The sequence below is a fragment of the Protomyctophum bolini genome (assembly GCF_963924005.1).
Source record: "Protomyctophum bolini genome assembly, chromosome: 10".
In the NCBI taxonomy this organism is placed as follows: domain Eukaryota; kingdom Metazoa; phylum Chordata; class Actinopteri; order Myctophiformes; family Myctophidae; genus Protomyctophum; species Protomyctophum bolini.
Window position 1 is genome coordinate 2,395,706 of NC_137871.1, and position 72,089 is coordinate 2,467,794.

General features: G+C 43.2%; 3 protein-coding genes across 3 annotated transcripts; 2 read left to right on the forward strand and 1 right to left on the reverse strand.

The window, feature by feature from the left end:
- Positions 1-6,047: 6,047 nt before the first annotated feature.
- On the reverse strand, positions 6,048-27,210 carry LOC308323107 (myosin heavy chain, fast skeletal muscle-like). Its single transcript, XM_080774723.1, has 42 exons — positions 27,129-27,210; positions 25,332-25,378; positions 24,701-24,919; positions 24,464-24,607; positions 24,139-24,295; positions 24,017-24,044; positions 23,814-23,925; positions 23,588-23,680; positions 23,440-23,503; positions 23,223-23,321; positions 21,454-21,557; positions 21,172-21,310; positions 20,783-20,901; positions 19,426-19,575; positions 19,162-19,332; positions 18,711-18,898; positions 18,411-18,526; positions 18,082-18,146; positions 17,729-17,816; positions 17,172-17,289; positions 16,962-17,085; positions 16,729-16,865; positions 16,195-16,450; positions 14,985-15,227; positions 14,579-14,755; positions 13,956-14,101; positions 13,778-13,868; positions 13,297-13,686; positions 12,370-12,496; positions 12,086-12,204; positions 11,798-11,994; positions 11,076-11,259; positions 10,779-10,944; positions 10,539-10,663; positions 10,117-10,425; positions 9,809-10,012; positions 9,599-9,724; positions 6,961-7,131; positions 6,776-6,880; positions 6,566-6,661; positions 6,275-6,403; positions 6,048-6,172 (listed from the first exon to the last, which is right to left on the reverse strand). Exons 3-42 carry the CDS (start codon positions 24,905-24,907, stop codon positions 6,152-6,154), a joined length of 5,805 nt encoding a protein of 1,934 aa, XP_080630849.1. The 5' UTR covers positions 24,908-24,919; positions 25,332-25,378; positions 27,129-27,210; the 3' UTR covers positions 6,048-6,151.
- Positions 27,211-60,136: 32,926 nt separating this feature from the next.
- LOC308322450 (uncharacterized protein) lies at positions 60,137-61,017 on the forward strand (the record flags this gene model as incomplete). The annotated part of the gene is made up of 2 exons (XM_080773726.1): positions 60,137-60,515; positions 60,670-61,017. The coding sequence occupies exons 1-2, from the start codon at positions 60,294-60,296 to the stop codon at positions 61,015-61,017; spliced, it is 570 nt and encodes a 189-aa protein (XP_080629852.1). The 5' UTR covers positions 60,137-60,293.
- A 3,080-nt stretch (positions 61,018-64,097) lies between these two features.
- On the forward strand, positions 64,098-65,072 carry LOC308322922 (olfactory receptor 52E4-like; the record flags this gene model as incomplete). Its single annotated transcript, XM_080774411.1, has 1 exon — positions 64,098-65,072. One exon carries the CDS (start codon positions 64,098-64,100, stop codon positions 65,070-65,072), a length of 975 nt encoding a protein of 324 aa, XP_080630537.1.
- Positions 65,073-72,089: the final 7,017 nt, after the last annotated feature.

Below are 72,089 nucleotides of genomic sequence, written 5' to 3' on the forward strand. Positions count from 1 at the left end.
TAAATTAGAACCCGGCAACTACCGCCCTATTTCTATTCTAAGCTCCATCTCGAAAGTGATGGAAAAAATAGTCTATGAACAGGTTGAAAAGTATCTTGCCACTAATAAATTGTTGTACGAGTTCCAATCTGGTTTCAGAACATCCCACTCCACTGACACATGCCTTCTCTATTTGAGCGACCACATCAAACACGAGGTGGATGCTGGAAAATACTGCGGCATGGTCATGCTGGACCTCCAAAAGGCTTTTGACACCGTGAACCACTCCATACTGGTTAACAAGCTTAAAGCTATTGGTTTTGATAGCACATCAGTGAGCTGGATGCAATCCTACCTGGAGGGGAGAGAACAGATGGTGGAAGTGAACGGAACACTGTCCCCCCCCCTCCCAGTGAGCTGTGGCGTCCCACAAGGAAGCATACTAGGGCCTTTACTGTTCCTAATATATGTAAACGACATGACTTCAGCTTGTGACTGCAACTTGTTCCTGTTCGCAGACGACTCAGCACTGCTGGTCTCGGACAGGAACAAACTGCAGGTTGAAAAGACCCTCAGCTCTGAACTCGGTAGAATCTGCACATGGCTCGCTGATAACAAACTATCCTTACACCTGGGAAAAACTGAATCCATTCTCTTCGGATCAAATAGTAATCTCAAAAAGGCTGATGGCTTCTTGGTTAGAGTTGGTGATGATATTATCTCACGGAAGGATCAAATTACCTACCTAGGTTCCATCCTGGAGGCCAATCTTTCCGGTGATAAGATGGCCACCAACGTAATCAAAAAAGTCAATCAAAGAACAAGATTCCTCTACAGGATCTCCTCACTGGTCGACAAAAACACCTTGAAGACCTTAACAGGAGCCCTCGTACAAGGTTTCTTTGACTATGCATCCACCTCCTGGTACCACAGCACCTCAAAGGCCCTTAAAACAAGGCTCCAGACCTCCCAAAACAAACTGGTCAGGCTCCTACTTGGCCTCACCCCCCGAACCCACCTCACCCCTGCCCACTTTGACAGGCTGGGATGGCTTAGGGTCGACGACAGAGTACAGCATCTTGCAATGGGTCTGGTCCACAAGATTAGATACACCACCAAGATACCCATGTACCTGTCTAAATACTTCCTTAATGTAAACGAAGTCCACACCCACAACACCAGAGGGAGTGCAACAAACCATGTACAACCCAGATTCGGCACAAACAAGGGACTAAATTCTTTTCGCTCCTATGCGACCAAAATGTGGAACGCCCTACCAACAGTCATTAAGACATGTGAATCCCTTGGCTCCTTCAAAACTGCTCTCAAAGGGCACCTACGGATGGCTGCAATTCGAAACTGGCCTCTGTAAAAGCTGAATTTTTATCTGGATTGTACTATGTTTTTGTATGGACGTGGTGTTGGGTGCCTGCACATATGCACACATGGCATCAACGCATGGTGTTGTGTGCAGGCGCCCTACACTCTGTCTTTGTACTATGGATTGTACTATGTTTTTGTATGGACGTGGTGTTGGGTGCCTGCACATATGCACACATGGCATCAACGCATGGTGTTGTGTGCAGGCGCCCTACACTCTGTCTTTCGTTTTCTTTTATCCCCCTGTTCCCCTCACTGTATATATATTTTTTTCCCTTTTCGCTTCCTATATGATGAATTCCTGCTCTGTTCTTTAACTACATAGAAGTGTCTATTTGTTTGTCTCTAAATGTTTTGATGAATTGAACAATGTGGACCCTGTTGTAAACAAGTGTAAGGCTTAATTGGGTCGTCCACTCACAGTTAACAGTCTTTGTATTGAGTTTGTGCTTGAAATGTACTGTAATTCTGCAAACTGTTAATAAAGATTTCAATCAATCAATCAAGCTCTTTGTCATAGCAGCCATTGTCCGTTTCCCCTCCTGTGTAAAAGTGCTGCCCCGTGTGAGGCTCGAACTCACGACCTTCAGATTATGAGACTGACGCGCTGCCTACTGCGCCAACGAGGCTACAAATCAAGTATTCATGCAAGCAAACATGGGTTATTACTATACTAAATCCAGTATTAAACTTTTTATGACATAGGCCAAATGCCACTGGTAAATGGCCAGGCAAGCTCTGATCTCAACCTTTCAGTCTGCACAAGGCGAATTAGCTCAAATGGTAGAGTGCTCGCTTAGCATGCGAGAAGTACCGGGATCAATGCCCGCATTCTCCAAGGAGCACACATTCTTTGACCCTAGAAAGGTCATGCATAAATGATAGTAACTACTGCTTATAAATTGAGAGTAGCCTATTATTGCATTATTATACTGTTACAGTTTCATTACATAAGTGTTTAATTATTACTACATTAGACCATTATTACAATGGTATTACATTGGAAGGCAATACGTGGATTTGAACCAGGAACTTATATGGATGTCAGGATGGCCGAGTGGTCAAAGGCGCCAGACTCAAGGTGACAAACCTTCCAGGTTAAGGGACTTCTGGTCTCCGAATGGAGGCGTGCGTTCAAATCCCACTTCTGACAATACTTTTACATATGGAACAAGTCCCCGGGGCAAATTTGCTATTATTTTAGACTAAATTAGAGACCTTTTGGCTTTACCGTCTCTGGCAAAAGCTTTAGAATATCTATGAAGCACACAGAAGAAAACCCTTTACCTGTACTTTTTGTGGAAAATGCTTGTAAATATCTAAGAAGCACACAGAAGAAAACCGTTTACCTGTAGTCTACTTTTTGTGTATCTTCAAGTTAATTGGCTTCCATTCAATACAATTTGTAGCTGCCAGTGTGAACACAGCACAACAACAGCAGCAGCTCTTTGTCATAGCAGCCATTGTCCGTTTCCCCTCCTGTGTAAAAGTGCTGCCCCGTGTGAGGCTCGAACTCACGACCTTCAGATTATGAGACTGACGCGCTGCCTACTGCGCCAACGAGGCTACAAATAATTTATTCATGCAAGCAAACATGGGTTATTATTATACTAAATCCAGTATTAAACTTTTTATGACATATGCCAAATGCCACTGGTAAATGGCCAGGCAAGCTCTGATCTCAACCTTTCAGTCTGCACAAGGGGAATTAGCTCAAATGGTAGAGCGCTCGCTTAGCATGCGAGAAGTAGCGGGATCGATGCCCGCATTCTCCAAGGAGCACACATTCTTTGACCCTATAAAGGTCATGCATAAATGATAGTAACTACTGCTTATAAATTGAGAGTAGCCTATTATTGCATTATTATACTGTTACAGTTTCATTACATAAGTGTTTAATTATTACTACATTAGACCATTACAATGGTGTTACATTGGAAAGCAATACGTGGATTTGAACCAGGAACTTATATGGATGTCAGGATGGCCGAGTGGTCTAAGGCGCCAGACTCAAGGTGACAAACCTTCCAGGTTAAGGGACTTCTGGTCTCCGAATGGAGGCGTGCGTTCAAATCCCACTTCTGACAATACTTTTACATATGGAACAAGTCCCCGGGGCAATTTTGCTATTATTTTAGACTAAATTAGAGACCTTTTGGCTTTACCGTCTCTGGCAAAATCTTTAGAATATCTATGAAGCACACAGAAGAAAACCCTTTACCTGTACTTTTTGTGGAAAATGCTTGTAGATATCTAAGAAGCACACAGAAGAAAACCGTTTACCTGTAGTCTACTTTTTGTGTATCTTCAAGTTAATTGGCTTCCATTCAATACAATGTGTAGCCTGTTGCTTTGTAGCTGCCAGTGTGAACACAGCACAACAACAGCAGCAGCTCTTTGTCATAGCAGCCATTGTCTGTTTCCCCTCCTGTGTAAAAGTGCTGCCCCGTGTGAGGCTCGAACTCACGATCTTCAGATTATGAGACTGACGCGCTGCCTACTGCGCCAACGAGGCTACAAATCAATATTCATGCAAGCAAACATGGGTTATTACTATACTAAATCCAGTATTAAACTTTTTATGACATATGCCAAATGCCACTGGTAAATGGCCAGGCAAGCTCTGATCTCAACCTTTCAGTCTGCACAAGGGGAATTAGCTCAAATGGTAGAGCGCTCGCTTAGCATGCGAGAAGTAGCGGGATCGATGCCCGCATTCTCCAAGGAGCACACATTCTTTGACCCTAGAAAGGTCATGCATAAATGATAGTAACTACTGCTTATAAATTGAGAGTAGCCTAATATTATACTGTTACAGTTTCATTACATAAGTGTTTATTTATTACTACATTAGACCATTACAACGGTATTACATTGGAAAGCAATACGTGGATTTGAACCAGGAACTTATATGGATGTCAGGATGGCCGAGTGGTCTAAGGCGCCAGACTCAAGGTGACAAACCTTCCAGGTTAAGGGACTTCTGGTCTCCGAATGGAGGCGTGGGTTCAAATCCCACTTCTGACAATACTTTTACATATGGAACAAGTCCCCGGGGCAATTTTGCTATTATTTTAGACTAAATTAGAGACCTTTTGGCTTTACCGTCTCTGGCAAAAGCTTTAGAATATCTATGAAGCACACAGAAGAAAACCCTTTACCTGTACTTTTTGTGGAAAATGCTTGTAAATATCTAAGAAGCACACAGAAGAAAACCGTTTACCTGTAGTCTACTTTTTGTGTATCTTCAAGTTAATTGGCTTCCATTCAATACAATTTGTAGCCGCCAGTGTGAACACAGCACAACAACAGCAGCAGCTCTTTGTCATAGCAGCCATTGTCCGTTTCCCCTCCTGTGTAAAAGTGCTGCCCCGTGTGAGGCTCGAACTCACGACCTTCAGATTATGAGACTGACGCGCTGCCTACTGCGCCAACGAGGCTACAAATCAGTTATTCATGCAAGCAAACATGGGTTATTACTATACTAAATCCAGTATTAAACTTTTTATGACATATGCCAAATGCCACTGGTAATGGCCAGGCAAGCTCTGATCTCAACCTTTCAGTCTGCACAAGGGGAATTAGCTCAAATGGTAGGGCGCTCGCTTAGCATGCGAGAAGTAGCGGGATCGATGCCCGCATTCTCCAAGGAGCACACATTCTTTGACCCTAGAAAGGTCATGCATAAATGATAGTAAACTGCTGCTTATAAATTGAGAGAAAATATATCATCTGAGCTACATTATTGTATTCTATACATTTAAAAAACTTGGAATGATTAACTTTATCGGCCTGAATATTTTACTGTACAAATGCCCTATTTTTCATAGTGATTCACAACAGATTGCACATTACACAAAGCATGTCCCTGATGGTCTACTGGCTAGGATTAGGAGCTTTCACCGCCACGGCCAGGGTTCGATTCCCGGTCAGGGAAATAGGTGTCTAGTGGAATCTAGAGTGTGCTAAGATCGTCCAACTGCGAGTAAGAGGCCTCTCTTCATTTGAATAAAAGATATCATCTAAACTACACTGTTGCATTCTATACATTTAAGAAACTTGGAATGATGCACTTTGTTTATCGGCCTGAATATTTTACTGGACAAATGCAATATTTTTCATAGTGATTGACAACAGATTGCACATTACACAAAGCATGTCCCTATGGTCTACTGGCTAGGATTAGGAGCTTTCACCGCCACGGCCAGGGTTCGATTCCCGGTCAGGGAAATAGGTGTCTAGTGGAATCTAGAGTGTGCTAGGATCGTCCAACTGCGAGTAAGAGGCCTCTCTTCATTTGAATAAAAGATATCATCTAAACTACACTGTTGCATTCTATACATTTAAGAAACTTGGAATGATGCACTTTGTTTATCGGCATGAATACTGTACAAATTCTCTGTTTTTCATAGTGATTGCCCATTACACAAAGTATGTCCTTGATGGTCTATAGTGGCTAGGATTCGGCGCTCTCACCGCCGTGGCCCGGGTTCGATTCCCGGTCAGGGAAAAGCAGTTTTAGTGGAACCTGGGGTGTGCTCAGATCGTCCAACTCTGAGTAATAGGCCAGTCTGCATTTCAATAAAAGATATCATCTGAGCTACAGTATTGTATTCTATACATTTGAGAAACTATGACAAACTCTGACAAACCTGACAATACAAAGTGAAGTAATGAATACAATGTACAATGAATACATGACATTTATTGAATATAATGGGTCATATTGTATGACCTTTTGAATACAATGGGTCATATTTTATTGTTTTCATGGTGAGTTGTATTGGAGAAGTTATTCAGCAGCCTCCTTTCCCTGTAAAATAGGAGCATGCTATTAGATATTCAACATGATTTATTTTGTTAAATCTTAGCCATCTTAGACAGCCAACATAATAAACCCTGCACATGTATTTACCTTAGAGTCACGACCTTTAGCTCTCAGCTTGTTGACCTGGGATTCAGCGATGTCAGCACGCTCCTCTGCCTCCTCTAGCTCATTCTGAACCTTTCTGCACTTAGACAGGTGAGTGTTGGCTGCTTCCTCCTACAATATGATAGAGATGGTTCAAAGCCTCGATATTTGAAAAGAGCACCTTACAAGACAATTTCAGAAAAAAGTGTGGTTGTGACTAATGTTCATGTTAGTGTTATTATTTCACAACACTCTGCCCATGGCGAACACAACTAAAGATGTATATTGTCTTACCGCTTCCTCAGCCTGCCTCTTGTAGCCCTTCACCTTCATCTGCAGTTTGTCTACCAGATCCTGAAGCCTGGCAACATTCTTCTTGTCCTCTTCAGTCTGAAATGAGAGTGAATTTATGACATTTATAGTTCTTTGTATTTTGTAGTTCATGCAATCTATTAATTTAGTTAGTGGCATGATGGATATTTAAGTGAACATGATATACAGTACCTGGTATGTCAGCTCCTTTACTCTCCTCTCGTACTTGCGGACACCTTTAATAGCTTCTGCTCCACCTCTCGATGCATTGTCGACCTCTCCCTCCAGTTCACGCACCTTCACAAAGGAATGCACTATGAAATTACTTATTCTTATTTCATTGACTATAAGCTGTGTTGAAGTAAACAACATCTTACCCTAGACTCCAGTTTCTGGAGCTGCTTCTTGCCTCCCTTCATAGCCAGGTTCTCAGCCTCATCCAGACGGTGCTGCAGGTCCTTGACTGTGACCTCCAGGTTCTTCTTCATCCTCTCCAGGTGAGAGCTGGTGTCCTGCTCCTTCTTCAGCTCCTCGGCCATCATAGCAGCCTGGAAAGAAGATAAAATGTACTTCATTGTCCCGCAAGGAAATCACTGCACACTTGACAAACATGGTATGTATATAGATTACATTTATATAAATGTAATCTATATCTATATAAATGTTGACTGCGAGAAAATATCTTGTAATATAACAGGTAATAATAGGGTAATAAACATATACTAATCGTGGTCATAAGACCAGAGGGAAACAAAAATCATAGGTGTGCAAAATCTGTGAAAAACATGGGAATATATTAAAAAAAAGTTAATTCTTTCAGTGCCATTGCTGTAGATGTACGTAGGTCAATTGAAGCCTATTTTTTGATACAACGCTTACCGCCATTGCCGTTGATTAATGGCAATTGCGCTTTTATAGTGCATTCGATCGATCGAGCTTATAATGCTACTTACGTTAGCCGGTTAGCTAGCTATGTTGTTAGCACAGCACTGGATCGCCCATTTTAGATTGTCGCCGCCATAATAATCCATTCTATCTGTTTCTTTCAATCGCCTGTATCTCCTATTCCTTGTCCCAGATGGCATTTTGGTCAAAACAACGTTTCTTTGACGGCACAGAGCCGACGATGTGGAGCTCTCCAGTGCTCCGGTTTGGATTCATATTGTAAACAAGGCCTGTCCAGGCTCCGTTCAGCTTCCTAGGTTAATACTACTTCTGGTAGACTGGAAATGTGGCTTTTCAAAATTAGATTTGGAAAAAATAAAAAAATAAAAAATGCTAGTGTGTTAATAATGGAGCTGGGAACTTCTCCTTTGGTCCACCCATTCCTGGGACATGTGAGAATGATCCAGTGAAAAGAATAGCAAAAAAGAAAAGCTAATCAAAACCCCATTGTGGGTTCACTCTCTCACTAAACATGGGTGAAATTCACCCGAACACTAATGCGAAAGAAAAGTAAAAAAAACAAACAGGGATGTACGTGCAGGGGCGGAGCTACCGGGGGGGTGAGGGGGTGGTCACACCCCGGCCCGGACCTCCGGGGGGCCCGGGCTGTCAGATGATCGATTGACGATTTTTTTACACAGTCACTCACGACTGATAAAACCAGCGGGCCCCCACGAATCCCGCAATTAACCAGATACAGAGCTAAATATAGCCTATAATAGCCTACACTTTAGCAAAATATCATGTCTGATGAGAATGTACTGCGCTGGACTGTACAAGCACCGTGGAGTCTGTCTCACACTCTCTCCAACAGACATCCCAGCCACGCTCCAAAAGTGCAAGTCTCTCTCTGACGCCCTGTGGAAGTCCCTTCCGCAGCCCTCTGGTGATATTCTCACTCCCGTGCGCGGGTTTTCAAATCCCAGCAAATAAACAAAACCACGAAACTACTCACCAACACAAAGCCTGCTAGACCTTGTTAAAAGTCTATTTTCGTATCTGGGAAGCGTCTCAGGTCCCCAGCTTCTCTAAAATACACTTTGTGCCATCTTAATAACGCAATGTACCCTGCATTTTACCGGGCAGTCATTTCTTCTACTATGGCATTTTCGGGTTTTGCCTGCGCCGATCTGGTTGGATTAATTTTATTTAATGATTAAAATAGTGCATTTTATAGAGAAGCTGAGACGCTTCCCAGCTACGATAATAGACTTTTACCAAGGTCTAGCGGTCCAGGGCTACAAAAGTGGCAGCACCTGTCACTCATTAGTAGGCTAATCACTCTGTGAGAATTTAGGAGTGCATATGTTTGGACTTCCTTTTCTCCACAACGGACTGTTTCGATTCTAAACCCCTTCTTGTTGCTTTTCCCTGTGTGCGATCACTCAGCAATAAGGTGAAACAGAACACAAAGATGAGTAGTAGCCTATTTATTTTTTTAACACGCAGCACCTCTCTCTCTCTCTACGTCTCTCTCTCTCTCTCTCGTGTGTGCATTGCTGCGCAATGTCACAGACACAGACGCGATCAACCAAATATAACACTTTCCCTCTATATGTGACTGTGATCAGCTCCTCACACACTATCTACGTCTCTCTCTCGTGTGTGCATTGCATTGACGCGATCAACCAAATATAACACTTTCCCGGCCTCTATCTGTGACTGTGATCAGCTCAGCAGCAACTGTTAACGTCATTATTTTTTCTTCCGTTCGGGGGGGGTGCTGTTGGGAGTCTGGTTCGGTGAGGCCCGGTCGTGCTGTCTCACCCCCCGGCCCGGCCCAATGTTGTTCCGCCACTGTGTACGTGGTCAGGGAAACAAACCTGCCGTCTATGATGTCACTGAGCATCATGAAGGTACAGTACTGAAAGAACTTCTGAACAGAAATAAAATGTATGTCGCCACCTCTGTGTTGCCAACACTTCTGTCGCCACCTCTGTGTCGCCAAAACTTCCGACACAAAGGAATGTGGGTGTGGAATTATCTCAATTGTAATACTTAAGCATGCCATAAGGATATCTAATTACGGTATCCTGGTATATTGGATAAGAGGCAGAGCTCCTAACTTACATCAGTGATGGCTTTCTTGGCCTTCTCCTCAGCATTCCTTGCTTCACTGACACTGTCATCCACTTCACCTTGGACCTGGACCAGGTCGGTTTCAAGTTTCTTCTTGGTGTTCACAAGGCTTGTGTTCTAAAATAAAGATTCAGTTTAGCAATGCAAGTATGAATGAGTTGTATGTTAAAAATATCTTGTTAAGTTTTTCCATTGACTTACCTGAGAGTGCAACAGTCCAGCGCGCTCACTGGCATCCACCAGTTCTTGCTCAGCCACTTTGCGGCCTCTCTCTGTCTGTTCCACAGCCACTCTCAGCTCCTCGATCTCAGCGACCATTAGGCCGTTCCTACGCTCCACCATAGCAGCTTGCTCCTTGCTATCTTCTTGGCCTCTGCAAGCATCATCAAGGTGCAGTTGGGCATCCTAAAATAAATCACATTTGAGGTGGTCACGATAAGAGAAACATCAGAATGTGATTTGTTCAAAGCAGTTCCATTGTTTGAAATCTGTCTAAATATGTTTTGCACCTTAAGCTGTCCCTGAACGTTCCTCAGCTGCTTCTGGGCCTCAGAAGCCTGGCGGTTGGCGTGACTCAGCTGAACCTCCATCTCGTTCAGGTCTCCCTCCATCTTCTTCTTGATTCTAAGGGCATCATTTCTGCTCCTGACCTCAGAGTCCAGAGTGCTCTGCATGGTGTCGGTCACCCTCTGGCTGTTCCTCTTGATCTGCTCCATCTCTTCATCCTTCTCTGCCAGCTTCCTGTCCACCTCACCCTTGATCTGGTTGAGCTCCAGCTGGACACGGAGAATCTTGGACTCCTCGTGCTCCAGAGTACCCTGAAATGCAATACAGAATCAAAAGGTTGTAGGACTTTTTTAATATAACATCCATCATTATACTGCTACACTGTTTGAATGTAAAACGTGTTGAAAGAAATACGTTTTAATACCTCCGCTTCCTCCAAGGCTGTCTGGATCTCTGACTTCTCTGTCTCTGTCTGCTTCTTGGACTTCTCCAGCTCATGGATGCTCTTTCCAGTCTCACCGATCTGTTCAGTCAGGTCTGAGATCTCCTCTGCAGTGGATTGAAAGTAATGAAATATTTTGTATTTGCATTTTAATAAAGTTGTAACCTGATCCACAGGTTGTTGTTTATGTTTTTTTTTACTGTTGCAGGTACGAAAACATACGTTGCAGGTTCTTGTTTTCACGCTTCATGGTCTCCAGTTGGTCCAGAGACTCCTCGTAGGAATTCTTCATCTTAAACAACTCAGTGCTGAGAGAACGAGCCTCTTTCTGAGCTCCCTCCAGTTCTGCCTGTCCCTCTTCAAATTTCTGCTTCCAATCTGCCAGGACCTGCATACAATTTGCAATGATTTGTCATTTACTTCCACTTTAAGGACCTGCACACCATTTGTAATGAAATGTGGCATTTAACCCACTTTAAGGACACAAGAAATATTTTGTAATAATGTATGTCAAAGCACCTTATCGAAGTTCCTCTGTTTCTTGTCAAGATTGGCAGCCAAACCATTGGCCCTCTCCACATCAATCATGAGGTCTTCCACTTCACCCTGGAGTCTCTGTTTGGTCTTCTCCAAAGAGGCGCACTTGGAATTCACAGCCTCGATTTGCTCCTCAGCTTCCTGAAGACGCTGGGCGAGCTTCTTCCTGTTGATAAATTTTCAATGGAATTCGATTATTGTGGCAATATTTTGTAGTGAGTGAAGCCAAGAGAAAAATGCGTGATGCATTTTGAGCTTGTACATCTGATAATTCCACTCTTTCTGAAATAGTTTTTCAAAAATGTTTTTCAACATTGAAATGATTATCACGAGTTTGACTATTTTGCCCATTTTTTTATTTTTATCTCAAGCGATTATGTCAGATAATTGCGATTGGGCGACAGGCCTAGTCGTACCAAGCCCCCAGAGCATCTGAGAAACGTTGAAGTCGCCCAACCCTTCTGGCCAAAGCTGCAACTGCAGGCAGGCGGTTTTGCTTGTGCATGTAGCTCGAGCAAAACAGCTCACAGAGTGTGCAGCTGCGGTTTAACACAGAGCGCTCGTTCACGAGTTAGCATTTGTAGAGCGTTAATTTCCGGGTGCTTTAAACGCCAGTGAGCAACTTCTATTGAAATGAATAGTGGGAGCGGGTCTGTCCGCTCTCTAGTTTATATAACTCTATGGTAAAAACACTGCTGACTTACTTGGCCTCCTCCAGCTCCTCAGTGCGTTGGACAGCATCAGTCTCATACTTGCTCCTCCACTGACACACCTCAGCGTTGGCCTTGGACATTCCACGCTGCAGCTCCGCCTTCGCCTCCTGCTCCTCCTCAAACTGCTCCCTCAGAAGGTCACAGTCATGGCGAGCTGATTGCACAGCATGAGCAAGGGCATTCTTTGCCTGTCAGAAGAAAATGAAAAAAAAAAACAATGTCAGCTGAATGAAATGACAAAGAATATGAAACTAAAATAGAAAATAATCTGTTCCTCACCTTAACCTCCTCTTCAACAAGTCTCTTCAACTCCTCAATCTGTTGGGTGAAGGCCTGCTTGCCTCTGGTGAGCTGAGAGACCAGAGCTTCTTTCTCCTCCAGTTGACGACCAAACTCACCTAATTAGACCATAATTAATTAATTCATTATTAATTTCAAACATTTCAAACATCATCGGTGGCTGGGATAACTGTCGATCAAAAGCATTATCTCTAATTATGATCAATTTGCTCAAGCATGACAAACCATGTAGTCAAATGATTTATGATTAAATTAACATTTACCGTTCTCTGTCAACAGTCTTGCTCTCTGAGCGCCGATATCATTGATCTGGCGAACGTTTTCATCACTCTTGGCCTTGATTTCACTAAGTTGGTCCTCAAGGGTGCGGCACATCTTCTCAAGATTTCCCTGGAAACGAACATTATACATGTTCAGTCATCTTTTTTTTCAGATAGGTTCATTGCTTTGATTTAAAGCAAAGCCAATCGATATAGCCTATTTCAGCCCTCCGGTTTATAATTGTATGGTTTCCTTACCCATCACTGAGTTACTTGGCCATCATTAGCTATGAGGAGAGAACAGCACTGCACTGTTTTTAAAGCCTTAAACACTTATTTGCCTAATTATCTTAACAAACAGGATGGATGCCGTAGGCGTTAAGACGAGTAAGTCCTCACTTACGCGGTGCCAGAGACGTAAGATGTTTGACCTGCGTTAAAAAGCCTGTGCACTCGCACATTCTTGATTACACCTTAGATTGACTTAGTTATGATAATAACACGGATCGCCATCTTACTGCGGCCCATATGGACCTCAGTAAGATGGCCGACTTTCACCTGGGTTCATGCCATGTTTACATCAACTAGCTGAACTTTGAACTTTTTCCAAATGTGGCTGGCACTGGTCAACGTCCCCATCTCCTGGCCAAATAGTAGTATGGCACCTAAACTGTAATAACATTTAGAGTTTGCATACTTGTTCACAAGATTACTAAAGCCCGACACACACCGGCTGCGTCCCCCGCGCGGCGCCGCGCAGCAACGCGCCGCAGACGGTCGCAGCCGGTGTGTGGTGGGCTTTAGACTGCCTTTCAAGGCCCCACACATGTGGAACTATCAGTTTTACATTTTTAGTAATTTATTTCACTTTAGTCACTTTAAACACGTTTGTATGTCTCAAGAATGATATACCATGGCATTCCATCATACCTTTGCCTTAGCAACAGCCTCCATGTTGCTGGACAGGTCATCGATCTCCATCTTGTATTCACTCTTCTCCTTCTCCAGTTTCTGCTTGACTCTCTGAAGGTTGTCGATCTGTTCACCCAGTTCCGCCACGCTGTCGGCCTGTTTCTTACGGAGAGCAGAAGCAGTGGCCTCATGCTGCAGGGTGGACTCTTCAAGGTCACGACGCAGCTTCTGGAACTCAGCCTCGCGCTTCTTGTTCATCTCGATCTGAGAAGCGGTGGCGCCTCCAGCCTCCTCCAGCCTCTCACTGATCTCTTCAAGTTCCCTGGAGAGATCGGCTCTCTGCTTCTCCACTTTGGCACGAGCGGCACGCTCTGCCTCGATCTCCTCCTCCAGTTCTTCAATACGAGCCTTTCAAATGAATGTTTAGATTAACATCTGAAAATAACCATTCACACTTAGGCCTACTTATTATTAATGATTTTACAGAAAATAAAAATACCTGGAGTTCTTTGATCTTCTTCTGCAGCTGGGCCCCCAAAGATTGTTCATCCTCAATCTTACTCAGAAGCTGGCTTACTTCAAAGTCCTTCCTGTTGAATACAGTCAATAGTCATATTTTAGCATCATTCTGCAGGTGGTTTCTCTCCATGACATTTCATATTGTTGGTTCACATTACTTCTTTATCTTCTCGTCAGATTGCTGCTTGTCATTTTCCAGGTCCATGATGGATTCCTGGGCAAGTTTCAGATCACCCTCAAGCTTTCTCTTGGCTCTCTCCAGGTCCATGCGGAGCTTCTTCTCTTGCTCCAGAGAACCCTCCAACTGCACAACAATATATTGTTGTTGTTAATCAGTAAAAAAAGAAACATATTATTAAAGTTGGAGTGCCGTGATATTTGTATCTTTTCCAGTTTTTCATGTGTTTATGAGGTGACACTACTTCATTAGACCTCTTGGCGTGGTTGTTATGTGCAAGGTTCAAGGTTGCAATGATGTCTTCCCTTTGTATTTAGTGACAGTCAAACGTGCCAATGAAAAAAACAGTGATATAGTGACATCACAAAATCATAACCTCCCCTGGGTGTGGCTTCAGTTCAGGTGGATCACCACCCATCACCACCCACCAGCTAAACCAGGCATACTTAATGAACGGCGTGTCCACATAAAAACAACATTTTAACAAATACTGTACACTTTTTTTGAAAACAAATGTCCATCTCATATAATAATAATAATACCTGATGATTACAGCACTCCATCTTTAAATTCAAAACATCTGATTCCCTTTGGTAAACTCACATCGTCAACTTGCTGCTCCAGCTTGGTCTTGGCCTTGGTCAGAGTGTTGACTTTGTCCTCCTCTGCCTGCAGGTCATCCAGGGTTTGCTGATGGGACTCTTGGAGGGCTTTTTTCTCCTTGGTCAGCTTAGCGACGCCCTCATCCTGAGACGCCATCTCCTCAGTCAGGTTCTTCACCTGATGGAAGCAAAACATAATGTGTTATCATAGAATGGTTCAAATTCAATCAGTACTTTTCAAAGTGGATTCCAGGGACTCTCACGGTTCCTTTAGGGGAGGGGGGTTCTGAATTGACCCTTTCAAGGGGAGGGGGGTTCTGAATTGACCCTTACAAGGGGAGGGGGATTCTGAATTGACCCTTACAAGTCTGTAACTAGAGTGTAAGGATGTTGAGTATAATCTATACCTTGTTTTCAGTGGCGTGTTTCTCCTTCTCCACTTTGGCCAAGGTGAGCTCCAGGTCATCAATGTCCTTCTTGAGCTCAGAGCATTCATCCTCCAGCTTTCTCTTCTTGGCAGTCAGTTCTGCATTGATCTCCTCCTCGTCCTCCAGTCTCTCGGTCGTCTCTTTGAGCTTCGCCTCCAACTGGATCTTACTTTTAATAAGACCTTCACATCTCTCCTCAGCATCATTCAGAGCCTCGTCTCCCTAGTTGTCAATGAAAATGAATTGGTCAGCATTTGTTCTGGGTGAGGTGAGGACAAGGAAGAAGCTGGAGGGGTGCAGTACTAAGTTCCGAACTTCCGACACGTGTTTTGATCCGACGGACATTAGACCTACCTCTATCCCTAACATAACCACAACCGCAATCACGGTAGTCCGACCGCTGTTCCCGCATGTCGGACTAATGCTCAAACTAATCAAACTCCTCCAAAAGGATATAAATTATAGTAGTGTATCAACCTCATCCAAAAGGATAATACTATAGAAGTGGGTGGGTGAATAGCAGTTGCTAAAATTCATTAAAATTCACCCTCCCCACAGAAGAATGTCTAATTGGGTCAGGCCCTTGTACTGAACAGCCGTTCAACCACCAGGCATTCTCTGCCATGGTCTGCAATGTATACCATGGCAGAGAATGCCTGGTGGTCGACTCTACTTATACATTATACTTTAGATAAAATATTTAAAGGGCAATATCACTTTGGTAGAGATTTGGGTTGTGTATTTACCTTGCCATCATGATGTTCTCCAAATGTGGACAAGAAATAAAAAAGAATTGCTCTAGTAATTAGAAATTGATAATTCAAGCCATTTTTATAGAAAGAAAACCCGGACTGGATCCGTGGATCCAGATCTTCAAATTGTAAATTCAAAACAAAAACAGTACTGGGTTTGGTGATGCTCTATATTGTCTGAATCAATATTGTTTGTGTTCATTTAAAAGAGTGACTTTGAGAGCTCTTTCAGCGTACAATGTAAGTCAACGAGGAGAATATTTTGAATGATCAATTTCTAATCAATGGAGCAATTATTTTTGATTTCTTGTCCACCTTTGGAGTTACATCATGGCAACGTAACTATACAACTCCAACCTCAAAAAAGGTCTTGCCCTTTAGGATGATAAACAATATGAAATATTAGCAACATTTCCTGTACAAGTGTAGCTACTTACTGATGCCGATGATGCTGCAAGGTTATTCTTCTCCTGCACCACAGCTACCAATTTCTCTTCCAGTGTCTTCTTCAAGGCCTGGGCAGTGGCCAGGTCAGTCTTCATCTTTTCATAGTTCTCCTTCATGTTCTGCAGCTCCTTCTCAGTCTCAGCACTCTGCAAGAGAGGCTTGATCTTGTAGTAGACCATCATCCATGGCCAGTGTTTCACATTGACGAATGAGCGCATGTTGAACTGGATGGTGTAAATGGCCTCTCTGTGGACAACAGTGGATCATGATTGAAATGCAGATTGAGGGTTTCCATGTTATTATATAATTGTTTCATTATAGTTGTACTATTGTTGTTGTTATTATTGCTGTTGGTATTATTGTTAACCACCGCAATGTAAATCCTATAGCCTGATTCTGCTAGAGGTTTCTTCTGCTGTTTATTAAGGAGATTTTTCCTTGCCACCATCATCAAAAGCTTGCTCTGCAATTTTTGCTATTTTATTATAGTGATTTATTTTATTGAATAGATGTTTTCAAAGTACCTCCTAGCCGTCATCTTGACATACTCCTTCCTCATGATGTAACCCCTTGCGATTGCCTGAGTCATGCCGACCAGAGCAGCCAGCTTTTCATCTCGCATCTCTTCAAGGACACCCAGCAGACCAGCTTTGAAGAACACCTGAATACAATGTCACAAATAATGTAACTAAACAACCATAAAATCTATTTTTAGTCCTCTGTCCATAATGTTAAACCAGATTGGGAGTGTGTTTACCTTGGTGTGTCCGAACCTGTACTCATCAACAGGTACGTCAATGGACCCAAGCAGCTTCTCAGATGCCTTCTTGTTGTCCATGAACGCGCCTTCGGGACATGCGCTGGCGTTCAGTACTTTGTATCTGTTTTGCAGAAGTTCATGGTCATTTTGCATGCCTCCCGTTAATACGTTTGGAACTAAAAGCTAAAAGCTAAAAGGAATCGATACCTCTGCTTGAAGTCAGCATAGGGGATTCTGCTTGGGAAGCCCTTTCTACAAATTCTGATGCCCTCCAGCACACCATTACACCTCAGCTGGTGGATGACCAGGAAGTTCTCCATCAGTCCTGTAAATATGTTGCTTCATTATTATTACAACAAAATAGTTACGCACTGGCCAAAGTTGCATTTAATGAGTCAAAACGAGTCAACCAAAATAGAAACATACAAAAGAATGTCATCTGCATAGGGAGATCTTATATTTTAAGTGTATTCTGTGTTGTACCCATATATGTCAGCATTTGCTATAATTGTCTGGGCAAAGGGCCCTAGAGCTAAAGCAAATTGTGAGGACAGTGTCTGGTTAGTCAGTCTCCTAGCTGCAGTGGGGTTGCTGTACAATAGCCTAATCCATGTAATGAACCTATCTCCAATGTCAAATCTTTCCATCACTGAGAACAAGTACGAATATTCCACCTGGTCGAAAGCCTTTTCCGCATACAAGGTCTTCCTTAGGGCCTCTAGGAGAGAATTGATAAAGGCGTCAAATGTTTCTTTTCTGTTTACCTGGACACTTGGACTCGTTGGGAATCAGGCAACGCACAAAGTGAGGATGTGTGCTCCTCAAGTTGGTCATCAGCAACCCCAAGTTTGCCTAATAAGACATAAAGGTTTATAATTAGTCAAAAGTAATAGAAAGTTGTAGTTTTTCTTCCACTATAGTTATTTGAACTCTTTAGATACTACTTACTTTGCAGATTTAGATTGTTTTTAAAAACATACATTAACGACATAAACCCTATTTTAAACTTTAATTCCAACATTTAAAGACAATTGTTTTACATGGATATAATGTTGATAATAATAACGCTTCATTCTTACAGGGATATATGTTGATAATAATGAAAAGATATTATTACCCTGAAAGCACTAGACACAGTCTGCATGGAACCACCCTTCTTCTTGCCTCCCTTCTTGGTATTATCTGTTTATATTAGAATCATGGGTTATCATTAGTTATATATAATGAAAATGCTTCCCTTCTTGTCAGTTTCTGAATGTTTATAGTATTGATATACTGTAACAATACCTTCAGGCTTAGGTGGGGTATAGAACACATTATATTATATTATTGTCGTATATTAATTTGCTGTTGTCCCGCCCCCGTTGTGTTCCTATTGGCTGGGGTACAGCCATAACTCCAGTTCCCAATATGCTAAATGCTCCAAACCAATTGTAATAAACATACCTTCAGGCTCAGGTGGGGGATATAACACACAGAGCAGCTTCACTGCAGACTTCTGGTACAGCTGCACCACGGAGTCGTTGAGAGGATCCTTGTTCTTCTCTAGCCATCCTGTGATGCTGTTGATTGATTGATGGATTGATTGAATACTTTATTAACAGTTTTTTTAACAAAAGCCTATCGCTTGTTTCCATTGGGGTCCTCCATACTCAATTAATCGAAAACTGTAGTCCACAGTTCCGGTTATATTATATATAATGTATAATTACAGTGCATATATGCATACTATAGGGTTCTGTTCACCTGTAGTCCACAGTTCCAGCATAGTGGACCAGGGAGAAGTGAGCCTCACCCTTGCCTTTACCAGGCTTGGGTTTCTCAAAGGCCTTGTTCTTCCCCAGATGCAGGTCAATCAACTTCTCTGCAAAACTTTTGTCTGTAGCTTTTGGGAACATGCACTGCTCTTCAAGGCTGGAGAAGATGCCCAAGGGCTTTGGGAAGGAGATAAAAGAGACAAATCAACAAAAGCTTAGTGCCAATGACAAAAAATGTGCATTGTCCATTAAAGCACAAAATAATTGTATACCTTCAATGAACGCAATGCTGACACCTAAGTCCATAGCAATACATAATAATATAATACACTATACTATTAATAATTCTATACCTTCTCAATCAGCTCAATGCAACAGTGTATGTATTTCATTCTCAATCAGGTCAATTGCAGGCAGCCAAGTCCATATACAGTACCTACCTTCTCAATGAGCTCAATGCAGATAGCCAAGTCCATGCCGAAGTCAACGAGATCCCAGGGAATTCCCTCTTTCATGTATTCTTCTTGTTCCAGAACAAACATGGTGTGGTTGAAAAACTGTTGCAGTTTCTCATTGGTGAAGTTGATGCACAGCTGCTCCAGGGTGTTGAACTGTGAGAGGAAATATCATTAGCCCAATCTCTTGTAAATGTGTAACTGTGACAAAAATATTTAGTCTCCAACTTAAAACAAGTCCATGCTTACATCAAAGATTTCAAAACCAGCGATGTCCAGCACACCAATGTAGTAGTTTCTCTGCTGCTTGGTGTCCAGCATCTCGTTGATCCTAATGACCATCCACAAGAACAGCTTCTCATAGATGGACTTGGCCAAGGCACTGCATGAGTTCATTGTCTGAAGGAAATAGGAACATTATAGTGAATTACACAATTTAAGCAATTTTAGCCTTTGCATTAGCCTGCAAGGTTTTCAATACACAGGGTTGGATACACAATAGAGGGTATGCACATGCATAAAGTGAATGGCAAATCGAGTGGCAAAGTGAGTGACAGTCAGTTAGATGCAATCAAATACAACTTCTCTATTTGGATGTATGGGCTGTCAAGGCCAGAAAGTAGTTTTTTTGCCACTCAGTAGACATTCCTTCATAACTTCCGGGTTTGCATACACTCTATACACAAGGTGTAGTCATATATATATATATATATATATATATATATATATATATATATATATATATATATATTTTTTTTTACATGTTTTTTTTAGAAATATTTGTTTTTTGCTTGTTTGCCTTTATTGATAGATACAAGTGAAGATGGACAGGAAAGAGGGAGAGAGAGACCGGGAAAAACATGGACCAAACGTCGTCATGAACGGGACTCAGACACACAACGCACTACGGGCAGAGCCTAGATATGTGGCATGCGCCTGTCCTGGCCCACTAGGCCAGCAGGCGCCAAACATGTCAGTAGAGGTACTTGGAACTGCACATGTTTCTGCAGTGTGCTTTTGTTTTTGTAGCAAAAATGCAGGGCATTTGGCCTTGGTCAAAGTTTTAAGCAAATCAGTGCAGTTAATTGTAAAAATGCCAATCGGCCTGTTATAGTGCCGCCATGAGGCTGATTTGAAATGTTTCAAGTGGCATTACTTCCTCGGGTGTATGGGAATATGCGTGCAAAATTTCACAGAAATTGCACACTGCGTTCATGCATTTTGTTCAGTTTAATGGATATAGAGATACTGTGTACCGGTTTGCATGATGTTTGGACAAAATCTGTAGGACTAGGAATGATATCAAAACATGTGTTTTGCCAAAATCGACCTCCTAGTGGCGCGCCGATTACGCCAATCTGAAAGATTTGGGGCAGAGGTTCTGCTCTGGGATCCACCGATCCAGGGAGTGTGCATGCATAGTTTCGCGGCCAAACAGTGCCTGAGATTGCACAGACATGGTGCAAAACATAATCTCTGCCTCGCCTTCAGCCTGGCTGAGACAATAATGTTGGAGGATCATTTTAATACTGATTTAAAACAGTCTGGACACAACTTATAAGGTGTGTATGAAATCAGAACATGGAAATAATGTAACTTTACTCACCTGTGGCACAGTTTGTCCTTTAGTGACATATTCATTTCCCACTTTAACTCTGGGGTAGCAGTATGCCTTAAGCATATCCGCTGAGTTCAGACCCAACAGGTAGCAGATCTTGTCAGACACTGAAATGATCATACAATTTGCAATTTACGATTCAGGCATTTAGCAGACGCTTAATCCAGAGTGCGATTTAAGCAAGTTAAACACAATTGGTAATAAATTGAATGCATACAGCTAGTAATCTAGGACCATTTAGGTAAACCAAATAAGCTTCAGTATAAACAGTATACTATAAATTAATAATGACAATATATTGAAAATATATTTAGCTTAGTTCTTTTGAAATAATTAAATACAAGACTATCACATTTTTTGTTGAAGATGCAACTTACCCTCCGTGCCGTCTGGCTCCGCCTGTTCCTCACGCTGCTTCTGTTTGAAGTTCAACACCCCGTGATGCATCACTGCACCGGTGAACTTGTAGATGGATGCTTTCTCATCAGCGTTGAAGCCCAGGATGCCAATAGCCTCCTGAAGATTGAGATTAAGCATTATATTAGCAATCCAGTTTAAATAGGATTATTTTGGGAGATCATGGCCTGAAAACCACTGCTGTAGAGCAACTGACTGCAATGCACAGTGAGTATTAGAAATGTAAAATAATGTCCATTTACATCTGTAGCCTCCAACTCGACTTTGTCATCAATGCTGGCCACAGTGATCTGACCCATGCTGATCAACGGGAAGTCGTATGGGTTGTTGGTGATGAGACAACTTTCTGAGAAGGGATAAAAAAAAGTGTGAACATGTGTTTCTATTCATTAGTGTGGTTCAACCAGACTTGTAATATATATATATAATATAAACTTTATTACAGGCTCGTGGCCCACAAGGTAAAAATACAGTACATTTACCCAGCCACACAGGTTACTACTCTAGGCGAGGCACTCATGCCAGTGTCCTATGATGGTAGAAGTGTACCTTACAGAACTACGGCCTGGGTCTGTCATCTGTCCAATGAGTCTATTCAGTGAGCAATCCAGCCTGCTCATGAATTTGAATGTCAAGTTCCTCAACAGAGCCATGAATGTAGTCCCATGAACAGAAAAGCCTACTGGCTCTAGTGCTCCTGGGTTTTTTTAACAGGATACGAAGACAGTCATTATAGGCTACTTGCAGTTTGCGTAAGCTCTCCTTCTTGTACTTCACCCACAGTGGAGCTGTTTAGAGAGGGGTGCAATAAGCTCTAAAGAGGTTTACCTTAACATCCGTAGTACAATGGTGAAATTTACGGACCAGCATGTTGGTAAATGTACTCCTCTGTCTAAACATGTCCTCGTCATCCTCTAAGGTATCTGTTATGATATGCCCAAGATATTTTGTAATTTTGGACACACCCGTAATTTGACCAGACAGATGAAAGGCAGGAAACATAAGTTCCAGATCTTCTTTAGAACATACAGTATGAGTGTCATGCTCTTCTTGGCATTATACTGAATATCAAAGTCAATACCGTAAATTGTATAAATATAATAGTAACACTTTATTTTTTTACTTCTTTCTAGAGTAACCCTAAACTTTGGTTCACTACTTATCCCACAGTTTTGATGGCACACACTTGACCGGCTTCATCGGGAATCGTATTTTGCTAAGAGAAATGTTTAATGTTTAATTGATTGAATTAATGTATTTGTGCATTACATTTCCACATTGACATGAATCGGAAAATGCGAAAAGTCACGTTGATGTATTTTTTCCTAGGAGACAGTAAAGGCTATAGTTACAAAACTAGGAGGGCAGGTTCCTAATAATTATTACAATTAATTAACTTGTAATTATATCGGTCGGCTATATGGTGGCGCTATAACAGCCCACTTTATGTTTTGGCTTATAACTCTTGAACCGTAGGTCGTAAAATAAAAATTTCCCTGGATTCCTTGGGTCATGACCTATGGTCATGACGCATCTCCACGTCAGGATAGATTTTCCGCCATTTCGAATTTTCTCCAAAACACACTTTTTTAGTCCTACAGATTATGTCCAAATATCATAAAACATTTGTACACATGATCTGAGGACCTATCCGATTAAAACAGCACAGACAGAATTTTGATAGTGTGTATCGTGCAGCCGTAATCGTCGTCCAAAGTGGGAGGGGCCTATTTTACAAAAAAACAAACCCAAATTTGAATCACATGTCACTGGTGGTTTAATCAACCCAGAGCAAAAAGCAATTCAATTTTAATCCACAGGGGGTGCCGCAAATGCAATTTTTTTAAACTTCCGCATGATCACAGGGGTGACGTGACATTGTAATTGGCTAGAATAATTAGTGGGAGGGGCCTATGTAACCGATTGCGGCAACCACACTTTGACATTTTTCAAAATTGCGACTTTTCTAGTTAATTTATGTTCTCACTGCATCATCAGTATAATTCCTTACCAATAATCCCAGGTATGTGGTCGGTCATCATCTGGAAGAAGATATGGTAACCTCTCTCTAGAGGAAGCTGGTAGGTCACTCTAGACTTCTCCAGCAGATCTATATGGGTTGTACAACATAATTATTAATAATAATAATAATAATCTATATGGTTTGTACATATATGTACATGTAATCCTCAAATATATAATTTCTTATCTCTGAACTTTATACTTACATGTCTCAATATCAGCACTGGCCAATTTACCCGCATTGTTGAAATGGATTCTGATGAATTTACCCTGTTTGATATAGCACAATTAGTTGCATCCGTCGTGTGGAATTATTGCAGGTTTACTCATAAAATGTCATTATTTTACACTTACAAAGCGAGAGGAGTTGTCATTCCTCACAGTCTTGGCATTACCATAGGACTCCAGCAAGGGATTGGCTGCAATAATCTGATCCTCCAGTGACCCCTAGAATGTTTTAGACATCGCCCAATTTAAAATTTGGTCTGAATTCTTTTAAATTGAATTGCTATATTTCATATAAATGCTTTATGTTCCAAAACATTTTTGTTAAAGTTAAAAACGTATACATATACAGTACCTGAATTTTACCACTATTCGCGGCCGATTTCTCTCCCATAGCAGTTGCTGCTGTTGCAAAGTACTGGATGACACGCTTGGTGTTCACAGTCTTCCCAGCACCGGATTCTCCACTGGTTATAAATGCATACATTCAGATAAATGCACTTAGTGAATTTGTGTACAATGTTCTTTTTTAATGCCTAGTATATGATGGAAACTTACGTGATCAGGACAGACTGGTTCTCTTTATCTATAAAATGTAAAGCAATTTTTTTTGTCATGGATACACAGCACAAAACCATTGTAGTTATGTATTTGTTTACATTGTCCTGACTAGTACGTACCCATCAGCATGAACTGAAAGGCGTTGTCAGAGACAGAGAAGATGTGGGGTGGAGCCTCAATACGCTTCTTGCCTCTGTAGGCATTTACAACCTCCTGGTCGTACACTGGGAGCCACTTGTAGGGGTTCACAGTTGCACAGAACAAGCCAGAGTAGGTCTGAAGGGGAGAAGAGAGAGAACATTAACATTGAACATAACTTCAGAACCATGAGTTTGTTTGCATTTTTTTTCCTACAGTTTTTCATTTGATGATGTAATTTGTGCTCTGTGTTTGTGTTTTTCTTTCTTTGACAGGTGAAATAGTGTACTGCTCTCAAAAGCTTACATAGATCATCCATGCTGCATAACGCTCTTTGAGGTTATACAGGACAGAGGCTTCACTGAGGTAGGTCATCATGGCCATGTCCTCAATCTTGTCATACTTGGGAGGGTTCATAGGGGTCACGTCCGCCTCAGGGACAGTTCTTTTCTAAAAAATAAAATAATAAAATAAAAGCACAACATCAGAATGTAATGTGATTACAGTTGTACTGTGCCACTATTTGATTTTATATACACCTACTTCTTTCTTGTCCAGCGTTTCCACGGTGACTTGTGTACCCTCCTTGCTTAAAATCTTACACTTGAGGTACAGCTCGGCCTTATCAGCCACATATGCTGCAGCTTTGGCATCAAAGGGCGCAGTTTGAGCTTCCATTCTCTCCCTCTCTGGCTTACGGAGATAAATGGCGGCAGCGCCGTACTGCTTCATCTCTTCGTCCGTACTCATGGTGGCGGCTTTCTGTAGACATTGAGGAGAGGAGAAGCAAGCACTCAGTCGGGTAGTTCACAATATAAGAATATCGGGTAGTCCATAGAAAGGAATTCCAGCATTAACTTTTTATCCATTTAGGATTTTTTTGTTTATTAAAGGTTTACCCCCAGCAGCAGCAACAAATGGACGTTTCAGCACATTGGCCCTTCTCTGCTTATTTTATATTTATTTTACGCTGAGGAAGGCCTAAGGGCCTACATTTGTTGCTGCTACTGGGTGTGAACCTTTAATATAAAAATAATAAATGGAATAAAAGTGTGTGCTGGTATGCCTTTCTACAGACAGACAATAGATGGTGTTGACGCCTTTGCTGACTTGACATCTGAGCAGATCATTGTAGGACTATGCTAGGTTTAATAGAAAAATTATGAACACTCACTTTTCCCCTCTACCAGTAGCAGTGAAACCTTGGGTGCAGTACAAGTCCTAAGTGGGGGGGAAAAAAACGTCATTTTGAGGACATTAAAATGAGTTGAATGATTTAGTATTATATGAATCCTATATTGTTCATTCTTGCCGCACAGCACTTCATGAGAGACACTCATTAGTTCCACATCTGAAAAGAGTGATCCATTCCATCCAATATCACCGCATGCAATGAAATGAAATGATGCTTGCCCATTCACTTCTTTTCATTTGTTTGTTTGTTTGTTTTTTGCTCGTTTCTTTGTTTTGCACTCCGTCCGTGTGTGCACTTGTGTCTGTCCGTCCGTCCGTCTGTGTACAGCTAATCTCCAGCACTGTTAACCTCCAAATTTTGCACACACACTCCCTGGATGCCATGATGAACCTCTGCCCCAAATTGTCCAGAACGGGCTGTTCACATTGGCCTGTTATAGCGCCACCAACATGTGGATTTTTGCAAAACACATTTTTGGAACAAAATGCAAGGAGTAAGAAGAAATGTCACCCTTTTTACATTGGCCTATTATAGCGCCACCAGGAGGCTACAACCTGACCTGCCCTGTGGAGACCTGTGCCCCGAGGGGCACTTTTTCTAGTTTCTTCTTTTTTCGTACTGAAGCCATGCTAAAATAAAATAAGTTTCCCCTTTCTAATACACTTTCATTCCATTGTATGAATTAAGGTTACATTCAGGTGGTTACACTAGCCAAACTGTACTCAAGTAAAATAATAATAATAAAAAAATAAAAATGACATGCAATGTAAATTATTATTTAACTAATCATAACATAATTTAAACGTCTAAATAGAAATTAATGAACAAAAGCAAATTCCAATCTGGCCTAAACCATAATTATAAATAAAATACTATACAGTCAATCATTTAAATCCTTGGATGGTAATTGGATGATTTGAGGCATTTTGTTCCAAAAAAATGTGTTTTGCAAAACTCCACCAGTTGGTGGCGCTATAAGTTACAGGCCAATGTGAAAAGAGTAGGATATATTCCTCAGCCTAGTAGGAAAGTCCATGAAAGATTTCACATAAATTGCATGCTGTGTTGATTTGAGGCATTTTGTTCCAAAAATGTGTTTTGCAAAACTCCACCTGTTGGTGGTGCTATAAGTTACAGGCCAATGTGAAAAGCATGGGTTATATTCCTCAGCCTAGTAGGAAAGTCCATGAAAGATTTCACATAAAGTGCATGCGTTCATGATTTAAGGCTTTTTGTATAAAACGGCCAATCCTGTAAACTTTGAAAGCCAATGTTAGCCAATTAGGATGGAATATGAAATATCGGACAGATGCGGCTTGAACACTATAGAGATAGTGTGTAACGATTTGCGGGATTTTTGGACAGAATCTGGAGGAGTAATATAAAAACATGTGTTTCAAACGGGCCGTTCTGGAAAGTTTGGGGCAGAGGATTGGCATCCAGGGGGTGTGTGTGCAAAATGTGGCATCGTGTTAACGGTGCCGGAGATTAGCTGTACACAGAAGGACGCACGGACACACACACGGACGGACGGAGTGCAAAACATACTCTCTCCCTATGCCTTCGTCCTGGTGGAGACAATTATGCTGTCCACTATGCTGTCCACTAAGTGGATCATGTTTGCAGCTATGTGGTATGTATGCAGTCACACAAATGAAATGCCTGGTTTATATGACTAGGATTAGCTAACATCTCTAAAACATTTATATGACTATGCATAGCTTACATATCTAACACATTAGTAGGACTATGAAAGACAGATGAAGTCTCACTCACCAGATGAAACGTAGAAGACCTCTGCAGTGCATCAACCGGTTCAGCAGGCTTATATGAGTTGTTAATTGCATGCTATGCAGAAAGTAAAAGTAGGAATGGCCTTTAATGGTTCTTCCTTCTTGTTGACATTGCAATAGCATCCTTATAGTCCAACCATTCCCATGACACTGGATAGTGCATCTTGGAGGTGCATCAAGTTTATGAGTCAACTTTATGGCCATGCCAGTGGCTATGATATAAATATAGCATGATAGGCAGGGTGTGGGGTGCCTGTTTTGGTATAGTCATGACAGCATGACTTGTCAGATACATTATTTTAATATTCAATGAGGAAAGTGTTGAAAATTGCAAATACTCCACTTAAGTTAAAGTACCTCTAGCTGTACACAGCTAATTGTCCATTAATTGAGTAAATGTAATTAGTTACTTTACACCACTGGTATTTCCATTGTATGCTTCACACTTCCACTACATTTAATTTCAGGAGGACTCTTAAGCTTTTGTTACGTTTTGGGGGGTTTGATGTAATTTTATTTATTTTTTTGTCACAGTTCAGATTTAGGTTAGATGTCCTGATGTCAGATGTCTTAATGGCACTGGCTTCAATGTAGGAGCAGCACTGGCACTCAACCTCCAGCCCATTAACGTGTCTCACCTAACTCATTTCTATTCCGTGTGCTCATCACATTTCAGCATTACATTTCACCATAAATACATTCGTTAACAGACACCTTCCATGTTTAATTGCAAACACAGCTTCTCTCACACAGCTGATACAGTCCAAGTTTGTTGTCACTCACAGCTTGCCTAAATAAAATCAAGCAGGTACAAAGTATCCTAAACCCAAATATAGTGTGTTTAATGAATAGACCAGTGGTTCTCAAACTGTGGGTTGGGAGCCCAAAGGGGGTCCCCAAATGATTACTGAGGTCTCCAGATGATTTGCTTACTGTGCAACATTGTTTTTCTCACTCAACAGTAGTTAAATATTCAAATATTACCTAAGAAAGAGGGACATTTCTTGTTGATCGGCTATTTTCCCAATATATCTGTGAAACAGAGTGCTGAGCAGCAGTTGTGTACAATAAGTACATTTCATTTGTTATTATACTTAAATGGCCACTTGACCCCTTTTGCAACCAGATCTTAATGATGTTTAACACAAACACTTTCCTGTGTTTACTGTTTTTAGATATTTTAGTCATGACGCCATGCCATGTTCACGACCAAAATTGTGGTGTCACTTCCTTTCTGGACTTCAAGTCACACCTCCAAACAGCCCCCTATTTTTATGTTCATGTTTATTATTTTTAGTATTTCTAATTTGTGAGCTTGTAAATCTGCTATTTTCCAAGGATTTTAATACATTTTATACCTTTTGAAATAGTGTGAAATTGACCTTCTGAATAAATAGTAGCCTACTTTAACTTTTGGTATACTTTTCTACTTTTAGAAGTACATTTTGATTGAATATCGAAATTGTAATAAACAAAACTATTTCTACAATAGAGTATTGATTATTCATTCCATCACTGATAGGCATTATAGTAGATACTGTAGATTACATCTAGATCTGAGTCACTGAGCAACTCTACATGAAACATTATGAAGTATCATGCAGTGGTGTAAAGAGTAAGAGTACATTTAGAGTACATTAAGTACTGTAAAACATTTGAGGGATTATAGTATTAGTATTATGCATTTTCAACACTTTCACTTCTGCTTCACTACATCTTTTACTCCACAACTTTAGTTTGAATATTTGGATTATTATTACATTACATTGTAGATCTGCACCAGAACCAAGGTTGTGTGTTTCAGGGAATCTAACAGAGTTTCTAGTGGCTTTGACGTTTCAATGGGTTGTCATACAGTGGAAAGAAAATGTGTGTGATGTCATTATTTTCAAATATTATCATACTAGTTTTTGAAATAGTTAATTTTAAACAACCAATAAAGTCTATCGGAAATTAACGTTATTTTCATATTAAAGCTCATTTTCTCTTTCACTTGTTACTTTTAGCATGTTTGCTTTAACCTTACCTTAAACTACATTTAAACTTTGAAAGGTTGAGATATAACCGCAGCAGACTTTGATTACTGTGTTTTACTTTATGCTCACTTTTATACTTTTGAAGCTATATCCAACTTCAAAGGAGGAGGTGGACTGTGGATCTCAGAGTCTTTTCAGCTTTTCCAATACAAACTAATGGTCTTTGCTAGAGAGGACATGGGAGGAATGAGCTTGTGTTTGTGAAGTCACTGCGGCCACATTTCTTACACTACAGATCTGTGTGATGTTCTACGACTACTATACATTTTAAGTTAAGACAACCCATGTCACTCGATCTGCACTGTAGCAATTAGTACACTTGGGGCTGTTTCATGCTTGGCCTGTGAAAGTGGTGCAAAGTAACTAAGTATACATCTACTCAAGTACTATAAAATAAAGTGCAGTGCTCCCAATGCACAGTAGGGCCTGACTCACACCTTTCGCAACAGATTGATGTATGCTTGTTGTATGAGATGTATAGCTGATGCAAGCTCTCAATGCATTTCCAATGGGAGTCACATGGTTTGACACTATATTTGTGTTGTATGAGGGGGTGGGGGGGCAGTCGAAAGCCGAAAGCCGTACAGCACAAATGTGTCAAACCATGAGACTTCCATTGGAAATGCATTGGGGAAAGATGTATCACACCCTGTGCAATACATCTAGCATGCATCAATGTTGTATGCTAGATCGAAAGGTGTGAGTCGGGCCTAAGAGTTACTTTTACTTTACTTTCCATGTTTGTTATACTTCATACAGCATTTGACAGCTTTAGTTACTTGTTACTTTGCAGATTGTATAATACAAAACTTAACACTTCGAAAAAAGCTGAGCTACAATGTGATGTGTTGTGTTTGTAGATCTGCTGTTTCTGAAAAACATTGACACTATTTGGAAAATCTGAGTAGGCCTACTCATTTTACTTTAACCCATTCTGAACGGGAACCCATTTTGGTGTTAGCATCATGTTATGCTTTAGCTATTAAAAAATAGCAGATCTACAAGCTCATAGCAGTGAGTAACGACTGACATTTTTATAATCTGATCTCGGGTCAGAATGGGTTAATCAGACCAGTGTGTGTCCAGTGGAAACCTCATATGAATCTGATCTCAGGTCAGAATGGGTTAATGGCAATAACACCCACACCCCCCACACACAGAGTAGCCATAACATCTATTAATAAAGCACATCAAGTGTAAATGATACATCATTCACCCCATACTTGGTATGGAGTGAATGAGGTGAACTTGCTACGTGGTATCCAAGTGATAAATTTAATCATTGCTGACAGCATAACTGGGAGGGTGTCAGAGTGCTTGGTTTCTTCACTTGGTGTCACTATATCTTGTCAAATAAATTATTTGGAATAGGTTAATATTCAGTGGTGGATCATTTTGCAGCTGTAGGCATGTCTGGCTGGGATAAAATGTTGGCCCTGGTCCCCCTAGCTAATGTGATCCTAATGTCATGCTTTAGCTATTGGAAAATAGCAGATCTACAAGCTCATAGTGGCGCGCTACGACCTTGTAGGTCTGCTATTTTTGAAAAATCGAAGAACGACTGACATTTTTAGAATCTGATCTCTGGTCAGAATGGGTTAATCAGACCAGTGTGTGTCCAGTGGAAACCTTGTATGAATCTGATCTCAGGTCAGAATGGGTTAATAATTTTAATGTATGCACACTCAGCCTCTCTGATACAGTCCAAGATTGTCACAGTTTGCCTATCGAATCAAGCAGATACTAAAATTGCCAAAACACAAATCTAGAGGCTTAACGTTGTCTGGCAGAAACCAGCTAACTCCATTTTTTAACTCCGTAACTCCAGGAAACATGTGCACGCATCCAATAGAGTACCATTTTAAAAAATCCTCTCTTTTTTTCTCAGAAACAATGAGTGCTGTCCGTGGTTTTGACCATCCGAGGTTCGGATCGGATTTGTGATTTTTCATCATATCGCGTATCGTTTCTTTCAATGGAGGTCTGCGAGTGGGGAAACTGGATGTCAAAACGTAGTATCGTATTGTGCCGAATACAAGGCGGCTCTGATTATAAGACGACCCCCATTTTTACAAGACTCATTTGTGGAAAAAGAACATTGAATGTTAAATAGTCTAGTCCCCGATTATAATACAACCCTGTTTTGTATTCAGAACAATATAGGGTAATATGGCCCAATTTCTCTTGGCAAGGCTTACGCTCCATGGCCACACAGTGGCAGCTAACCCGGTCGATGCCAAACATTGCACACACACACTCCCTGCATGCCAACGACAAACCTCTGCCCCACATTTTCCAGAACGGCCTGTTTTAGCACCACCGTGAGGCCGATTTTCAAATCTTTACCTTTAACTGCACCGATCTGGATGAAACATTGCATGCACACTCCCTAGAGGCCAAGGAAAAACCTTTGACCTGCATTATTTCACATCTGCCCTTTATAGCGCCACCAGGCCGGCTTTTGTTTTGTTTTAGATTCGTTTTGCACAAAAATGCCCATAGCCGTCATCACAAATGTGATGAGGTCAGCACATTTGGGCACATTTGGGCAAGTGGCTATGACCGAATTTAGCCCAAGAGAGTATTTCCGTGCAAAACTCATGCTTGGAATGGATTCAGCATCATGAAAACCCCCTAGTTTGACATGTCACATGCTACTTAAAGTATAAGGAAATTTGGAATTCTTTGCCTTATATTGGTTGACAATGGCACCACAACTTTCAGCAGCTGTCACAAAGTTTCCCAAGGGAGTTGGGTTGTAACCATAGACTGTAAAAAATATGGACAAAGCGTTCCGCGGGTCTAACATGAATGTAAAATGAAGCCTCTCTCTATGTGTCAGTGCGCAGCCATCTTTCTATATCCGGGCCCAGGCCCAGCTGGCCCATTGGCTGGCCCAGACAACGAGGCGGGACTTCCCCCCTTCTTTTTCGTTGGTTTTTATTTTGACTCGAGTGGGTGGGGGATCCCGTTCATAGACTGTAACGGTAGCCACGCCCCTCAGAACATGCGCGACTTTATGGTCATTTTTTTTATACATGGGACCATAATTTTCCAAAAAGAATATTATGAAATTAGACTTTAAACTAGTGACTGGAAGCAAAAAGTATTCATGACCATGTTTATTAAGGTAATAATAAAAAAGGTCTAGGTGAAGTTGGGCCAAAATACATGGACTTCTATGGGGCTATGGGTTTTTCTGGGTCCAGTGATAGCGCCACAACAGGCCATTATATGAACTTTCATTTCACAAAATATCTGTCTGACTGCCCCCCTGGTTGTAACACATTTTTCTGTGATAGTAGACACCTTCATGAACACATCTGTGAAGAAAGCTAGTGGTAAGCATTTATTTTGCAGATGTGCCACAACTTAAGCTAACTTTACCTAACTAATAGGCTACTTGCGAGGACAACTTTATGACGGCATTGAAAATGCCAAAAATGTATCTAATCGTAAACACCTCAACCTAACCTCTAAATGCCTAATCCTAACCCAATAGCCTCAAGCTGAATTGTACCTGTAGCTCTATCAAGGAAAGTGAGGGGTGAACTACCATGGGAGCTGCTCTGTGGATGATCAGGTAGGCTGGTACTGATGGCTCACACCAGAGAAGACCTAGCATAGCAGACTGGAAGACATGCTTGGATGTGAAAGCGATGAAGGTGAATGCGGAGAAGTCAAAGTTCATGGTTTGTGGTGCTGGCCTGGGAGTGATACCGCAGCCAGGAGCATGCGGCCATGTGGTCTGGAGAACAAGCTAACTTTCTCCAGTGCGAGGGCTGTGAGAAGAGATGCAGTGGAGTAAAAGGCAAGTGGCAAGTGACACATTCCAGTGCAAGAGGTGCAGCGGAGAAGTCCCACAATCAGATGCAGCCGAGCAAGAGGGGCTTGGTAGTAGACAGGGAGACGTATGCGATGGTGGACAGTTTCTGCTTAACGCTGATGGGGGGTGGACCTATAGTGGTGACACAAGGGTGAGAAGTGAACAGAGCGGAGATGAGGATGATCAGACGGATGTGCAAGTGTGTCACTGCACATCCGTAATTAAGGAAGGAAGAGAACGATTTGGTGAAAAAAGTAATGTCGATTAACTTGGACGGGACAAGACCCAGTGGCTGGCTAAAGAATATGGCTGACGAGACGACAGTGTTGGCTGACATGAAATTATGAAAGCACTCGGCATCAACCATGAGGTGGCCATGGACCTTTCCCGGTGGAAGAAAGTAATATTGAGAATCCCATCGGTGCCTGGAATGCAGATTGCAGACTTTAAACCTATGATTAATCTTGATGAGCTCTAACACATTTTCTAGTGAGGACTGGGTCCTTGAATGGTCCTCAAGATGTATATTTCTCAAATGTGTCTGTATGTGGTGCCGTTTGGCCATCTCTCAAAAAAGGGAGAAAAAGTAATTATCTATATTTATCTAACCTTTCTGGAAACATCTAAATTCCATGCAGTACAGCAACTTTTTTTCCAGATTGGGCCCGCCCCTCACAAGTAGGCTACCGTAAAGACAGATGTTAGGTTCTTAGCTTGTTTATGATCCTCCTTATTGACTATTTATATGTATTTGATGTATTACCGTGTTGTTCTTGCTTCCCCTAAATCGCTCTGGATTAAGTCTGCTAAATGCCTAAATTGTACATTTTAAGAACACACACACGAGCACACACGCATACAGGCAGCCTCATAGAGTGGAGGCTCTGATTTGATGTTGTTGACGATAAAGTCACAGTGTGAGTCTGCTGATTCTCTGGACTCCTGTAGAGACACTACACAATACATTAAACACAACGTGTGTGTGTGTGTGTGTGTGTGTGTGTGTGTGTGTGTGTGTGTGTGTGCGTGCATGCACAATTTCCCAGAATGACTGATTAGGCCTACTCCCCCCGTGCTTAAGGTCCCCCCCGACACACACACACATACACACACACACACACACACACACACACACACACCAAGATGGTAGCGATAAAAAGGAAGATTTTCCTCTTCATATTTGAACGCTTTTAATGTGTCCATTATGTGTTTGCTCAATGTGAGCCAAATTAAACATCTACCCCTATTACGAGGAGGAAAGTTTATTTATTTAACAAGTACAGGCAATTCAAAGTGCTTATCACAAAACATTAAGAGCATTAAGAAAATAAACACATTGTGAATGGCCATTAAAGTGCAATTAAAACATAAGCTAAAATAAAATAGAACCGAGAATAGATAACAACAAAGCCATAGAGTATAAGACAGAATTATAAATATAATATAATAATAATATAAATAAAATAGAACAGAGAATAGATAACAACAAAGCCATAGAGTATAAGACAGAATAATGAATAATGAAAACCAGATGATGGATGTATACTATACTCTGGGTATGAAAGCCTGATTGTTCAAAATTGGTTATTTGTGGGGATAGAAAACACATATGGGAGCCCCAAAAACACAAAACAACAAAATGTTATGTTCACCTTAAAGATATACAGTAGCTCTATGTGATATGTGATTCCTGTGTGCTTGTGTGGGCCTCTGTTTGCGGCTGCCTTTCACTGAACCTTCACATTTTTATTATTTTGTCATCCAGAGCCATAGTTACGACATTGAGGGGCAGAAAACAGCCTGGTCACATGGTTCATGTACTTGCGCGAGCCCAATGCATTCCGTAAACGTCCGGTTGTCCCCATTCAATATCTCCGGTTGTTCCCATTTATTCAATAGAGGTCCTTGTACAGTAGAAGAGCCCGGCCCCATGAAGTGAACGGAGTAGTGCTAATTCTGTCTTATACTCTATGGCTTTGTTGTTATCTATTCTCGGTTCTATTTTATTTATATTATTATTATATTATATTTATAATTCTGTCTTATTCTCTATGGCTTTGTTGTTATCTATTCTCGGTTCTATTTTATTTTAGCTTGTGTTTTAATTGCACTTTAATGGCCTTTCACAATGTGTTTATTTTCTTAATGCTCTTAATGTTTTGTGATAAGCACTTTGAATTGCCTGTACTTGTTAAATAAATAAACTTTCCTCCTCGTAATAGGGGGAGATGTTTAATTTGGCTCACATTGAGCAAACACATAATGGACACATTAAAAGCGTTCGAATATGAAGAGGAAAATCTTCCTTTTTATCGCTACCATCTTGGTGTGTGTGTGTGTGTGTGTGTGTGTGTGTGTGTGTGTGTTTGTGTGTGAGTGTGTGTGTGTGTGTGTGTGTGTGTGTCGGGGGGGACCTTAAGCACGGGGGGAGTAGGCCTAATCAGTAATTCTGGGAAATTGTGCAAGCACGCACGGTCGCACGCACACACACACACACACACACACACACACACCCACACACACACACACACACACACACACACACACACACACACACGACAGTCTGATGACAATACAATCTATAGATTATCATCAGATCATTGATTGATTCATTGAAATATTTATTAAGTTTGTAGAATTACAGTACATTTCAAGCACAAACTCAATACAAAGACTGTTAACTGTGAGTGGACGACCCAATTAAGCGTTACACTTGTTTACAACAGGGTCCACATTGTTCAATTCATCAAAACATTTAGAGACATACAAATAGACACTTCTATGTAGTTAAAGAACAGAACAGGAATTCATCATATAGGAAGCATAAGGGGAGAAGATACATATACAGTGAGGGGAAAGGGGGGGGGGGAAATTCAGATTTTACAGAGGCCAGTTTCGAATTGCAGCCATCCGTAGGTGCCCTTTGAGAGCGGTTTTGAAGGAGTCAAGGGATTCACATGTCTTAATGACTGTTGGTAGGGCGTTCCACATTTTGGTGGCATAGGAGCGAAAATAATTTAGTCCCTTGTTTGTGCCGAATCTGGGTTGTACATGGTTTGTTGCACTCCCTCTGGTGTTGTGGGTGTGGACTTCTTTTACATTAAGGAAGTATTTAGACAGGTACATGGGTATCTTAGTGGTGTATCGAGTCTTGTGGACCAGACCCATTGCAAGATGCTGTACTCTGTCGTCGACCCTAAGCCATCCCAGCCTGTCAAAGTGGGCAGGGGTGAGGTGGGTTCGGGGGGTGAGCCCAAGTAGGAGCCTGACCAATGGCACCAACGCATGATATGTATTTGCTGGACAGAAATGTAAAAACATGCAGCATAATAAAGTCAAACACTTAGTCATAGGAATAGCATTTTTTTATTGGACATAAATGTTAAACAGCAGCAGAATAAAATCAAACACTTATCCAAAAGGCATTGATCGTGGTGCGTGAGCGTTTGCCCACGGTTGTGGCCTTGTGCGCGAGGCTCATAGTTGGGCACGGCGGTCCGTGCGTGAGCGTTTGCCCACGGTGGCCTCGTGCGCGAGGCTCATAGTTGGGCACGGTCGAAACAATGGGATTTCGGGAGTATGGGTTTAATATGGGCGGTCGAAACAATGGGATTTCGGGATTATGGGTTTAATAGGGTCGGGAAAACGGGATGTCGGACCTATGGGAGTTCTTAATTATTTGCTTTTTTCGGAATTATGGGAGGTCGGAATATTGGGAGGTCGGAATATTGGGTGGACACCGTTTTAAGGGCCTTTGAGGTGCTGTGGTACCAAGAGGTGCATGCATAGTCAAAGAAACCTTGTACGAGGGCTCCTGTTAGGGTCTTCAAGGTGTTTTTGTTGACCAGTGAGGAGATCCTGTAAAGGAATCTTGTTCTTTGATTGATTTTTTTGATTACGTTGGTGGCCATTTTATCACCGGAAGGATTGGCCTCCAGGATGGAACCTAGGTAGGTAATTTCATCTGGTTTCTGCCAGACAACGTTAAGCCTCTAGATTTGTGTTTTGGCAATTTTAGTATCTGCTTGATTCGATAGGCAAACTGTGACAATCTTGGACTGTATCAGTGAGGCTGAGTGTGCATACATTAAAATTATTAAATAGTCTTGTAATTAATCATTTGACAGGGACATACCGCTGAAATTATTATGGGATCACATTAGGGGGACCAGGGCCAACATTTTATCCCAGCCAGACATGCCTACAGCTGCAAAATGATCCACCACTGAATATTAACCTATTCCAAATAATTTATTTGACAAGATATAGTGACACCAAGTGAAGAAACCAAGCACTCTGACACCCTCCCAGTTATGCTGTCAGCTATGATTAAATGTATCACTAGCCACTTGGATACCACGTAGCAAGTTCACCTCATTCACTCCATACCAAGTATGGGGTGAATGTTGTATCATTTACACTTGATCTGCTTTATTAATAGATGTTATGGCTACTTGGATACTTTTACTCTGTGTGGGGGGTGAGGGTGTTATTGCCATTAAAGTAAAATTAGTAGGCCTACTCACATTTTCCAAATAGTGTCAGTGTTTTTCAGAAACAGCAGATCTACAAACACAACACATCACATTGTAGCTCAGCTTTTTTCGAATAGCCAAAGTGTTAAGTTTTGTATTATACAATCTGCAAAGTAACAAGTAACTAAAGCTGTCAAATGCTGTATGAAGTATAACAAACATGGAAAGTAAAGTAAAAGTAACTCTTTCCCCAATGCATTTACAATGGAAGTCTCATGGTTTGACACATTTGTGCTGTACGGCTTTCGGCTTTCGACTGCCCCCCACCCCCTCATCCAACATGGATGGGGCTGTAGGGTCTCCTGTGTGTCCACTTGTCCAACACTCTGCTCTCCAAGGCTCTCTAGATAAACAAACAGTACGTCCACACAGTCTCTGAGGTGCTCATTAAGGTACAGTAACAACACCGGTCCCTGCTGCACATGCACTATAGTCTGACACAACAGTGTGGCACAATATTATTGACCCTGTGTCCCCATGTAATGAGTTGGCCGAGTGGTTGCAACACTTCCTCACACTATGTGTATGTGCTTGTTGTTTGTTTTTCATCCAGCACAGAGATGTTTGTACAGTATATTTTTTACATCTGCATTTTCTGTTGGGTGCACTTTATGCACACTTTATACAACCTTTTCGGGCAGTGACTCCCAAAAATAATCATATTTGAACTGGGGACCCGCCTATCCTGATAAGCACTTGGAATTATAATGGCATTACATTTAGTTTGACTCAATTCCGCAGAGAATTTCAATCAGAACTGCAGAATCACTCCCAATCTTCTGCCGTAGTCTGAAAACCCCCCTCTTCAGACTCCATTTTAGCCCATAGCACTTGTCATAAAAAATAGCCTATCCTTGATGACCTTACATGCGTATGCAAAGGCTCAACTTATGTATCTTGATAGGTTTTTATGTAGACATATAGCACTCTATAGACAGTGCACGCATACTTGACGGCAGACTGCTGGGCAAGCGCTGGCACTTTGGCATGAGGGGTCTGATTAACATGGAATTAATTCTGTACTGGCCATATAAGGGAAACTGACAGAAAAATATCTCATAAATAGATCTCATAAGTGTGTGTGTGTGTGTGTGTGTGTGTGTGTGTGTGTGTGTGTGTGTGTGTGTGTGTGTGTGTGTGTGTGCGCGCGTGCACACGAGAGACAGGCAGGCAGGAAAGCTGGGGCCGGGGTGCGTGTGAGAGGTTGCTATACGCCAGTAAAATCAGTATGAGAATCAGTAATCTCAGAAAAGCAATGAAGCAACCCCACTGAAAGTAATGAAGAACTGCTCCTCAACTCAATGTTTTCTCCTGCTGCACGTGTGAATGGGGACAACCGGAAGTTCACGGAATGCATTGGAGTCTATGGGCTCGCGCAAGTACATGAACCATGTGACCAGGCTGTTTTCTGCCCCTCAATGTCGTAACTATGGCTCTGGATAACAAAAATGTGAAGGTTCAGTGAAAGGCAGCCGCAAACAGAGGCCCACACAAGCACACAAGAATCACATATCACATAGAGCTACAGTATATCTTTAAGGTGAACATAACATTTTGTTGTTTTGTGTTTTTGGGGCTCCCATATGTGTTTTCTATCCCCACAAATAACCAATTTTGAACAATCAGGCTTTCATACCCAGAGTATAGTATACATCCATCATCTGGTTTTCATTATTTTCAGAAGAACCTTGTCTTAGTCTAGAGAAGAATTAGTCATACACACGTGCAGCAGGAGAAAACATTGAGTTGAGGAGCAGTTCTTCATTACTTTCAGTGGGGTTGCTTCATTGCTTTTCTGAGATTACTGATTCTCTACTGGCGTATAGCAACCTCTCACACGCACGCACGCACCCCGGCCTTCCTGCCTGCCTGTCTCTCGTGTGCACACATGCACGCACGCACGCACGCACGCACGCACGCACGCACACACGCACACACACACACACACACACACACATTATTTATGAGTCTTTTTCTGTCAGTTTCCCTTATATGGCCAGTACAGAATTAATTCCATGTTGATCAGACCCCTCATGCCAAAGTGCCAGCGCTTGCCCAGCAGTCTGCCGTCAAGTATGCGTGCACTGTCTATAGAGTGCTATATGTCTACATAAAAACCTATCAAGATACATAAGTTGAGCCTTTGCATATACGCATGTAAGGTCATCAAGGATAGGGTATTTGCTACGACAAGTGCTATGGGCTAAAATGGAGTCTGAAGAGGGGGTTTTTCAGACTACGGCAGAAGATTGGGAGTGATTCTGCAGTTCTGATTGAAATTTTCTGCGGAATTGAGTCAAACTAAATGTAATGCCATTATAATTCCAAGTGCTTATCAGGATAGGCGGGTCCCCAGTTCAAATATGATTATTTTTGGGAGTCACTGCCTGAAAAGGTTGTATAAAGTGTGTATAAAGTGCAACTGGTTTTGAAGCACCCAACAGAAAATGCAGATGTAAAAGATATACTGTACAAACATCTCTGTGCTGAATGAAAAACAAACAACAAGCACATACACATAGTGTGAGGAAGTGTTGCAACCACTCGGCCAACTCATTACATGGGGACACAGGGTCAATAATATTGTGCCACACTGTTGTGTCAGACTATAGTGCATGTGCAGCAGGGACCGGTGTTGTTACTGTACCTTAATGAGCACCTCAGAGACTGTGTGGACGTACTGTTTGTTTATCTAGAGAGCCTTGGAGAGCAGAGTGCTGGACAAGTGGACACACAGGAGACCCTACAGCCCCATCCAGAGGCCAATTAAAGCAGTTTAGCCAGAGGTCACTCACTGGGGTCACTGGTGGCACTGGGAACTTCTGAGTATCTGTTTGTTGCTGTGATTTCCCTCTACATGTCATGATCATTGTATACTGTACACCACTAGGGTCACGAGTGAATACCCCTTGTAATACAAGGTTCATTTTTTGTTTCCTACATTGGTATTATTTCAAAAGATTTTCACTCAGTCTTCACACGTTTAACCAAGTTATTAATGTCCATTATCCATTAATGAGGGGGAAGAAAATAGGCCTATAGTGAAAATAGAAGATCTACAAGTTCACAACATGTTGCATCGTGATGTGTTGTTGTGAGCTTGTAGATCGTCTATTTTCACTAATTTGAGTCCCAGGGAGACCTCAAAATGTTCTTTTGGGTCTGATGGGAAGCACTGCTGTACACCTCTTGCGTTTGACACTCTTCTCTTTTTTGAGTGGTGCAACCACTCCTACAACCAGCAATGTCCATGTACCTGTGTACCTGTGTGTGTCTATGACCCCGAGTATGTTACTTATTTTTTTTTTAAAACAACAACTTTATTTTGTTTATTAGCTCCCTTTGTTTTGGCTTTATTTTTACATTCAGGGATGGTTTCAGTTGTTCCTTTTCAACATGACAGATACAAGAAACGGTCGGTACAATCCGACGACCTCAGAACGGTTGCCACCATTAACACCTCAGTAACACTACACCAAAACCAAACCTTATTTCTAACCTTAAATAGGGTGACCATATTATGTCCTCTGTTTCCCGGACATTTCCTCTTTTGAGGGGGCTGTCCGGGGGGTGGGGGTTTCTAAAATCCTTCCAACATCCGAGGTTTTGAGTTTGGGTAGTGTGTGCTGTAATATATGTGTATCACTCGCCTGCATTGTATTTACAATGCACGTTCATGCATGGTTCATTTGGAAAAATGCACTCTGAGAGGCGGAGTTCCACCCTGAACCCCCGGAACGCGTTCATTCATTAATGGAGTTAAAGATAACTGAAATTCAGGAGCAGGACCACACCCCCAATGCAGCCGCCTTCATCTCCTATCTCCTATCAGCCATCTCCAATCAAGCCACCTCCACCTATATAACCAGCCCATCTAACCACTGGCTCTCCCCTGTTCTCATTTCTTGTCCACACGACATACGAGAGAACACAAACGTTAGCCATTCTAAACGGTTAAATTCGAATACCAACTATGAACCAGGACGACGTCCTCGACCTCGCCGCATCCGACGAGGACATTTTCGGTGGGCCAAGCTCCGACGGTGACAGCGACCATTCCGACCAATATTCATCTTTCGACGAAGACGCCCAGTACAGAGATATTTTCGAGATCCCAGAGTCTCCCAGCAGCGTCGACACTTCCAACCTCAGCCCAACTACCATCAATCCGGCGCCCGCCGTTCACGCCTCCCCAACCTCCCCTCTCCTCCCTCAGCAGCAAAGAGACAATAACTCCAGCTCCTCCGATTCAGTTTCAAATTTTCCCGGCCCACAGAACAGAGGCCGACCCACTCACCGTCTCCGCCGCTATCCACCTCCTCCCTCACGATCATCTCACAGGCCCGGTAACGTAGCACCCGCTCAACCCACTCGTTATGCAGCCGCTCCCGTGCACTCCACTCGCACCCCCCGTAGTCACCTCGCTCCCACTAGTAATTGGACCGTCATTTCACTGCAGAAAGCTCTCAAATCTAGAAGCATTAAATATCACCGCTCTGACAACAAAGCGTCACTTTTCCTCGCCCTCACGTCCACCAGCCCACCACAACAACAACGCTCACGCTCCTCCCACCGTCCACTTCCTGGTAACGTCACGGCCACACACCCCGCGGCACCAGCACGTCATGACGTCACCACCCCCCCCACCTCCTTGCGCAACTCCCAGCAGCATTATTTCCAAGCCCCAGATAGGTCCACAAATGACCAAACGTTTATATCAGACTCAGTATTCGACTACTTCGCCACGCAGGCACCCCCCGCTACCCTCCAAGCTCACAGACATCACCCAGCCCCAGCCCACCAAACCCACGGTTACCACTCAGCCCCAGCAGCGCCCCCTACTCACCACAGAAGCCACAGACTGTGGTCAGGCCTGGCAGGGACCGCCGGCACCGGGATGCCGGCGCCCCCTACTGACCGCAGCGGCCATAGTCAGCGTGCAGCCTCAACGATCGCCGGCACCGGGATGCCGGCGCCCCCTACTGACCGCAGAGGCCGCAGCCAGCGTTCAGCCTCGGCAACGATCGCCGGCACCGGGATGCCGGCGCCCCCTACTGCCCGCAGAGGCCACAGCCAGTATCGCCGGCACCGGGATGCCGGCGCCCCCGATTGGCCACAGAAGCCACAGACAACAGCTAGCCCCAGTAGGGACAGCCGGCACCGAGATGCCGGCGCCCCCTACTGGCCACAGAAGGCGTCACCAGCCAGCCTCAGCAGGGACAGCCGGCACCGAGATGCCGGCGCCCCCTACTGGCCACAGAAGACGACACCAGCCAGAACCAGCAGGGACAGCTGGCTTCGAGATGCCGGCGCCCCCTACTGGCCGAGGAGGCCAAAAACGACCATCAAGGCCACCAGCGCCCCCCGTTGCCCACCAAAGCCGCAAGCGGCAGCCAGCTCCAGCGCGGTACTCCGAAGCCGAGTCCCCAGCGCCCCCTGCTGCCCGCAGAAGCCGCAGGCACCACTCAGCCGCAACGGGGGCCGCTCCACTCGGGGGCTACAGCCGCCGGTACTCCGAACCCGCCGTCACCTTCCACCACCAACAGCAGCCCCAAGCAGGGGCCCCCAGCACCACATTCAGCCAGCAGCACCACTTCGGCAGCTCCATAGCGCCCGGCACCGCGATGCCAGCGCCCCCCGCTAACTATTCATTCACACCAGCCCAGCTCGCCCCGGCAGGAAGTGCCAACTTCAACTTCCAGCCACACGCTCAGGCAGAGATCTCCGGCACCGGGATGCCAACTGCCCCAGCGCCCTTCCCCCTCCACCAGCAGTTCCCCACTCAGTTCCCAGACCCAGGTCCCGCCATCCAACCCGGAGGGAACTTCACCCTAGCCTCAGCCATGCCACCCTCTCGCCATCCCCAGTCGTTCTCTTCCCGCCCATCTCCAGTGCCACCCAGCCTCCGTGGCTCCGACGTTCGATCTCATCACCCTAACCAGTTTCATTACCCACTCCTGTACAGTAGCTCACATCAGAACTCCCTCCATCAGAGCCTACCTCAGCGGCATCGCCTTCTTCTCCAAGCTCCTAACCGGCAGCCCTAGCCAAATCACCAGCCATCCCCAAGTCTTGTCCCTACTCAAAGGGCTCCAACGCCAGGAACCCACTCAAGCCCCCCGTCGTCTCCCCCTCACCGCAGACCTCCTATCCACATGCATCGGAACGCTCCGTTCCGGGTACAGCTCTCCCGGATCCTTCCGATCCCCTCTTCTCCTCCGAGTCCGGCTGCGTCGCATCCAGACAGTGGTTCCTCCAACATCTCCGCAACGTACTCGCCCTGTCCGGCCTCTCCCCCACACACTACTCGGGCCACTCCTTCAGGATCGGAGCAGCCACCTCCGCCTCTCGCAACGGCATCCCTGACCACCTCATCCAAATCATGGGCCGCTGGTCCTTCCAGGCGTACCTCCGCTATATCAGATCAGACCTGCAAGATCTGAAGGCCGCCCAATCCCTTCTCCTTAATGAGGCTTTGGGGGTCTGACGTGCCTCGGGAGCACGCCGGGTCCCCGAGGCTTCCCCACCTCTGCTTATCGATGCCGCCGCTGGCCCGTCGTGGGCCATCTGTCTAACCATATCCATGCTTCCTTCCTAACATTCAATAAATGGTTAAATGTTTCCATTGGTGGTGTGGTCCTTGATAGTGAAATGGAGTTAGAGATAACTGAAATTCAGGAGCAGGACCACACCCCCAATGCAGCCGCCTTCATCTCCTATCTCCTATCAGCCATCTCCAATCAAGCCACCTCCACCTATATAACCAGCCCATCTAACCACTGGCTCTCCCCTGTTCTCATTTCTTGTCATCCCTCCCCCCCACCCCATTCTCTTCCTACTCCCCCTACAGGTTCCTAAAGGGGGTCTGACGTGCCTCGGGAGCACGCCGGGTCCCCGAGGCTTCCCCACCTCTGCTTATCGATGCCGCCGCTGGCCCGTCGTGGGCCATCTGTCTAACCATATCCATGCTTCCTTCCTAACATTCAATAAATGGTTAAATGTTTCCATTGGTGGTGTGGTCCTTGATAGTGAATAAACCAAAACTAATTGGGTGCAGCATAGACATCAGTACATCTAACCAATGAAACAATACAAATACAAACATAAACAGTACACATAGCAGATACCAGAAGTACAGTAAAGTGCACGTTGAACATTCAAGTGCAAAGCGTTACAGTGTTAAAGTGCTATGCAAATTTGCAATAAGTGCATGTTGGGGGCACAGGGGGGCCGGCAAGCAAAGGCCAGATGGGAGGAGTTTGTACTTTTAGTGGGTGAGAAGCATCAGAGCGAATACACAGAGCTTTGTTGAGCACCTGTCTCTTAAAGATATGTTCGAGGCTGTTCATATGTGAGCCAATTACCTTAGAGGCCACTTTTACAGTTTTCCCAAGGGAGTTCCAACAAATAATCGAAAATGAAATGACAGACTCGATGTAGGCACTGAACAGTTTCATCAGAGTCTTGTCGACATTGAACTTTGAACGTTTCCTTAAACAGTAGCCTATAGACCTTTTTTTATACATCACAGTGTTCAGGTCAAATTTCAACTGAAAATCAATTATTGTGCCTAGATATTTATAGCTGGTTACGATTGTTTGTCCATTGACAACACCCTTATGGGGGGATTGTGGGGAACGTCTAAAATCTATGCATAGTTATTTTGTTCCAGGAGGGGAGGGGGGGAATGGCAAGCGTGTAGAGGCAAGGAACCACAGCAGCCATGACAGCAATGGAGTCCTGTGGAGAAACGGTGTTTAGCAGAGCACAAGCACCAGACTGCGCACAAGTCACAGCCATAAGCTAGCATAGCTCCTGACAACTGTCGCCTGTACACCCACTGTCAAGGGAGTGAGAGCAGCGCATGTTTGATGTATGGCTACCCTTATGTAGCCGGTCAGATCTGACCCTCAAGGTCCACCATAGGGATGGCTGCACTATCCACTTCCTGGTTTTCAATCAGTGTTACTATTTAAAGGCCTTGTAGTCTACCAAACAATAGTCTGCTTGGTGGTTACATGGCTGTGGGTTCTGAGACCTGAGTCGTGCACTTATGCTGGTTTAATGCTGTTGCCAGGGTGAGTAAGGTGTTTCATGCCTATTGGTTTAATGATGTTTATACTATCTGATAATTGTAAATAACTCTGCTGTTATAATTCAGGTTGATCATGTGCCAAACCATTGCTGTGGCGAGAGGGAGTGTTGAAAGTACAGAAAGTACAAGTAAATCTCAGAGAATTAAGAAAGAAACCCTACAGAGATCCAGACCTGACGGGGGACTCGCCCTTCCCAACTTTAAGTACTATTACTGGGCTGCTAATATATCCAAGTTGGTCAGTTGGGTTCACAATCCTGATTTGGACTGGTGCCAAAACGAAGCCAGTTCATGCTTGGGCACATCTTTATTGGCTCTTATCACATCCAACCTACCCATTTCCCAGAACCGCTATACCTCCAACCCTATTGTTAGGAACACCTTGAAAATATGGTCCCAATTCAGATCCTCTTTCAACCTCAGAGAACTTTCTCCCTATAGCCCGATACGTAATAACCACCTGTTCACCCCCGCACTGTCAGACCCAACTTACTCTCTATGGTCTAGATCAGGACTCGTTAGACTGGAGGATCTCTACGTCAACGACATTTTTGCTAACTTCAGGCAACTATCATCTAAATTCAATCTACCTAACTCTCATTTGTTTAGATATTTCCAGATCCGCCACTTCGCCCAGACACATAATCCTTCTTTTCCTAACATCTCTCCCAAATCTGGAACTGAATCCATCTTAGATGCCCCGTTGCAAAAAAAAGGCCTTCTGTCTTATATTTATAACATTATCTCTAATTTAAGGACCACTTCTCTTAATACAACCAAATCAGGCTGGGAAGGGGAACTAGGTGAAACCATAACAGATGAGACGTGGAGTAACGCCCTCACTCAGGTAAATAGTAGTACCTCATGTGCCAGGCTAAACCTAATCCAACTTAAAGTTCTGCACCGCTCTCACTACTGCAAAGCTAAACTAGCTAGAATGTATACCAGTGTTGACGACAAGTGTGATAGATGCCACATATCCCCAGCTAACTTAACACACATGTTCTGGTCTTACTCCCCTGTCCTGAAGTGGCAATCTTTGGTGTACTTCCAAAAAATATTAAGTGTAACAAAAAGGTTCATAACTGTATAGCCTTTCTATCACTACTCGCTCGAAGGAGAATCCTCCTAGAATGGAAATCCCCACTCCCCCCTAAACCAGACCATTGGCTGAAAGATACCATGCTATTCCTGAATCTTGAAAAAATTAAATTCGATCTACGTTGCTCTCCAGGAGGATTCACCTCCTCCTGGGGTCCGACAATAACCTATCTGGAGAATCTCTCAAGTCTGCTGAACGTCCCATAGACCAATGGTTATAAACCATGTTGTTCCCCTCCTACTCCGCACACCAACCCCACTCCTTATACTTCCGTCTATTTTTCTCTCTTTTCTACTTCTCATATATCCCTGCTGGCTATTACTACTATTTACCCTATTGAAATAAATGTATAGAAAAGGCGTCAAAGTTCCAAGTGGGAGGGTGGGGGGTCGTTACTCGTCCTGTCTCTTGTTCCGTTTCGTTTAGTCTAATTTTTGTTTTGTCTCAGTGTCAGTTTAGTGACCAAACCAACTTAAAAACAACTCTGTCCATGTACTACCAGAACTGTCCTGTTCCCTGTCTGTTCTCTGTATTTGTATGTAAAAATAGAAAAAGAAGCATGACATATGTACTACATTACTTCCTGTCTATAACCCTATCCTATGCTCAATAAAAAACTCTAAAATTGTAGAAAGTACAGACAACTGAAGGTACGCAAACGGACACATTGTTGTTAAAGCCTATACTTTGTGTTTGTTGGTGTAACTTCATTAAAAGTGTTTTTTTTATCTCATCCTGTAGATTGCCACTGCTGCTTTATTTAGCTTGAGTTCATACATTGATTTTATTGCTTTTAGTGTTTTGAGCCATTTCATATTGTCATATTGTTTTGTCTTCTGTTTCTTTCCCCAATTCAATATATCATCCGACTCGTTCAATTGATGGTACAAGCACCAAAATTGGCACACAAGTGCTTCGGAACCTACTCTCTCAGAAAAGACACCATTTTTCAAGATGGCCGCCAAATGAAAAAGGCCTTTTGTGGCGGTTCTGGACAACCGTGGGTCCAACCGACTCGAGACCGGGCACTGCACTCCCTGTGGGTGTGTGGAACGTGTATGTCGAATTTGAAGTCGGTGGGGCGAACGGTTCTCGAGTTACGTGGATTACAGACGTACAGACACACAGAATTTGTGCAATTAGCAGATCATTGGAACGGTTGTTCGCTTGGTGATACAAGCGTGACATTTGCTGTGAACATTCCTTTGGTCAACTCTTTAACTTTTAAAACCGAGTCATCCAAAAATCCAATATGGCGGTGATATTTCAAGATGGCCACCAAAATTTGACTGGTTTTGCATTTCAGCATATATTTGGCTATACCTTTGTGATGTAGGGCATCATACTGTACCGTACTGTACCTTACTGTATGGTATCATACTGTACTGTACTGTACGGTACCATACTGTACTGTACTGTACTGTACTGTACCGTACCGTACTGCATGGTACCATACCGTACTGTACCTTACTGTATGGTATCATACTGTACTGTACTGTACCATACTTGGTATCATAAATGTACCATGCCGTACCGCACGTTACTGTACCGTACTGTATTTTACCATACTGTACATTATAACATACTATAGTGTACTGTACATTACCGTGTGTGTGTGTGTGTGCACGCGCAGGGAAAAGGGGAGGGGTCGGTTAATGTGGAAATTGTAATGTAATTTGCGTCACAGTGAAATGTTGTGCAATAACAGTATGTCATACAAAAGCAATATATGTACAGTAAATATGACATGGATGCAATGTAGTGCAGATGGATTTCTGTGGCATGCATCATTTTTTGTTCATAGAGAGATGTGTGCTAACGGAGTGGTTTGGTAGGAGAAGTCGGAAAACAGATAAACGGACATATTGCTTTGCACCCCCTATAGTAGTAGGATCTAGGATGAGCATCACAACTTATATTTTAAATACTTTTCATTAGCACATTGGTTTCTGCATCTTCCTCTGTGACCTGCCACCTTCATGTCATCTCTCACAGCATTCTTAAACCTCGTCTTTGGCCATCCTCTTACCTGGCAGCTACATCTTCAGCATCCTTCTCCCAATGTACCCTCATCCCTCCTTTTCACATGTCTAAACCATCTCAACCTCACCTCTCTTGCTTTATCCCCAAACCTTCTAACCTGGGCTGATCCTCTAATTTAGTCATATCTAATAATGTCCTTCCTTTTCACTCCTAATGAGAACCATAGCATCCTTAATTCTGCCACCTCCAGCTGTGCCTCCTTTTCATCAGTGCCACTGTAGGATAAATGATGAGATGGGACACGCTGTCCGTCGGACTGGATGAAGACCCGTGGTTCAAGGTTTTAACATAGTATATTTATTCAGCACAAGGGATGGGGACATGGGAGAACAGACATGAGCCCTCAAGGTTCCACTACAGCATTCTCCTAACACTCCTAAAAAACACTGCCTCAAACTCTCTTTGAGTTCAAGTATATACTTCCTAATACATGGGAGTCAACGCACATGCATGCAGACTCTGTCGCTGTTTGGGTTTCGTCCAATCGGGATCGTCCAACTGGACACTGTCCTCATCTTTAGACTGTCTCAGAAGTTGGGGAGCCTATCACACCGTTGCACGTTGAATATGCTGTTGTCGCTGTGCGTGCGTGTGTATGTGTACGTTCATGCGCTCGCAAGATGTGTGTGTGTGCTCAGAAGGAGACTCCACACTATAGGGCTCTGACCTCATAGTGAGGGGCCTCTCACAGAAACGTGTCTTGGACATCTTCAACACGTGTCTAGTGTGCGTGTGCATATGCAAGTACCTTACGTATGGCGTGCAAGATGTGTGTGCGTCGGGTGTGTTGCACCATATAGTTCACTCGGACAAACACCCTTGCTAGATTCAAACCATATGGCTTCCTGTATACATTAGGGCCTCTCAGTCTAAACCACATTCCTGCCCATATCAGGTCTTCAGAAACCTTTTCTCGAGCATAGTCTTAATGACAACAATAATGTGAAGTACAGAGCACAACAATTGGTGAAATACATGTATGTTTGTGTGTGTGTTCTACAAATTACACTACATTCCACCCTGTTTTCTGATTGCTACAGCAAACAAAAACAAACAAGAATAAGAACACACCAAAACAGACAAAATGATAAACAAAAGAAACAACCTGTAAAGGGAATAAAACAACATACATGAATACGGAAACCCATATCATCAAAAGCCCCTTACACTGTCCAAAGAAGAGAAGAGATTCCCTTAGCTGTATCTATAGTCTGTCAGTTTGCCTACTATCATGTATTATAAACCTTACTAAATGTACAAAATTCCCTATTACTTTTACCTTTGTGCGCAGACTTTTCAGGCACAATTTTTCAGGACCCCCAGGTTTTGTATACTGTGCATCCTATATGCATACAGACAACCAGAAGCTACAGAATACTAGATACTCTACACTCCTCCCTGTTTTTGGAAGGCGACAGCCATGCAAAAACAAAACAACAAAAATCAAAAATAAAGCAAGAAAAAACGAAAACGACACGACCCACCACCCTAGGGTCAAAAACAAACAACACAATGCAACCCCAAACAATAATGGAACGACAAATCAGACATGCATTATAGCACAACGGAATACTACCGCAACCTACAAATATTAAAAAATCACCGTCTAGAAAAACCGCACCAAAAAACAACTTCACCGGAAGGCCGGCACACTTACCTATGTATTATAGAAGAAATAGGAGGATATGTTCCTATATGTACTACGTGTCATGAGAAAATTGTATGTCGTGCACATATCAGTCAGAGGAACCGGGGCCCGCGGAGCGGGCTGTGTCAACATTTCCCAGCTTCCTGGGTCTCCCTCTTACAAACCCACGATCATAACTGCACCTACATACATATATCTGAAAGTCCATCTTAGACCAAATCACAGTCCTATACTGATTAACCACAAAACCTTCTCAAAATGGTTAAACAAAACAAACAAACAAACACCAAACAATGACCAAACAAGTTGAAATGTAAAACCACAGCAGTCTTATGACCTGTGGACACGATCCAAGAGAGAGAGACACATCTCCCCTAGTTGTAAGTGCCTCAGCCCTAGTGTAGCCCTCCCCTAGGCGTTGCCCTTGTTGAAACCAAGGGATGCCGTGGGTTCTGACGGCATCTATCCGCGAAGTGACCAAAACGGTTACATATGAAACACGGACCACGTCCGGCCCTAATGCCCTCTGGGGGCGCATACGACCACCCTTGCGGCGTCTGAGTCCCTCTGTCCAGTATTAACACTGTTTGTGTCCCTTTGTCAGCAGCCATTATTAACACTGTTTGTGTCCCTTTGTCAGCAGCCATCATTAACACTGAACACTGAAATACTATTCTGTCCCAGAAGTTGTTATTCACAAGAAATGGGACATTCACTGATGTCAACTCACCAAGTTCTTTCTTTCAGTCTGCTGAGGGGCAATATAGCTTTAACCCTTTAGTTTCCCCCGGGGCCAACTCGTCCCTCTCAGCACAATTAGCTACCAGCTGATCTGTGACCACAGGAACGCGTTTCCCAATGGTCCTAGTGCACTATAAAGGTTCTAGGAAGCGCCGTCTCAGCCTACGCCTTGACTCCTCCCACAAAACTCACAGGCACCCCTAAGCCAGTATTTGTTCTCATCTACTCGTGATCACTTAAGACATCAGACTCCAAAGTTACATCACTCATGTATTCAGTTCTTATTGATCATTCCAACTAGGTCCTCATACGAATCCTGTACAGCTTTCTCTCTCTGTTAGCAGCACCTGTTATCCGTGCATTGAATTACTGTCACTCTGTATACATAGTTCCTCTGTTTCTCTCCACAATCACATATCCGGTATAATTGGCTTACTATGTGTCACTTATGCTTTTCTTCTATCATCATATTCATCTATTTTAATTATCACACACTTAGAACAAATGGCCTCTTTCAGCAACACCTTACATGACATGATAACCTCTCACCAATGCAAAATTCCAAAAGGGAGAATTTGTGAAGTTCACTCCGTCAACCATACATTCATCGTTTTTTCAAAACATTCATTTCTCCAGAGTTCACTCTCATCAGTCCTTCCCACCTAGGTCGTTTCTTAATACCTATGGGTCAATCAAACTTCTAGAATGTGTGCTGTGGTGTACTGTTGTCATACATCTCATTCATCAACCATTCACTGTCAAACCACACAACTACTCATCATACGTTCTCAATCAAAACAGCACACGTTCCATGTGGCTCATATCATTGAACAATATTCCCCCCTGGATACACTGCCTCCCCAATCAAATATTCTCACTTAAGCTCCTCCCTGTTTTCAGGCTTTCGTGGCTAGGCGAGACGCCGTCCCCATTCCAGCCACCAAAATAAGAAAATGTTCAAGGTCAGCGCTGTGACATAACCTTGCTTTGCCTATTATATTTTCCAATGATATGACTCATGCATGCCCACATTCAAACACTTGACTCACAATTACTACTAGACTAGGTTGTTCAAACTACAAAGGTCATGGCAGGTCTTTTACAAACTGCTGCAGTCCGGGTCATCTGCCGTCTGCGTTTGCAGCATGTCTCTGCGTCTCCTCTCTGCCTCAGATTTATTCAGCAATCAGGGGAGGTTTGGGTTCTGTGTCAATCATCACTGGATACTCCGCGTGTCGTGCATGGGCACAAGAACACAAACATTTATGCCATTAGTAACAGTTCTCCAATTATCCCACACATGATCTATACCACTCCCACAAAATAGATTCAAAATCGGTACTACCACAGTAGTAGTAATTGCTGTCTCTTTTTCTTTTACTGAGAGGGGCCTCCCTTGGCCCACTCAAATGACCCAATGACACATAGTGAATAATGACATGAAGCAACGTATCGCTTCCAAAAGAGACCTTTTGCACGGACAGATCGTACCCAAACAAGGGCCTTTAGTTGCACATAGTTATATTATACTTTTAAATACTTTAAACATCATACGTCTACAGTACCATTTTATAGTTCCCTTATCTAATCTAGTTCATGCACCGTTTCATTTATTAACCTCCTATTAATCAGTTTGTTTATCTAGTTTATTTATAATTCATCAAACCCCTACAGAGAGGTTACTTATTGCAATAAAAGTGCATAACATAATATTACCTTTATTTCATTTTCCCATACACACATTATTTACTCATATTACACCATTCAAAAAGGTTCCCCATTATCCCACATCTGGTTAGTGGTCCCAGATGGTCACTCTGTGACCTGGTTGTGTGCTCCTCCCTGCACACACGAGACTCATACTTTTGTCTCACCCTAAACGCTGTTTTGTCTCATAATTCAATTACTCATGCGTCTTACTCACAAGACAACTCTGTAGGGTTTAACATTCCTTTATTAACCTATAGCCTACTTATTCTTATTATCTCAGTGTAATCTTTTCAATGAGAGATGCAGTCTCATACCTTCTTAATTTTGCTTAAACCCCCAAATCAAAAACCCACATTTCTTTAAATCTCTGAGTTTTGGAACACCAGAAAAACACAACACATAGAGCTATTGACTTTGTCAAATTAAATGAGCATCCCCGCCATAATATCTATATTTATTCATGTTATGAAAAAGTCAGTCCACCCTTTAAACCATCACTGATCAAAAATGAGGTTTGTAATGCTACTCTTTCACCAAAAGTTACTTTTAATCCCACACTCAGTTAGAATAACTGAGTGAAGTAATAGATTCAACTATTATGACTACCATTTTCACCTCTAATTACTTTAGCCCAAATTTTAAATCGCCTTTAAACATTAAATTTTATCGGCATTCACTGATCAGTGACAGGTTAAAAGTCAGCAAACCATTCAAAACTCGCTTTCAAAACGTCTCTAAATAGGTTGTCACTGTATTAAACAGCATAACGCTCGTGCGTCATCATCAGTCATAAATGCATAAAAAACCACAGCGTACTGTGCATGTGCATGGAGCAGTTCTGTGTAGGTCTGCCCTTACACGCACCTCAAAGAGTCCCTTCATGGTTGCAAGCGTCTGTGTTACAATTGACGTAGTACGGTGCCGCGCGAACGCCCGCCACCAGGCACAAAATGGCGGATCCTGGTGGATCTTTCGGAACAGAATGGAGGATCGTGATCACGTGATCGTTTGTAAGCCAACCAAGATCGTTAGCGTGAACGTGATGACGTGATGACGTAGTTTGTTGATATCCCGTTATAGTGTGTACTGTGTAGTCGCCAATATTAGCACACAGCCACAAACTTTTAATTTATATCGCCCGAGCTGCCAATATGCATTGTTCACGGAATTTAGATAACGCGAATCACACGCAACGTGGCACCAATAAATGACTCATTGTCGTTCGCTCAGAAAGACAGCAGTCAATCGCCACAATTTAGCATCCAGCTATTAATGTATATTTCTTTCCTTGCAGTCGGCCGTGTCCAACTTAGCCTTTTATATTAATTTTACTACCAGACCGCGGCACACAATTCAATTCAATGCAACACCGCCAGTGTTGAAATAACAATGACTCCTATAACACAGACAGCCCCCAATTTTGTATCGAGCACTATTAAACAGGCTCGCAATTAATTAAACAACCACACGATCATTTTACATATTACACATTTTTAGTGCCGTAAATGTATTTCTCTTACCTAAGTTTAGGTATTTTTCCAATTTATTTCTTAATCCATTAATTCCAGTCCTTTATTTAGCCTATTTCCGAATTATTAAACTCCTAATAACTAGTCCCAAAATTCAATTAATCCATACCAGTCCCCCCTTAGAACATGAAATAACATGTTCTAAACAAATCGGCCAATCTCATCTCCCGTAGAAACTTTCACTCTTTTTACCCCGCTCCTCAAAAAATCACACACGAGTAGCCAGTAGGACGCCGAGCACCCCCCTCCCCCCAGCCCCGCCCCCCTTGCAAGGGCGAACAAAGCAGGGGGGGGAAGAACCCATCGGCCAATCTACACCTCCCGCAGAAACTTTTATCCCCCCAGCCCCGCCCCCCTTGCAAGGGCGAACAAAGCAGGGGGGGGAAAGATCTCAAGGCAAAAACAGCCCAGGCGGGTGCGCGCCTGCATAGCCCCCTCCTTTTTCTATCCTCTCTCCCTCACTTTGAGAGGAGAAATGCCAAACATAAAATAAAACAACAGGTTTAGACTGCACATACATACATCCAGTAATTCAATTACTCAGTCAATTCTTTCAGTCAATCCCTTAATTCAGTCAATTCTTCAATTCAGTCAATTCTTCAACTCAGTCAATTCTTCAACTCAGTCAAGGCAATTCTTTAATTCAGACGACTCTTTAATTCAGTCAACTCCGTAAGTCAATTCTTTAATTCAGTCAATCCTTTAAGTCAGTCTCCTTACCCTCCCCCGGGTCCACTATTTAATCGCAACACAAGGCTGTATTCATCTATGACAGAGATGATCAGTATCTGCCATTTATATGATGAAGCCATACCCAAAGTAATTCAGACTGTCACTGCCATCTCACAGGCACAGGAAAAAATAACCTCCATTTCCATTGTCACCATTTCATTTTTTCATTCCATGTTTCAGGCAGGCCAAATTAGAGCTAAATAATAGAGACAACATACATCGTCACAGACAATGAACCATATATCACATGGACTTCTCTTCTCTAGATCCACATGAAAACCAACATCTCAAGAACCATGAACCAAATCACACGGACCCTCTTTGGAAATCCACATGAACATGCCGTCACTTCGTCACTTTCGACAAAGCAAAGACCAATCTACTTAGCACAGTATGTTTGTGCGAGTGCGCGCACAAACAAAATAGAACAAAAATATAAAAAAATGAAAAAATTCATAAACCTCCATAAAAAAATACTGAACACAATACTACTCCTTGCAGGCCCAACCAATCCGACGGGCCCTGTCCCATCCAGTAAGTGGATTTGTTGGGTCTGTTGCGATGTCCCCCATAACAACGGAACGACCGGACGGGTGAGTGTGGATTAATGTAAAAAATTCACACTCACCTGTCACAAAAGTCGTCGTTGGGGGCAATTCGCATACCACGTTGGACGCCATTAATGTAGGGTAAATGATGAGATGGGACACTGTCCGTCGGACTGGATGAAGACCCGTGGTTCAAGGTTTTAACATAGTATATTTATTGAAGCACAAGTTGGGGAGGGGACATGGGGAGAACAAGACATGAGCCCTCAGGTTCCACTACAGCCTACTCTCCAAATTCACCTACCAAAATCACTGCCTCAAACTCTCTTTGAGTTCAAGTATATACTTCCTAATACATGGGAGTCAACGCACATGCATGCAGACTCTGTCGCTGTTTGGGTTTCGTCCAATCGGGATCGTCCAACTGGACACTGTCCTCATCTTTAGACTGTCTCAGAAGTTGGGGAGCCTATCACACCGTTGCACGTTGAATATGCTGTTGTCGCTGTGCGTGCGTGTGTATGTGTACGTTCATGCGCTCGCAAGATGTGTGTGTGTGCTCAGAAGGAGACTCCACACTATAGGGCTCTGACCTCATAGTGAGGGGCCTCTCACAGAAACGTGTCTTGGACATCTTCAACACGTGTCTAGTGTGCGTGTGCATATGCAAGTACCTTACGTATGGCGTGCAAGATGTGTGTGCGTCGGGTGTGTTGCACCATATAGTTCACTCGGACAAACACCCTTGCTAGATTCAAACCATATGGCTTCCTGTATACATTAGGGCCTCTCAGTCTAAACCACATTCCTGCCCATATCAGGTCTTCAGAAACCTTTTCTCGAGCATAGTCTTAATGACAACAATAATGTGAAGTACAGAGCACAACAATTGGTGAAATACATGTATGTTTGTGTGTGTGTTCTACAAATTACACTACACCACCGTTTCCAACCGTACGGCATGGCTGGTCTCACTACCAATGTATACATCTTCCCTCTCACTGGTAGCCTTCTGTCACAAATAACTCCTGACACATATGTCCCATATTCTCAATACACTGGCTTCACTTGCTAGAACATTTCCATCTCTATACTCACCTTAACCTGTTACACTACTGTCTACTGTCTGGTCAATTGGTACAAATCATTTTCTCCCTACCTCACCATCTCTCTTTGCACTTACGTACTGTACATCTCATATACTTTATCTTAGCCCTTACCACTTCTTAGCCCATACCACCTGACATCACATCTCTCTCTTCTTACCCATCATCTAAAAAAAATCCAATGGGCATTGCCCATTGACAATTATATTCAAGTCTGTGTGTGTCTGTACATCTGTAATCCACGTAACACAAGAACCGTTTGCCCCAAACTGTGTGTGTCAAATTCGACACACACGTTCCACACACCCACAGGGAGTGCAGTGCCCGGTCTCGAGTTGGTCGGACCCACGGCTGTCCAGAACCGCCACAAAAGGCCCTTTTCATTTGGCGGCCATCTTGAAAAATGTTGGCCATTTTGTTTTTTCAAGTGGACAACGTACTGAGAGGCCCTTTCTGAAACCACTCCCTTGACTTGAAGTGCCCTCGGGAGGTTCCCTCGTCAGGAAGTGCCCTCCAGCTGAATCAAGTTCCCCTGATTAGGGTGCTCAGGGTATAAAACAGTTTGGAAAGGCACTCGCCCTCCTTGTGCAGAAACAGGAAACGTTGCCATGGTAGCTGCGTCAGCTGGCCGTGCTTTCCTCCAACTGCTGCAGATGCTGAATCGTTCCGGCCGAAGGCGCAGACGTTTACAACGCATGTTGTTGATTATGCACCAACTTAAGGTACCCGGTATGTCCTTTGTCTTGGTTGTTTGATTGATTGAAATATTTATAAATAAATATGTATTGACAGTTTGCAGAATTACAGTACATTTCAAGCACAAACTCAATACAAAGACTGTTAACTGTGAGTGGACGACCCAATTAAGCATTACACTTGTTTACAAGAGGGTCCACCATGTTCAATTCATCAAAGGTAAAAGGTTTTGTCTGCAAAAGGTAAATCGCCATGCTAGTTTTGCCCCCCCCATTTTATTTTATGTCCATCTGCAGCCTTCTAAGGTTAAACCAGCAACCTCGTCTATGTATTGCCAGCTATTATATGAGTCCATGGATAGGGCTCATCAATGGACTCATCTACAGTATATACTGTAGAGCAGTGGTAACCAACCTTTTCAAGCCCAAGAGCCCATTTTATTCCCAATTGTAAGCCAAGATCTACCACTAAAACGTGTTAGAAAAAACACTTGTTTTTTTGCTATTTCTGACAGGCTCAATGACTAAAGCTTAAATTAGAATAAATTCTTATAGTAAGTTATATTATCAATGTCAAATAATATTAAGACAAATGTATTAGAAATAAAAAATATTAGGACAGGAAATACAAAAAAAATATTAGGACAGGAAATACAAATAAACTTCTTTGTTGAGTTTTTTTTAAATAAAACAAAATGCAAAGGACATGAATTGCTTTTACAGCACAATATTTTGTTTCTCATTTCAATGAATATTCACATTGGCAGATGTTCAAATGACATAGGCATAACATGACCATATATATTTGCACAGATATGGTGACATACTCTCAGGGTCAGCCCACCTTTAATGAGACTGCTGTGACTCAGTGACTGCACTTTATCTGCAAGCGTTTTGAAATCTGGTTCATATTTAGTGATTGCCAGTCTGAGGGTGTCATTAAGATGCGAGTCAGTCATACGAGTTCTTCATGATAGCGTCCCAGACACGTTGAATACTAAACTTATTTGTAAAGTTCGAACGCCAACTTTTAACCAAACGTGGAAGAAACACTGCACGGCTGCACGCAAATAAAGAGTGCACTCGCGCACACACATGACGGATTATTATCGATCAAAACAATCCTTAGCGTCGCTTACAAAAGCATGTGTTGCACACAGTTGCACAGCATGAATGATAAGTAATCACCGACCTGGCTGGATAAATATCAGTGGTCCATATCCATTGTGTGACCTGCTTAACGAGCAACGGTAGGCAGCCGAGTAAGTTACCAGCTTAGTAAATTAATAGTCTACTGTAGCTGTGTGTCAGATGTTCTGTCTGAAGTAGTCAAAGCCAAGGAGAATGTTACAATTTAATTCACAATCGAGCATCTTGCCCTGTATCGAATATCCCATGATAGAACAGCAGGATAATAAAAAACTGTGGCTTTTTGTGTCATGTTTTGACAGCGGCACTAAACATTTTGACACTTTGTCATAGTGATATTTATCCAGCCAGGTCGGTGATTAAACTGATTACGTATCATTCATGCTGTGCAACACATGTTTTTGTAAGCGACGCTAAGGATTGTTTTGATCGATAATAATCCGTCAGTGCACAGTGTTTCTCCCACGTTTGGTTAAAAGTTGGCGTTCGAACTTTACAAATAAGTTTAGTATTCAACGTGTCGGGGACGCTATCATACTGCGTTCACTCTGACGCTGTGTGCTGACTGCGAGGGAACAACAGACACACAGGACACAGCAGCACATGAGCACATAGTGCTAAAAGGGGGAGGGCCGAGGGCGGTGCGGTGGAAGCAAGGGGAACAGATCTTCAAGCTAAAATGCATCGAGCCTCTACACGTTGTTAGCTTGTAGATCTGCTCTTTTTTGCGTACGACATTCTGCTGTGTATTGGCAGTGATGGCTGGCTGCCCGTCACTTCGCGATCGACGTGAAACGTTCCCGCGAGCTACCGGTAGCTCGCGAACCCCAGGTTGGTCACCCCTGCTGTAGAGGCTGGACTCATCTAATGTTAGGCCTGAAACCCTTCAAAAAGATGTTTGATAGGCTAAGCTTAAGGAATTTCCTAGATGTTAATGCTGCTCATGTTTTGTTAGCTCTCCAAGATCCATGGATGTAAAGTGTATTACAAATGTATTGATGATAATAATTCACAGAACCTCATTACTGTTTCTAGGTGCACTCACAGGGCAGGGGGCGATACATGCAGCTGAACACTGCCAGCCGCATCATGAGGCTGTATGCTGACCCAGAAGCCTGCCTCAAAGAGAACTTCAGAATGCACAGGACCACAATACACCACCTGCTGCAAACAATTGCCTCACCCAGGGACCATGGTTGGGGACAGGAGATGGAGGTAAAGAAAGATCTGCTTTATGTGGGAGGGTTTACATGTATCAATGAAAAGCATACATGACAAACTGTAAATGCACAAGAGTAATCAAGAATTCTAATCCTGATCCTGTATATCATCCACAGCTGCTTGTGTTCCTGTACTACCTGGCCCATGCATTATCCCTCAATGTAGTGTGCAATGCCTTTGACATTCCAAAGAGCACTGTGCACAACATGGTCCACAGAATCACCCGGGAGATGAAGGTACATCTCCACCATAATATGTTTTCCACCAACCCATGAGCTCGCTGCCATTGCGGCAGGCTTCAGTGAGCTGGCATATAGTCCTGTATTTTCCACTGTGGTTGGTGCCATTGATGGGTGGCACATTCGGGTCCAGTGTCCAGGGGATGAGAAGCGTGACGACTACAGTAACTACAAGCTCTTCACCTCTGTGCAGATGCAAGGTCTCTGTGACCACAGAGGCAAGTTCCTGGACTTGTTCACAGGGTATCCTGGGTCAGTGAATGATGCCAGGATACTGCGCAACAGTCCACTATTCCACCAGGCCCTGTACCCTCCAGCAGGATACTGCATCCTTGGAGATGGAGCCTATCCTTGTTTGGAAAGGCCCATCCGACTCATGACACCATACAAGAGGCCTCTTCGTAACAGAGTCGAGGTTAGTTGTATGGATGCACCATAACAATTTGACAACTTTTCAATCGTATTATAGATTATTCCCTGTCTAGTTTTAAGGTTGCAGTATTGGTGACTACCCTCACCAAATCACTGATGGGAACAATGACGTTGATCTTTTATCTTCTTGTATCCAGGAGAGGTACAACATTGCACATTCCAGAGCCCGGAACATTATTGAGAGAGCCTTTGGTATGATGAAACAGCGGTGGAGGGCCACACTCTCCAAGGCCTTGGAAATCAACATCCTCAACGTCCCAGATATAATCGTCTGCTGTGCCATGCTCCACAACATTTGCCTCCAGATGAACGATGAGCTAGATGAGGAGCTGGAGAACGATGACTCGGATGAGGACCAGGTCCTGGATGATCCGCCCATCGGAGGCCCAGAGCATGATGGATTCCACATCAGGGACAGGATTGCTGCACAGTTGTCCGCACCTGTCCAGTTACCCCAGCAGTTGAATGAACACGACTATTTATAATGTGATTGTTTCTTTAAGCCAAATCAAAAGGTCTGATTTAAGTTTGTCTTTGTTTTGAAACAAGCTGGTTTTGTATTTCTGTTATTCTGCATTTGTTGATATACTACCAATATGTAAAAGTATTTCAAAACGAGAACCATTGTATATATTTGATATTTCACTTTCCTTTTAAGGATGAACAGATGTTTTTAACCTGGAATCCATTCCCCATCTACATAAAAAATTGCCATTACCTTATTGTCCAGAATACAAGACAATCCCCATTTTTCCAAGACTCATTTGTGGAAAAATAACATGAATGTCAAATAGTCTAGTCCCCGATTATAATTCAACCGTTTTTTCCCCCATCCAGCTCTTAATGTGCGTGGAAACAAACTATCCTAACGCAAACATTCTATGCCATTGATAATGAATGACCATTTTTACATCATAGTGTAAACACATTAAAGGCTGGTCTTGGATGTGAATGGCCAGAATGAGAGAGGAGTGCCCCTCACTTAACACAAGTTAGAAGTTGGCCTGAATCTGATGCCCCATGGGGAATTTGTTGGTACAAAGTTAACCGTCAGAGCTGCAGTCAGGCCTGTCTAGCAAAAGACATATAAACACAAACGTATAAACCCCTATCAAACAAATTTGCTCAATACCGACAGCCACTCAGCAAGTGGATTCATGAATGCATGAATGTATACAGACAATAGGCAAATAATAATAACGATATACATTTTCCCACAAAGAAACATATTAGGCTACATCTTGTCCACCATCTTCTCAAAGAGGTTGACAAATCTTTTAGTCTCTCCCATCAGCTCCTCGTGCCTTTTCTCCTCCTTCTCAGCCTCCTGGGTCAGGACATCCAGGACAGCATCAAAATACTTATTTTTCTTTGCAGGTGGGGGGCCAGGGGGGGAGAGGTCAACGGAGGATGTTGATACAGGTGAATGAGGTGATACAGATGTTGCTATAGGTGTTGCTGGTGGTGTCGTGGCGGTCGCTGGACCAGGGGGAGCTGACTTGGACCAGCATGATGCAAGTACAACCGGTGGGCTCACGGATGGTTTTGACCCGATTGCATCATGCATGTCCCCCCAAAACGCCCATGTTGTTGGGGTTTGTTCCCCCTGGTCCGTCCCAGAACCGGTCGGGGGGTCTTCAGGTTCTACAACAAACACAAACACGGACATGAGATCTCTGCAACATCTTCTAGGGGCTATATTCATGTTGTGTTATTTGTTAACTCAAGCGTTCAAGTTGAATAAAAGGTCAATATAGAAAGTAAATGTTATGTATAAACTTTACCTTGTATTTAGTTTTGAGATTCTCCCATTTTTTTGAGGCCTGTTTGGGAGTTGGAAGTGGCATCCCCTCGGACCCCTCCATTTGTTTATTGATGAAGCTGTTAGGAAATATGCCAGGGGTTAGTTGAAACGTTTTGCTCAAAATAAATCAATCAATATACGTGGTATGCTACTCTGTGACAAAACAAATCATGGAATGCAGCAAATTACTCTGGAAACCAGGCTCACAGGGCTTTTATATATGTAACGCCCTGGATTCGACACACTGACTTAAGTGATCAAATTAGCCTGTGATTTACAACACAAACACTTTTTTATCAGTTAAAGACCTAGTGAAATGAAAAATATGTTTTTCCTCATGGGCATACCTAACAATGGATGTGTATTTTTATATCAAAAGTCCATAGAAATTACAATTTCAATTACTCCCTTTGAATGGAAACGTGATGCGTGATGACGTGTCGAGTCCTGCATGAATGAAAATGAAGCTTGATTTCATTCACCTGTTTGATTCCCATTGCTGCGCGTCCTCCAAACACAGCTTGATTGCAGAACTACTCCGTTTTAATCTCATTCAAGATGACATCGTTAATCATCACGCTATGTATCCGAAAACATTTTAGGTCAGAAATAAGCCATGAGCTTCGCTGCCCGTCTCTGTGACATGTATTTATTGGCTTGACAATCTTGACCTTCTTGACCCCTTGACCTCTTGAAGAGAAAGTTAGAAAGACTAAACCATCTTGACCTTCTTGACCTTGACCTCTTGAAGAAAGAGAGAAAGACGAAACCTTCTTGACCATCTTGACCCCTTGACCTCTTGAAAGTGAGAAAAAGACTTGACCATTTCACTCAGCTTTTAGCCGTTCTGTCGAGATCTCCCCAGTTGAGCCCACTCTCTGCCATTTCTGCCTCGATACTTCTTCTCCTGGGGGGGTTCCATTTCAGGGCTTGTCTGGTGATGTTTGTCGCAGGTTTTCTGAGGGTGGGGCCAATCCAACTGCACTTTCTTTTTCGGATGTGAGCTGTAGTGTATAAGAACACATTGACTTCATCAGTGTGACTGAGTCAACCAGACTCCATCTGTTTGTTGTACGACTCACTGTCTGAAGAAGATTTCTGTTGTTGCTTTGCTTGACACCACAGAAATACTAATGTTATTTAGACAGCATGTTGGTTCATACAGATGCTACTGTAGTGCTGCAGGTACATTGTTTAACTGTTATAGTGTCTTTGAGGCACCACTTTGCTCTGTCTGCACTCTAATTATGTGAGTGTACCCAGTTGTTTGTTGACTGTAGGGGTTCATGCTTACTCAGTTTTGAACTATTAAACCCTTTAAGACTGGGAAAGCATCTGTGTCATTTTAGATTTTTAGCTATAGCCTATTTATATAGCAACATCATTTTTCAGAAATCCCCTTTTGATTTAGAATGCATTTATAGTTGCTGCCGGGCAGAAACCTCTTAACCCTACATCTCTCTATATATATCTGTATATAACGTGTGTTGCTACTGTATATATGTGTTCCAGTTAATTAAATATTCTGTTTTATTTCATAAATGAATGCTCTACTTCATATTGCAGCATCACACAAAAACAACAAAAGTAGCAGATCCACAAGCTCGAATTGTGGCATGAAGCTACACAGTTTTGGACACGACAGACTGATTTGTATAATCGGCCTGTTACAGTGCTGATGCTATAGCATCTGCTGAATGCCTAAAATTGCAAATTGATCTTTTTCCCCCCAGTTATCTGATAACCTAACCATCTTTAAACATGAATCAAAGCTTCATAAACACTGCCGTGCTCCTCGACGCCTTTGAGCCGCGCGGCCCAGCAAACCACGTCTACTTCTTTCTGGCCTTTGTCACGTACGTTGTCACCATGGTGGTGAACCTCGCTCTCATAGCTGTGATCTACGTGGACTCCAGCTTACACAAACCCATGTACGTGTTCTTGCTGAACCTGGCGCTGAACGGCGCGATCGGATGCACGGCCGTGTGTCCGGGGATCATGAGCAATCTCCTCTCGGACGCACGGAGCATCTCTTATGGAGGCTGTCTGCTACAGGTGCTGTTCGTCAACGTCTACGCCGTGTGCACGTACGCCATCCTGGCGGCCATGGGCTACGACCGCTACGTGTCCATCTGCAAGCCGCTGCAGTACCACAGCATCATGACTCCCGGTAAGGTCAGACTGCTGTTGGCCCTGGTGAATGCTGTCCCGATCACCCTCATAGCCGTCCAGGTGTACGTGACCTCGCGGCTGCCCCTCTGCCGCTTCTCTATCGACAAGGTGTTCTGCAACAACCTGTCGGTGGTTCAGCTGGCGTGCGCCCGCAGCGCGCTAGCCGACCTGTACGGCGTCTTCATCATCGCCGCGCTCATCGTGTTCCCTTTCTGCCTGGTCATTGTGTCGTATTTTCAGATATTACGTGTGGGTCTGAGAGCCTCGACTGAGTCGCGGGGGAAAGCCTTTGGCACGTGCGCCCCGCATCTGATCGTCTTTGTCAATTTCTCTCTGTGTGTTCTATTCTCTGTGGTTTATAACAGGTACGGCAGGATGCCCAGGTATGTCACTTTTCTCCAAACGGTACAGTTCATATTTCTGCCGCCGTTGCTGCATCCGATCGTCTACGGAATGAGAACCAGGGAAATCCGGAGGTCTGTTGCAAAAGTTATCCGGCAAAGGATTTTGTCAAAGACGCAGGACTTCATGGCAGTTAAAAAGTGCAAGATAGATGTTGTTTGATGAAGGCAGTGATGTATCTTGGTGGTCAGACTGAATTAAGTACGCATTTTCATCTGATATTGTTGCTGTAGGGCAGAAAGTACTCATATCCATATTTCAACCTTTTTGTTGTTTCGTAAATTAATCAAAATAAGTAGATCAAGTGTTTTGAGCTTGTAGATCTGCTACTTTTGCTATTTTTTTATTTGAATTCTGAAAAGTAAAGTTCCATATGAGGTTTCCACCCAACAGAGATAGTATGTGTGATATTTCATAATATCCCAATTAAACAATTAATTTAATGTTTAACTTTGCCTGTCAATGACAGGCATGTCCAAAGTCCGGTCCAAGGGCCAATTGTGGCCCCCAGGCACATATAATATGACCCACAGCTTCCTTCCTAAAATGAATTATTTTGTTGTCTGTAGTATAGTAAGCCTTGACCGATTACATGCCGCCATGGCATCTGGTGGCTAAACCCGGTTAAAGCGCAAACTTAAAGAAATCAGTCAGTCAGTCAGTCAATCAACATTATTGTCACAACAGAGTTACAGGTAAAAGTGAGGTGTTTAACTTTTTCTGTGCCGATAGGTGGTAGCATACCTAAGGAATGCCACACGTCCACTCTAACTCTACGATCTTTGTTTCCTTTCCGGGTTATTCAGGAAGGTGGTGGCTTATGTTATGAGCACAGTGCTCACTCGCATTAGCTCAGAACCCTTAGCTATCATTGCTCAGCGATGCGGTACAAACTCACAAATGATTTACGATCGTCAGGTGCGAGGCGGCTCACCACGGACAGCTCTCAAAGCTTTAAGCCCTAACCACACCAAAGGCTCAAGACGGTTTTAGCGTTTTCCCTGCGTTGTGATATGTCTTGTTGCATGTTGACCCACGTTGACCCTAGTGATTCAAAGCATGGAATTCAATGGACCAAACCACATGCACCAATGGGTCAAGACGGTTTTAGCGTTGACTCCATGCAACCGTTGCATGGTGACCCTTTGGTGTGGTTAGGTCTTTAGAGATACAGCGCTTTGAAAATCCAGCACCAGTAGGTACCGAGTCATTGTTTTGTAGTCATCAGGCCCGAACCCTCTAAACCCCTAAAGAACTTCTTTGATGCAGCAAGTCATGCTGTTAAATATTGGGAAGTATTATTCTTAAGGAAGTTCCAGATTGAGATCCGGCCTGATGACAATAGAGCGTCGCAGTCCCTCCCCCTTTCAGAACGCAAAATGCATTTTTCCCATAGGCATTTCTTAAAGTATTTATTTAAAGACGTTACGCCGCGGACAAAGCCAACTCGGATTGTGACAAATCATGACAATGAACACAATGCTTTGGGCCGATCAAATAATTTATAAGAAGAAAAACAAAATAAATAGTGTTGGATCCTGCCTTTATTTTCTTCTTTCTAATGATTTGATCGGCCCAATATATTGTGTTCATTGTCATCATTTGTCAAGATCCGAGTTGGCTTTGTCCGCGGCGTAACCGTCTTTAAATAAATACTTTAAGAAATGCCTATGGGAAAATGCATTGCGATTCATTTCCTGGGCCACTCGTCGTTCTGAAAGGGGGAGGGACTGCGACGCTCTATAAAACAATGACTATAACATGACGAAACGATATCATCCGCTCCCGACCGGATCATAAACCCTTAAAGGAATGCTGCCCAGGCTAGATTTGAACATGGGTGAAGTCATCCTTTAAGGATGGCAATGTGAAGTGTGTGTGTGTGTGTGTGTGTGTGTGCACGCCTCTCAGAGTATTCTCCATGTAAACTGCATTCTAACTATTCAGACCATGGATTTGTAACTTGGATTTATACTTTTTATGCAATGTAACTCTGAATCTTTACAATACATGTCTGACTTGAATTATTACTAAAATAATTTCTAAAAACGTAGTCCACAGTGTGCGAGTTGAAATTATTTCAGGGATCTTTGACTTCTTGTCCGTAGAGAGTTTACTTTAAAGGGACTATCCACTGCTTTCTGATTTTAAAGGGCAATATTTTTAAGATAATATATTCCTTTGGGCAATTATTACATTTATTCATTTTTCTAGTTGGCTATTATTTAAAGGTCTTATACATTTCCATCAGTGACCGTGCCATTGCTGCTGCTCCCACTAGGCTCTGGAACAGCTATTGGGGCTTTTAAATCTGAAAATATCAACTTTTGACACAAAGTACCAACTTAAATTGCACACAATGTATGTCAGAATTAGCTTCAATTCAGTTTCAGTTTTATTAGTCATATACTATAGGCCTATTGAGCACCGAAGTCTGACGTCACTTTCAGTAGAGGGCGCCAGTACACAGGTTTATGTATTTTTTTATTTGCATTGTGATCCCCATAGGGCGATTTTAGGTCGCTTCATATAAGAACTGTGTTTGAAAAATAAACCGATCATCCTGGCTTTCTGTCAGGGTGGTGGTCGTGCGTCGTTAATGATGTCCATTCATATTTGATACAGCCAGTTTCTGGAGAAAATTGAATTAATTTGGCCGCAAAAGCCTTGAAACTACATATGAAAGCAATGTCGCTGCTAATATACGTCACGCCCAGCTGTCAACACATTATAGCGTTCCTGAGATTCCTCGTTGACGTAAGCTCAGTTGGCAGTGACTCGACTCGTACTAACCACGAAACATTAAATATCAATAAAAGAAAATGTAAAAATAAAACGTAATTAACATGTCAGTTCTTTTAAGTTGTGTTCGTGAAATACTTCGCTCTATGGGAGGTTTCGATCTGAGAAAGCGAGATGCAGATTTTCATTTATGAACTCACACAGGCATTTTATATGCACTGTGGGTTTAAGGCTCGTGACGCAGGCACCCAGTGCCTCAGGCGTATATAAGGCCTATAGCTGCTGCGTCACAGGCCACTCATTTTCCTTCTGCCACAGAGATTGCATGATAGCGCTAGCCAGCCTATGTTTAGGGTAATTCTACGTCTCATAAACCGGGCAAGAGATAGGACTCGAGCACTGTGAGGCTCTCTGACATATCTGGTTAGTTATTCATTGTTGTTTTATTGCAGAAATAACTCATAACAACTTTTTTTAGTTATTCTACAAGCTAACTTCCCGCTCAAGCGGGGAGCTAACTAGCTTTAGCTGCGTAGAGTCAACGGGCCTAACACCCACGGCTCTACTAGCTTATAGCTAGCGTTGCGTTGCTAACAAAGAAACGGGTCAACCCGCTCTTTTGGCTAGCTGTTCACTAGCTGTGACAATAGTCTTTCGACGAACAAGATGTCTAAATGTCCGTCGAAGGAAAGAACCTCTCCGAGGACCCGCTGCCCGGTAAGAGATGTGCCGTAGGGGCTTGTGGCAACGCGATGTCCAGTCAAGGCGAACATACAGTATGTCTCTATTGACTGGGGCTCGCGCATGCTCGCAATGCTATCACCGGGGAAGGCCCGGCTGCATCCCCTGCGACATTCCGGACCTGGCCCTCAAGAAGTCCCGTTTTCACCGAGTGAACCAGTACTTCGAGAGGTTCAAGTACGAGAGACCCAACCTAGACCTGCCTCCTCAAAGGGAGACGCGGTTCTAGGGAGGGCCTCCGCGCTCTACACCAAGACAAAGGGTCGACTGGCCATAGCTAACACGTACCACCCCGAAAGGTGCTGCGTGCTAGCTCGGCTAAACCATGAGAGGCCTGTGCCGCGCGCTAGCGGGGAGCTAACTAGCTTTAGCTGCGTAGAGTCAACGGGCCTAAAACCCACGGCTCTACTAGCTTATAGCCAACGTTGCTAACAAAGAAACGGGTCAACCCGCTCTTTTGGCTAGCTGCTCTCGGGCTCGCGCACGCTCGCAATGCTATGACCGGGGAAGCTCCGTCTGTATCCCCGGTGACAACATGACACGATGTCCGGACAAGACAAGCATACAGAAAATATGTTTCTATTGTCCCGGGCTCGCGCATGCTCGCATTGCTCGACCAGGGAAGCCCTGCTATATCCTGTGCGACAACATGGAGACCGTGCGCCGCATCACTGTGTCATCACAGCACCAGCCCGACGGCCGCGCTACGCGAGCCCCAGGCTTTGCGGCCTTCCCTCTTCCTACTACTAAATCCAGCAGAGAGTATAGTGGTCTTGAACCACAAACCAAACGTTTCAGTGGGAATGTACACGCAGTTCTGCCCCTGTGCAAACCCCTCAAACATGGTGAATGTGCATGATTATGTCACAAATGTGTATGTTTTTTAATTCAATAAAAAAGTACTCAACGCGGTTCCCCAGCGACCCACTGCTTCCCTCAACATTACAAGGTATGTACATTGTGAAGCTAGGTTTGTTTAGCTGTTTAGCTAACAATTAAAAGAGGTCGGGTTTAACAACCTCGTTGGATAGTCGATGCCACCTAGCATGCTTAGCATTACTAGTCAGGCTGCTTTCAGGGTGGACGACGGACACAGAGGACGCCCCGGGACCACTGGCCGCTGCTCTCCTCCGCCCTACAAACGTTTCAGAGGGAATGTACATGCAGCTGCTGCCACTGTACAAAACCCCTCGAATGTTGTTAAAATGTGCATAATTATGTCACACAACATGTTTTTTACTTCAAAGAGTAACACAAAAACGAAAAACACAAGAACAACTTGAAACCTGACACAAGGGCATAAGCCCATACGTGGGGATTATAACCCGCCTCTGGGACAGTTTTAAAACTGTCCCAGGCCCCAATTATTTTTTCAATTAATTGAGAAATGAACGGCCTGTCACTGATAGGTGATGCCTAGACAGAACCTTCTCCTCTCACGGGCACAGGCCCATACGTGGGAAATATACGAGAGCAGGGGTCAGGACGTACCCCTGAATCTCTCCTCCCTTCAGGGGTCCGAGTTAGAGGGTAGTGGTCACGGACCTCACCCTCAAACCACAGACTCTAAAAGACGTTTCAAAGCCGAAAATTGTGCATGCTACTAGCCTCTGTACCCTTTTCTGCATTTGTTGTTGTTAATGTGTATTCTCTGTATTTTTTATAAAATAAAAATATACAATGAAACAAAAACACGAATACGACTTGAAACGACCTGTAGGCCATAGGCCCATACGTGGGGAATAACCACGCTCTGTGACAGTATTATAGTGTCACAGGCCGGGTACACTACGCCCAATTATTTTTTCACCTCAATGAAAGAATCTCTAGCAGGTAATGCCTCTACGCGCCTAGGCCACTAGAGTGCACCAGAACCTCACAGACAGAACCTTCCCAGGAGATGTTGATGACTTTGGCTTCAAAATGCTGACACCGCCAGTCCTACTAAGCTTACTCCGCGAAGGTGGACCTACAGAACACATACTTTCAAGGTCCAAACTACCCCCCCGCACAGAAAAAATTCTGCGCTTCGGGTTCAAAGGGAGAGTACGAATACAATGATGTCCCTGAGTCCGAGAGTCTCTGTGAAGGTTACAACCACGGCTATAAGCTCCACTATGACAACAGGTGATGAAATGGCCTTGGGTAATATGGTCATGTATGTGTTTTGATACCGGTGACTCTTTTTGCCACCAAGCCTATAAGGTTGCTGATGTGCTGACAATCCAGACACATCCCGCGAAGGATGCTGTCTCCTAGGGTTTTGTATCAACTTACTTCTTACTTCCTATTATTATTTCATAATTATTATATTATATATTTTTTATTTTTTATATCTGTATATATTGAATAATGTGTTTTCCCACCATCCCTATCCTGTTCTCTTCATGTCGCCCTACTTCTCCCGTCACAGAAATCCCTCAAATCTCATCTATGCTGCCCGTTCACCCAGTCGGCACATTGTGGTGGAGGGAGGCCTTTTGAACTGCCATGCAGCTACCAAAAAGGAGATGCCCGAATTCATCTCAGCCCAAACCACCCTCAAGTCTCTGCATTTCTCTGACTGAAACCTGGATTACCCCAGATAACACTGCTACCCCCGCCACCCTCTCTGTTTCACCCACACCCCTCATCACACCAACTCATCCTTCCTCTCCACTATCTCATCTGCATTCAACCAACACTGCCCGCTCTCATCCAGGCCAGCTCGCTCATGTCCACCTGGTTATCTGAAACCCTCGGATCTGATCCATCTCCTCTCAGGGCAGCCGAAAGGAAGTGGCGCAAGACAAAGCTACCTTTCCCACTTTCACTCCTCTCTGCCTTCTCCCTCTCACTAACCACTGCTAAAACCTCTTTCTACCACCGAAAATCCAATCCTGTACATCCAACCCAAGGAAACTCTACTCCACTTTCTCCTCCCCCATTAAACCCCCTCCCCCCACTCAACCAATAAAGAAGCATCTGACTCAACCAATACTAACCCCAACATATTGTCCTTCTCTCCTCTTTTCCCAGACGAGGTCCTAAAACTTGTCACATCGACTAGACCTACCACCTGTCCTCTCAACCCCGTCCCGTCTCCAATCTTCCAGACCATCGCACCTGATCTGCTCATCTGCTTCATCACCTCCATCATCAACACCTCAGTAACCTCAGGCTGGGTCCCATCTGCCTTCAAGTCAGCCAGAGTAACGCCAAACCAACCCTTTTGTCCCCTCAGACGTCAAGAACTACAGACAGGTATGAACCCTTTCCTTTCTTTCTAAAAGTCTTGAACGTGTTCTCTCCAACCAGCTCTCTCTCTCTCCATCTCTCACAGAACAACCTACTGGATCCCACCCAGGCAGGATTCAAAAAGGCCACTCCACAGAAACTGCACTCCTCGCAGTCACAGAAGTCACTCTCCTCTCTTTCAAAACCTCACTCAAAACCCACCTCTTCAAAATAGCTTTCCCCAGTTGACGTCTCGTTTATCCTTTTATCTTTTTAACCCTGTATCTGTTATGTTTTTTTTTTGTTTTTTTTTCTCTTAATAAAGTCTGTATTGGGTATTTAGAAAAGCGCTATATAAATCTGAGCTATTAATATTTATTATTATTAGAAGCACTACATGCTGCTAGTCGTTGCATTCACTGCCACTCTGATGCTGGCATTCAAAGCAACCAAAGGTATGGCTCTCCCATGTCTTGCAAG

Bases quoted from the DNA above. Each gene is read 5' to 3' on its own strand.
- LOC308323107 (XM_080774723.1), bottom strand. From the start codon at position 24,907: ATGAGTACGGACGAAGAGATGAAGCAGTACGGCGCTGCCGCCATTTAT. The intron at 16,866-16,961 runs GTAAACACACTC...CATTGTATTCAG, and splicing joins ACAGGTTCGGACACACCAAG to GTGTTCTTCAAAGCTGGTCT. The intron at 6,404-6,565 runs GTAAGACAATAT...ATCATATTGTAG, and splicing joins AGAGGCAGGCTGAGGAAGCG to GAGGAAGCAGCCAACACTCA.